At 33.6% G+C, this 72,089-nt stretch overlaps 1 long non-coding RNA gene across 2 annotated transcripts; it reads left to right on the top strand.

The window, feature by feature from the left end:
- Positions 1-21,541: 21,541 nt before the first annotated feature.
- On the top strand, positions 21,542-57,832 carry LOC134382262 (uncharacterized). Of its 2 annotated transcripts, XR_010024060.1 has the most exons (4): positions 21,542-21,652; positions 50,634-50,791; positions 53,546-53,729; positions 55,949-57,832. It is a non-coding gene; the product is annotated as an uncharacterized LOC134382262 (long non-coding RNA). The 2 variants fall into 2 exon arrangements; XR_010024059.1 differs by lacking the exons at positions 53,546-53,729; positions 55,949-57,832 and adding an exon at positions 51,496-52,569.
- The last annotated feature ends 14,257 nt before the right edge of the window (positions 57,833-72,089 follow it).

The raw sequence follows: 72,089 nt of genomic DNA, 5'->3' as shown, positions 1-72,089 counted from the left end.
ACCAACTTTTTGATTCGTTGATCTTTTGAATTGTTTTTTGGTTTTCAATTTCATTCAGTTCTGCTCTGATCTTAATGATTTCTTTCCGTCTGCCAACTTTAGGATTGGATTGTTCTTGTTTTTCTAGTTCTTTAAGGTGAAGTGTTAGGTTGTTCACTTGCCATCTTTCCATTCTTCTGAAGTGAGCATTTAATGCAATAAACACGCAACGCACATGGTAGAGAGAGGCTTATTGAACCCTACAGCTGAGAATGTTAGATATGCATGATTTGTAAGAGAATTGCCCTTAGTCAGCATAGACGAAACAGTAACAGTGGAAGCCTTAGAATTTTGATACTCAAAGTCAGGTTTGATAATAACATGTATCCATTTTATACATTTAAGAGGTGGCCCAACCTAGTTTCTGTCCAAAGCAGTTTGAGGTTCATAATTATGGCATCTAATAGAATCATTTTGAAAAGGGTTATTAAAAAAATAAAGGGAGCCAAACCAACTACTTGGCCTCCTAACAGAGAATCTGAAGAGTGAGAATCTGAAGGACTGGAATCCAGTCCCGAAGGAATTAGGCCTTTGCTGTGTCTTGGGCATATAGAACTCGAGTTCACAAACTGATGGCAGGAAAAGATAAGTAATCAAACTGTCAAATGCAAAATGCTAAAAGTCATACATATAATAAAATAGCTTCATGGATGGGAAGTTAGTGATTTCCCACAACATTGAGGATGAAATCCAAAATGACTGTGTGAAACTGTCAGAATCTAGATGAGATATTAGAATCATTTTGTATTTATATTGTGTATTTACATATCCAACATTTAACAGAAGCATATTAAGTTAAAACTGAATAATAAAGAGAACGGGAACAGAGCACTGACTCTTACTTATGTCTTGATAGATGACTACAATACACTAAATATAAGTGGAATTAGATTTAGGAACTCCTACACATGATACAATAAAACATTTTCTCATAGTGGGGCCTGAAGGGTTACAGATCAAGGGACAAAGGACAATTTATTGAACCTTGTCATGTGCTTGCACGAAGTAGACATTAAACAAGACTGAATCTGTCTGAGTGAAGATGAGCAAATGAGCCTCTTTCAAGAAATGGTTGATGTAATTTTATTTGATTTAATTTTCACATTGCTGCATTTAAGCAATAATATATTTTAAGTAAATCTCAACATTCTTAGGTATATCTGTTCACAAGGATTCCATAGATATTCTCTGCAAATGGAAAATATGCCAAGGAAATTGCATTAATTTAGCATTTTGTCTTTTGCCCTGTGCCTGTCATCTTCCTCCTAATTCTAAGCCTAATTTTTATCTGTTAACTATACTCCGTAGCACAAAATTATAGATAAACATTGTCAAGAAAAAGAATGTAAAGGCAGTGATTCTCATGTGAGTATAGTGCTTAATTCTTTATATTTAATTGGAATATTCTATAACATGTAGGAGGGAAATATAATATAATGTGCTCTTAAGCCTTAAGAAGAAAACAGAAAGGATGTTATTTATTCTGTTCCATTATTTCTAATAGTAGAACAATGTCTTTTGCCTAGGGTTACCTGGTAATTATTTTTTCTGAGATATCCCAGCTCTTTTTTCTTATTATGCCAAACCTGAAATAGGAGCAAGTTTCTCTCAGAAACTAAGTTGCCACATAAAAAATAGTATTTACATTCAAAAACTCTGTTAAACTTTTTAAAAGTTGCTTAAATTTAGGAAACTCTGAAACCTATTAATATCAACAGGGGGTGAACCAACTAGAATTAATAAGAACCATACTAGAATTAATTAATGATACCTAATTCAGGCATACTTCTAAAGCCCATACTTTTCTCTGATGCTTTAAACCAATTATTTCAGGCATACTGGGAATCTTTTTCTTTACAAATATCTCTGCTAGACAAAATAAAATGTTAGCTGACACATACAACAAGTGTTTTAAATCACTGTGTGTAGTTAGAAAATAGAATCCGTAAGAAAACAGGAAGAAAGTTATCTGACATTAAAGTAATTTTTGGTTCCTCCTTTCACTATGAATTATGTCCACTGATCTGGAATATTTCTACAAGGAAAGTAGATGATAACATGGAAAGTAGCTGGCGACTTTTCATAGGGGTAAATGATACTAAAGAGAATTCTATTATAAAATTTGCTAACCTCTACTTGAACATTTACCTTATTACATAGCTTATGCCATATGATTTTCCTTCTTCCTCTACACTTACTCAAAGCTTTTAGAAGGGATAGCCACTGTAAGAAAATGAGAAAAGGATTAATTTAATTTGAGAATTCCTCATACTCTTCCCCCTCAACCCCACCTACCTACTTAATTTCATAAAGTTTTAGGGCAATAGGATAAAATCCTACAACGCAACCTCTACAAATCCTATTAGAAATGCTAAAAGGGACAAAAATGTACCACAAGGACAACAGACTTAAATAAATCTCTGTAACATGGTTCCTGTTTTAAATATATATATATATATATATATATATATATATATATTTTGGTAAAACTAAACTGAATAAATATAAATATTTAAATTTACATCACTTTTGGAAAGAGACATGGAATAAACATGCAATAATATTTAAAGTCTATATCACATGCTTCCCATTTAGACAGAAATAACCCTTGTTAAGGTTGAATACTTGGATTAAGGGCATGAGGGTTTGTTTACCTGTTTTTTTCCCTGTCATAGGTATTAAAATCTAGACTCTACATTACCTACAGAGACATCTTTAATTAATGAATATAGGATGTTGATAAATATTTGTCAACAATAGTCTACACATTACATATATTTGTTATTATAAGATGATAATATAATGCAATATATTATATACAATATATTATAAATTACATACGTAATAAAATAATAAGAACTATAAAATATTCAATTACAGTATTTGTTGTAGCTGCTTTTTACAAAGAAACTAAGGATAACTCTAAATCGGTGTGATTATAAAATATGTTTTTATATAGTCTCAAATTTCCTGTGTGCTTTTGAAATTACTATTGTTCCTCACAGATACTGGGGATTTTTCCTGTACACAATCTGTGCTGGCTTTGTAATATGACAACTTTCCTAGACTAAATACATTTCCTAGAATTCCCTTCTCTGTATATTTTTTGGTTAGCATTGGCCATGAGAGAGAATTTCAGGGAGATGTGGAAGGTTGAAGTGAAGCAATAATAATCAGGTACTATACACCTGTTATTGCTTGTTGGGCATTAGCCAGGCCTGCAACTGTTACATCTTTCCTGGGATTCTCCTTTAGCCTCAAGACTCTTGGGTCAAGTGTTTAGCTCTATGATGAATACCCTTGGCTTCTGAGGATACCCACACCACCAAGGTCAGAAGCAATAAGAACTGATGTAAGTTTTAGTCCTTCCTCCTGGGTTCCAGCTTGTCCTTGATCTTTCTCATTTCACATGCATCTCCTCTTTCAAAATGACTGTCTTGGGGACTTCAAACTCTAGTAGCATATGTGAAGACAACATGCTTACTAGACTGCTTAACTAGATCCCACAGTTGCATAAGGTCAAAAAAGGCTGACTGTGGTGGCCAGCATCCAAGAGGATCCTCAAAGTTCCCTGTCTTCTGGTATTCACATCCTTGTGTGGTTCCCTTCCAAGTTTTTTACCAACAGAATATGGATTAAGTGATAGTATATAACTCCCAAGATTAGATTATAAAAAAAGCCTGCAACTTTTGATTTGGGGGAACAAACTGCTATATTGTGAGCAGCTCTATGGAGACACTTTGTGTTGAGGAATTGAAGTTTTTCATTAATAGCCGTTAAGCAACTCAGACCTGCCCACAACAATGCCAGTGTGCTTGTAAGCAGGTCTTTCCCAGTTGTGCCTTCAGGTAAGACTGCAGCCCTGACTGACAATTTGACTGCAACCTTATGAAACACTCTGAGCCATAATGACCCAGCTGAGTTGCTCTTAACTTACAAAAACTGTGAGGTAAGTTGTTGTTTGAAACTGATAAGTTTTAAGGTAATTTGTAACACAGCAATAACAATTAATCAAGACCACTTATCAAATCCTATACTCCACTAATGCATTTACTAGAAGTAAAACTCTTATGAATTAATTCTATAGAAGGCTTTAAATTTCTCCTGAATAATACATATTTAGATTATTATGTGGAAACATGGTTTTCTCTCTAACCTTAACAACCTTTGTTAAGATTTTGTATAATCTTTGACAAATATGCTCTCTCTATGTGTGTGCATCTTCTTTCTCTGTGTATTGTGACACTAGGTAAAGTGTTTTTAAGAGCAATTACTAATTATAACATGAGATGAAAACAGTGTTGCCATTTGTGCAACACAAGCATTGGGGGGCAGGGTTGTTCAGCCTTTCTCTTTTCTAAGTTCATGCATATCCAAATTCACTTCATTCTGTCTCATGATTTTAAATCATCTGTAAATTATATTTCCCTAATATATATCTGGATCTCTCCCATTTTTTTAGTTGCTGGGTTCATATAGGTAAGCTCTTTTTGACAGCTTCAGAAGATAGCAAATAGCCACAGCAAATCTAACATATTCCAAGTATCCTATATTCCCTTGCACTCAATAACCACACTGTGAAAATAGTCTGTATTGATTCTTACAATTTTCATGCAACCATTTTTTATTTTTATTTTTTTTTTGGAAAAGTGGAAAGCTCAGTATCATTGGCTTATGAATACAGTACAGTTTTGACAACACCTATTTCTACTCCTTTGCTGCTTCCATTGCCAAACTGGGTTCTGAAAACATGTGCATTATGCTAGCAATATGCTTCAGCTTTATGAGTGTTGAATAATAGTGGAAATGACAGTATTAATGGCAGTGGCTTCTCCATCTGGCTTCCTAGTCCCTGTATTGCATCTTTGGATGCCCATTTTCTAGCTTCCTGATTATCTAGACATAGTAGTTGCTTTGATAGAATCAAAGATTATTTTATTACAGTGATGCTTAGAAAAAGAATAACTTCTAGCAGCAATCCTATTTAGGTCATTTCTCAATGGTTGTGGGAGTCATTCCTGAAGGACCAATATAGAATTTGCTATTTAAATTCTTCCAGTGTACTTACTTTCCTATTAAGTACTTTTTTGGCTAAAGTCCTATGGTAATTTCTGTGTGCTACAATGAATTCAAGCTTACACATTTCACTCGTTTACCTACCGTTTAAACCAGTGTTTCCTATCTTGAGAATTCCATCCATTCAGTTGCCTAAATGTAATTCTTGGAGTCATCCTTGACTCCTTCTTTTGTCTCTTTCTCATGTGTGAAATAACAGTCAATCTTATAGGCTGGTATTCCTCTGGAATTTATTCAGATTCTCAGCACTTTTTTGCCATCTCTACCTCCACCTGCAAGGTTAAAGTCAACCTCACCTCCTTCCTTAATTATTGTAATGCTTTGCTATTGGTTCCCCTGATTCTAACCTTGGCCTCCTATTATCTCTCCTTCATAAACTGAATAGAGTGATGTAAAAATAACAGTGATATCTCATAACGTTTCATAAAATAACAGCAGCCTCTCACCAGTTCACTCCCTAGCCACTCGATCTTTCTTTCTTTTTTCTCTACTTTCTAATATGAGTTATTTACTTAGCATTGGTCTGTTTGCTATCTAACCAATTTTTATGCTCTCATCCCCCAAACCATAAGACATGTTAGGTAAATAACACTTTTCTGTGTGTTTTCTGCTATATCTCTAGCATCTGGAACAGAAGCTGACAAATAATAGGGTGCTTAATACATGTTTGTTGAGTAAATGATTGTCAGCCCCCTACTAAAGTCTTCTGATGGCTCCTTATCTCGCTAAGAGTAAAGTTCATAGTGCTTTTTTATCCCTACAGTGTCCTACATAGTCTGGCCTTATGTTAACTCTCAGACCTCATTCCAAAATTGTCCACTGTGCTCTAGATATGTTAGTTTCACTCCTTTTCTTGGACAGGCCATAAAATGGTCAGTTCAGGTCCTCTGCAGTTGTTGTTCCTTCTGCATAGAATGTTCTCCCTCTAGGTATCTGTGTACCTTACTTTCTCTTTTCTAAGTATTTATTTATTATTTTTTCATAAAATATAGTAACTTAATATATTCTTTGAGTCCTTAAGAAGTAATCAGGGTAAATATATTCTGATTTAAAAAATATATTTTAATTGGAAGCATATGGAAATATTGCATATTATTCTCATCCCATGTAAGCATATGAAACTCTTCAAATAGTCTGAGAATGAGTGTCTAGGGCAATATTTCCTACAAAAATGCAGACAATATATCAAATAGATTTTTAGTTTCGTGAAACGCCAAAGAAAGAGCTGAGCCGTTTGATAATTGCCAGAACCTTTCTCTGAAAGCACAACAGGACAATGAGTCATTGCTTAGGTGACAAGATGTCAGGATATGACAAGACATTCCTGTTATATAACATGACAAGAAGCTTAACCCAGTTCTAAGGATGAAGAATACAAGTCAAAGTAAAAATAAAAATGAAATAGGTCTTCCTTATGAAGGAATAGGTCTTTCCTGATGAAAAGATATCAAAGGACTTTATAAAATACTTCTATTTTCAAAATGCAGTCTCAGAAGCTGAGCCAAGTAGTAGGAGCCTTTAGAAATGGAGACTCAAATGTTCCTTTAGTAGCGTGTACAGCAATTTTAAGAAAAATCTGGCAAAAGAACATAGCTCTGAGTGCCATATTAACTACGAGGAAATAGTTTTTATTAGAAACAGAAGATTTTTGTTAAATAAGAATTAAAAGCTTAGAAATATTGCATTTTTATAGGTTTACTAAATTTTACTGGATTTATTTATAACTACATTACCATGGGAAAAGAATGTTGTTCTGAAGAAAATAGGTCAGTTTTCATATACATTCAAGTACATAGATTTAAAATGATAACATTTTCCAAACTATAAACCTTATTATGAAATAACTTCAATGAAGGATAGATTTGTCACTGAAATGAACTGCAAGATTTGAAAAACAAGATGACTTTAATAAATGAACTCATATTGAAAAAATAAAGTAGTTTCAAGAGTCAATATTGGCTCCATGAATTTATAGTAATATGCAAAGTTTCCATTATTTTGCAGTAATCGTGTGTTGAAAGGTATGTTCTGACCATAATATATCAGCTTCCACTGTAATTGCCACAATTACCTAAAGTAATGGAACTTCCATAGGAGCTTATGATTAAAGTTACACTTCAACTATGAAATGTTTGTGAACCTAATTATTTCATCTCTAAAACAGGCTGCAATCAGTGTAACAATTAAGACAGCTTGGACTTCCAATAGTTGATAGATCCAAATTTGAAGAATATTACCATCGCACACTATTTTTTCCTTTAGTTATGTAGACACATACATGCAGCTTATTTATTTAGGTTGAAGTTGCACAAAGTTAAAATTTTCAAAGCATGATTTAGTGAGCTAAAATGATTTGGTGACATCTGCCTCAAATTTCCTCCATCCAAAATTATTTTGGCATTACTTCTTGTCATGGAACTATATTCTTGGACTACACAAGTGTCTTTGTATTAGATAGACCTAGAATTACTTTCTGGGTGTTATCTTGATACCATTGTTACTTCATAAAGCTGACATCCAAAGAGTCGCAATGATGTTCCAGTGAAGGAAAGATCTTCCTTAGGCTCTTAAACATTTGCACAATTCTGCTCTGCACTCATCTGACTGTTAAATTACATGGTTGTGCATTTAACATGGGAGCTGTAGGAGGAAAACTTGAGCTTATTGTAATCTCATAAACTCACCTAAGAAAACAGTATTTTTGGATAATTGTCTGATATTTATTCAATTACATCTATTACTCTATCTTCCTAAAATCTATTTTCAGATTAAACCAACCAATCAGAGAACCACATATCTATAGAATTGTTTTTAGGATAATTCCATCTCCTAATATTTACAGGGATATTATAAGAAATATAACTAAGAAACTCTTCTCCGTTTTATTTTAAGAATTTGTTTGAAAAACATTGATTAATCAATATGATAACAATGCAAATTGCCAGGCAATAAATTGAAGTCATTATTGTAGAGACATAATATAATGGTTAAGAGATAAAATTTTTAAATTTTGAAGTGAATCAGATCTAAGTTTAAGTCATAGCTTATTTGCTTGCTAAATGAGTGACGTTTGTCAAATTGGTCTTAATTTTAGTTTCCTCATCTTTATAAAAATGTAATAAAACATGATATGTAAGTCACTTGGCACATTTCATAGATCTGAAAACAACTTATAAAAAATTAAGAATTATCACTACTAATAGGCTTTCTTCTTGGAGGATCTATAAAGAAAAATAATTTTTGGTCTTTAATGAAGAATGGTTATATCAGAAAAACTGTTTGTTTTATGTGATATGGTCTTGTAACTTTTGTAACTTATTTTGTTTTCATCTTGATTTTACTGATAGAATTCCGTAGCTCTATATGTATCCTCCTGTAGAAAACATTTTCAATGTTATGGCCCCACTTTGCTCTTTTTAAAAATAATTTCACCTTTGCCTTATGTTTAAATTTAGGCTTAAATAAATCTAGCTTATTACTACTCTATAAAACACCTGTGTCAGGAAGAGACCACACAGAAAATCAGAGCCACCCTAGGCAATCAGGCAAAAAGTGCTTAGAATAATATTGGAGGTGGGGTGTGATTATAAAACCGCTGAAAGATCAGGGGAGTGGTAGCTTCCACGAATGAACAGAAGATTTGACACTGAAGACCACAGATTGAAGCAATGAAATGTGTGTTTCTCCAGAGCAGGTTTGTAAGTTTCTGGAATTGTCAAGATTCTCTAAGGAGGTCCCACCACCTTCTCAGATTGCAATGGTGAAGTGAGTAGTTCTTAAGAGCCTGGGGAACACACTGTAAATCTCTCTTCGACATGAGCTCAGGCTGCAACTGCATCTCAAAAATAATGGCTTCTGCTTCACTTCTTCCTGCCAAACCCCATGCCAGCACCTGTTACTGATAAACTAATAGAGAAAAGGATTCTGGGAAACACAGTCTTCAGTCTTAGAAAAGGAGTGGTGGTGCCTAATTGACAACAGGTAAGAAAGCACAAAATCTTATTTCACTCATTCATTCAATAGAAATCTAAAGCATTTAGTATTTGTTTGGATATACTCTGAATGAGAGTCACATTGTTTCTGATATATGGAGCTTTAAGGAAGACAGTAATCGGGATAGAGGTCACACCATGGTGGGTGCTATGAAGGAGAAGTCCAGAGGGTTGGAACATAAATTTGAAGATGTAAATATACTAGGGGTAAAACAGTAGAGTTAAAGGAATAAAGTCATGTATTTTTTTTCTGAGCATGAGGTTTTTAATCTAAGAACTGAAGATTAAGGAGTCAAAATACCATTTACTATTTGCCCAGCAATTTGTATCCTCTATTTCCTTTATTCTTACAAAAATCTTATGAAGTACCTATACGTATCTCCATTTGATAGATAGGAAAACTTGCCAAAAGTCACACAGTTAGCAAAGGACAGAATGACATTGTGATGGAATAGTTCACTGATTCAGTGGTGTGTGCTTTCCACTATTCTATACTGACTCACATCCTCCAGGGTTACCTTAATAAATGCAGGAACTATATAAGCAATGTAAAGATAATTAAAATGTGTTCTTAGAATAGGTCTAAAATTATAAAAAAATCACAAAATTAATAAAACAGGTTTTATATATTAATTTATTTTAAATGTAAATGCAGAAAAGATACGTAGAATATAATAAAATGCAATTTAATTTAGCCCCTAGTTTTGTATATAAAAGAAGAAAGGAAAGAAAGAAGGAAGGAAGGAGAAGAAAGAAAAAGAAATAAAAAGGAGGGCAGGCAGGCAGGCAGGCAGGAAGGAAGGAAGGAAGGAAGGAAAGAAGTAAAGAAGGAAGGAAGGAAGGAAGGAAGGAAGAAAGAAAAATTACGTGTGCTCTCCATTCATTCAATCAACTGATGACCACTATAAGCCTGTCCGTATCTAGGAACTGGTAATAAAAAGCTAAATGATTCATGACGCTGTCCTTCAAATCCTGAGAGAGGAGGCAGACATGGAGTCAATGATAATGAGTTTTACATTCATGTATGAGTGCACTTCTGGAAGTTCATGGAAAAATAGAATTAAAAGATAGTACAAATCTTTCCACGAACTTTTGGAAGTACCCTTATAAATCATAATGCCATGTGATCACATTGTCATCACCCATCTCCCTTTCTCTTCTAGACTAACCTCCTTTATATCTGCATCACCTAATTACTCTCTCTTAATGTTTTATACTAGTCTGTCAATGCCTTTTAGTTCCATGCTACAACTAGCCCACTCAAAATCCTTATTATTATAAACCCATTCAAAACCCCATCTAACTGCTCTGGTTAAATATTAGAAGAGCATCTGATAAAATCAATAAAGAATACATTATGAATAACTGACAATATGTCTTAAAGCGTTAGATTTTCCATATTTCTATATTAAAGGAATCATTTGTTATAACACAACACTGATGATATATCAGGGGATTTATCTAAAGAATAAGTATTTTTGCACATTGAAAATTATAGTAAAGAAGCTGATCTACCATCCCACTTTCATCTCCATCACAGAATTATTGACCCAAATCAGCCTGACCAAATGAGTCCTTTACTTGAAAGTTCAGTTCTCTGAGCGTATTGCTCAGTGCCTAGAATCTTCAATTCTGGAAGTATTTTGCCCTGGGAAAACAACAAATAAAAATGGATTTAATAAAATGCAAATTTCTTGTGTAAGGTAATAATAATGGGAATACTCTATAAAAAGTAAAGCATTTTGATAAATATAAAGAAAAGTATAATAGCTAAATAATCTTGTTTATAAACTAAGCTACATTATGGTTTGTAATGTAGCAACTCAAAGTACTGAGACAGCTTTAGGCTAATGGCCTCCTGCTTACTTAATTTAACAGGAAAGATGAGTGGCAGGGTTAAAAAAGACTCCATCTCTTCCCTTAACACCAATTATTCATTGCACTATTATCTGGTACATTTTTTCTGTTTCTTCATTTTTATGTAAGTGTAGCGATATATCAGATTTAAAGACATAATCTAAGTTGGTAAAAGTGTTTGCTATCCAAAAAGATAAAACAACGAGAAAATAGACATGGAACCATGGCAGGATTAGTGAGAATAAAGCTATGATGAGTGAATGAACTGCCTGTCTTCCTCTACTCTTGGACATTGCATGCTCAGTTTATATACTGAAGCAGTCTGTCCTAAGCCTTTTTGTTTTGTTTTGTTTTGTGATATACATCTTTAAGTTCTAGTTATCAGAAGAATGAAGATCATGTGGATTAAGTAACTGTAGGTTGTGGTTTTCCCACCCCTTTCTGCTGTGTAGTTCCTGATGCCATATTTGGGTCCCATCTCTCTGAAACTTCCATTCTTCTCTCTCCATAATAGTCTTGGCTCAATTCCCACTCTTCTTTCAGCTCTGGCTGTGTCTTGCTTTCCTCCTGGCTCTAAGCCCTGTTCCCACCATCTCAGCCCTTCCAGCTTCAGCTTCTTCAGTAATCCTCACTGCATCCCACCTCTAGCTCCAAATTTACATTCTTTTCTGGCAAATAGCCATACTTTCCTGCTCAATCTCAACTGCCTCATATATATAGCAGCATTTAAATCTCTGAAATTGGTCTCTAATACTTTCAACTCTACATTGATTAATTTTTTTCCCAATTGTTTTTATTATTGTAACTATTCTTAATATCACTTTGACTTCCAAATGTGCAGTTGTTTGGACTACACATCTCATAACCTCAAAACACCAAATTCCATATTGTTTCTTTTTTTAAAAAGCTCCATTCTTTTCTTGGCCTAAAAACTTTAAATTACTTTCAACACAATACTCTAAAACTTCTCAGCTATAATGCCCTACCACAATTATAAGTCAAAAGTGAATTCTTTCCAACACATATGACAGGGTCTTCCAAAAGCTCATAGGAAGATTTGTATTATTTTTCAATTATATTTTTCCATGAACTTTTTGAAGTACCCTTGTATGTAGTCCAAACAGTAGCTGGTTCCTGTTTATTTTCAAGTTTCCAAGTCCTTATAAATTTTTTTCTTCCTGCAAATTCCATTTCTCTTCTTTTAGGCATTCCCTGGAACCTCGTAACAACTTCTCTGTTATTCCCATTATTTTTTAAATTTTCACTGTCCAACAAAGAAAGCCACTCACATTCTTTCTTTGGCTTCACAGAGAGGCTGATTTTTTTCTCCTACTCATTCACTTCTATGCTCTCACTCTCACATCCCCTGACAGGGAGGGTTCATTCCACTCACACAGACTTCTGCACTAAACCTCATATGCTTAATGATTGCCAAAGTTGCAAATAAATTTCATATGAGCCCCCACAGGAAAAATTAATTCTTTGTGTTAGGAAGTTCGTGCTATGCAGCAATTCAGCCATCCCTCTTTCCTGGATCTAAGGACCTGGGGTAAAAGGTCCTCATTACAGAACAAGCAAAAGATTCTGCCTGAAGACAGTCTCTGGCTGCAAGGGCATGTCTCATCATACCCAGGGCAGGCTGGAGGTGCTGGGGGATTACCACATGGAAACAGTGATGGAATGGACTTGGTAGACAAATACCTTGGGTCTTTTACCTCTTATGTGCAATAGTGCTAAGTTGGCTTCTAAATGCATTTCTGGAAGTCCCCAGTGGGACTGGGCCTCAGTTTCTCATGGCTGTAACTTTCCCACTAAAGCATACTGTATTGACTCCCTTCCCTTCCCTCTCTCATTTCTCCACTCCTCTTCTACTACATCTTGATTCCAATATAAACCAGCTACACTCAAATTCTTGCCTCAGGGTGTGCTTCTGAACTCTGAGAGTGAAACTGCCATTTAGTGGCCCCCCTTCCCACTGTCCTGTGGCATACTTCTGTACTCTCCTTCAACCTAGCATGAAAAGATTGGCTTGAAGTCTGAAAACAATCGGGTGGGGTTACAGACCCATAATTGTACTAGTAAGTAAATAAATAAATACATAAATAAGTAAATATTACTATTTTTTCCTCAGAATTGTAATACTATACTACATCTATTATTTTCATCATTCTAAATTGTTCAAACTCATTGATAAGTATAGTTATGGCCATATTTACATTTAGCAGTCTTTTTTTTTTTTCGTCAAAATTTAAGTCCAAGTTTGCCCATGTTTCAATGAAGATTTGGTATATTTATGAATCTTCTTAGTATTGATTTTCTCAGTAGACACTGAACACAATATATCTGTCATCCTTGTGAGGGCTTTAAGCCTATTTACACATTTAATCTTGAAAATAGCCTTATGAGATAAATACTATCATTGTCCCAGTTTTGCAGAGGAGATCTGAGGCAAAAACAACAAATAGCACCGTCGAGTGATGACGAATAGCAAACAGCGAAGCCAGGAGTCAGCTCCTCCCTGAACCCCTGACCCCGCAGCATCTCCGTAGTACCCATGTACTCAAACGTTATGTTGTACCAGTTAAACATTTTGCAACAAAACAAAGTTGAAGGTATCCAAAGTGAAAAGTCATTCAAATAAAGGAATTTTTTTAGCCTACTCAGCTAAAAATAATTAAATATCTTGGTTGTCAGATATTCCTCATCAATGTTGTTTGCATCAAAATACCTGGCATTTAGTCTATAATGAGTATCCATAGGTAATTCCATCACTGTAAGTGTTTATCAATTTCTTTTTTATTACTTATGTTTTATGAAGTTACAGATAAATATCACATTACACAGTGCACAGCATTTATCTTGAAAAAAAGTCCATATTCAAGATCTATGTAATCCCCCTCCCCTAGACTTTTACCACATTGTCACCTGAATCTCACTCATTTCAATCCATTACTTCTGGTAGTACCCTACTGCGTCTCCTTGCTAAAATACCCATAAGGCCTCCCACTTCTCCTATGGAACTCAGAGTAATAATTTGACAAAAATAAATGATTCTTCTAAAGAGGTTGGTTAAATAAATAAATAATAAAGGTAAAAACGAAGTACAAAAGAAACGACAGTAACCAAGCCCTTTAATGTTCTACTATTATAATGAAAAAGAGAATATATATGTGCGTGTGTGTGCATATGTGTGCGTGTGTATCCTGCCATGTGCCACATAATGTGCTGTGAATTTTATAAATGTTATCTTATTGAGTTCTAATAAAGTGCCTTTGAATTAGACAGCATTGCTTCCATTTTACGGAAAAGGAAATTGAAAAAATTGAAAGATCTGCCAGAGTATTTACCTCTTTCCACTCTATTATATGGGAATGGACTAAGCTCTTGGGTAACCCATGTGTAATGTGCATTTAATGCTCAAACAAATCTACACAGTTGCCTATGATCAAGCAATTTTACAAAAGCAAGTAGTTACTCAGTTATTCTCACTATTATTCTAGCTTATTTCTAACATGATATCTTATCTCTGTTGTTTGTAAACAGAAAACTGAAGTTCAATATACATCATCCAATTATGTAAATATTTGTAAAATAATTCTTGTTACCGGGGACAAAAGTCCTGTTGGGCTTGCTTTTTTTAGGTCAATGGAGAATCAGAAACCCAAATCAACAGCAATAGCAAAGCTTTAATAAATACAGGAAGGAAGAAACACTTCAAGAGAGACGTGAGCCATTCCCCCAAGCAGTGAGTGGTCCTTACATGTAAATTCCTAGCTGTTTTATTACACTAATTTTGCATATGCATTTATAAGCCTGATTGACACCTTTGATTGACATTTGGGTTACATAATCTCTTTTCTAATGTGCATGCCCCTACCCATAATTCAGCCTGTTATAATGATATGTATTTATGGATTGTATATGTGTAAGCACCTAATGAACATTAGCATGTTCGAAGGTTACTAAGGTCTCAGAATGTCTCTTCTGCGCATAATTCTCCATCTGGAAAGTCCCTTTTGAGCCCTATGGTTAAATTGTGCAGTCTTTCTTCCGTTATGTTGCCAGCAAAGGGGCAGGTCTGGGCAGAGTTTTGGGCGAAGTTAATTTGTTTTCTCTCCACCTGTTTCCTCTTACCTGCTCATGACAACTGCTAAACAATTCTGATAAATTAATATTAAATAGAAGTTCAAGGGACAATAGAAATAGCAAGTGATCAACTGATATATATTAGCTATAAAAAATCAATTCTGCTTTGCTAATAAAACAATTTAATTTTATTAGAAATAAATAAGGGGATGGTTAATGCTCACAGTCATGTTAAATTCATGCATGGCAATATAAAATGTTTCTAAATGATCCTTACCTTTTTACTATTTTTTTTGTTATAACTATATAGTATTATGGAGTGAATGTACTTGAAAAATAATGTATCAGGCCATGCACAGTCCATTCTGAATAGAATTAGTACTCAGCATAATTGCCAAATTAGTCAAAAAGAAACATAATTGTGTGTAAAATGAGCAAAAATGTAGCATAGGAAGGAGAATTATGTAGGGAGAGAAAAATTAAGCACATCGCAATTATGTGATGACTATATGCAGATTGGTACTAAAGACCAAAACTGTCAGAGTGAAACAGAAAAGTAGCATAAGCAAGCAGTCTAGTGTGGTTTTATTAAAAAAAAAAAAAAAAAAGCAAATGTCACAGTCAACTCAATTATTGCTTACGTTACATTTTGCTGAGTCATGTCCTACTGGATTTTTGAAGCCAGATGGCCTTTCCTGCTCAAGTTTGTCACTGCATGCCTGCTTAGATATAGATGTGACTGTAGGCAGACAGAAGGATTAAAGCTTATACACACAGAGTATAGGCAGATGGCTCTTTATTCTTAGATGAATCAAGAACTGATTTGAATGTGTGAAAAGTGCGAAGATTTTATTCTGTGTCATAAAATGTTTCTTTATGTATCAAAATGTAAAGTATGTATTACATTAAAATTTATACAAACATATACAGTGAAAGGATAAAAAAATGGAATTTTAGAATATTTTAACTATTTTTGATAATTACATTTTCACAATAGTAATGCTAATTATGTTATCAAACTTTTATTGTATTTGTTTTATTAAAATAACTATGGGTTATAAACATAAATAAATGGATTATAAAACATAAGTTATATATATTTCTATGTAGATATTTCTCAAAAAATATTTTAAAAAATCGCATGCATTGGTTATTGTTTTAAAATATTTTAGTTATTTTGCAAAAGATACATTTTTAACCAATCTTAGCTTGAATACAATATAAATTAAAGGATTCATATACAAATCATTTTGCTGCCTGACTTCAAATTAGCAGGTCTGGGCTCATGGTAACATTAGAATTAGGTACGGGATGCACTTAATATTGTAGATAGAGGTGGCATTAAGGAGCCAACAGGAGGTAGGAGAGTCAGAGTCATAGCAGAAAAGATTGTGTGGACCCTTACGTCAGAAGAAAAAGTAAGAAAAAGCAGCAGAATTAAAGCCATAAGGATCAGAATAAAAGTTGAGTCCATTCTGATGAACTGAAAAGGCTACGGAGGACAAAGAGGGTTCCAGAGCTTCTTTTTCTGTGAAGTCTAGTACCTGTTCACATTGAAAAGTGACAAATCAGTCCAGTCATGCAAGATGAAAAAAATTCCTTCAAGGCTGGACATCTATATTATGTATGTACCGTGGTTCAATATTGTTGATATATCTTGCATTCAGTTGAAGATTATGAAACCGTTCTTCCTGCAACTCATCAAACTGAGTACTCATTTGGAATTTTCCTGCTATTTGCTCTATATCTGACTACCTGTTTAATATTTGTGACCAAAAATAAGCAACCATGTTTTGTTTTTTGTTTTCTGTTTTTTTGTTTTTTACTATAAATAGTTTTGGCTTTCCCCTCAATTCAGAATGTTAGGTAAGAAATTCAATTATTTTCAAAACTTTCCTCAAGTAAAATTGATGCACAGAAACATACCTTGACCTTATATCTTGACTATACATATCCATTGGTTCAATATCATGCAGTTCAGATGTGTTTGTAACTTATATTGAGAAGTAGGGCCAGACATGCATAATAATCTATGAGAAGGAAAAGTGAATAGTTAAGTCGGTTAGTATCTCACTGAGCTATTATGACAAATACAAGGGTTTTTGATATTTAAAAACTCCTTTGTCACGTATCAGAAAATGTTCTTAATATGGGACACTATTCCACACTTACATTTTGATTATTTTGTGTTATTTCTAAAATCTGCTCCTCTATCTGCACTATCTTGGTCATTCTCAATAACATTTTAGTATTTCAGGCTTGTATTATCTCATGTCTTCACTTCTTCATATTTTCAATCCATCTTTCTTATTTCTCCAGTAATACGTACGTGAAATATTTTCATAATATACAGGTTCTCAGCCTCAATTTCTTAGGTGATTTCTCTTTTCCCCCGTTATTGTTGATCCTATTGTATTTTACATGTCCATGGTATTTCCAAGAGGTGCTTAGGGACAGTCACACTCAACACATACACAACTTTCATACACACACACACACATATACTTACATACATAACCCAACACACATATACACTCATATAGACAACCCAGGCCTCTCAAGCACATGCAGTGCACACACTCGGAGATGCACATACTCACATATGACTACTCTCACAATCACACACGTGTACACATTTATTCACTCTGACATACACACTCTTGCACAAACACACTTGCACACAGACACCTACAAACACCTGCAATGCATGGATAGATACACACCCACACATACACACAAATAATACATACTACAAAACAGTAAAGGTTTTAAGATCTAAATAAATTTCTTGTGTGTGTGTGTGTGTGTGTGTGTGTGTGTGTGTGTGTGTGTGTGTGTGTCTGTGTGTGTGTGACCGGTAAGGGGATCGCAACCCTTGGCGTGGTGTCGCCCGCACCATGCTCAGCCAGTGAGCACACCGGCCATCCCTATACAGGATCCGAACCCGCAGCCTTCATGCTCCCCGCGCTGCTGCGCTCCCCGCAGCACTCTCTCGAGTGAGCCACAGGGTCGGCCCTAAATAAATTTCTTGAGACATTTTTTTCTGTCTTACATAGTGGGCATACATGTAATATTTTCTTTGAAGAGCTTATTAATATTTTGAAAACTTTGAATGAATAGGACAGATTTGCCTCTTTATCATCACAAGTACCTATATTACCAATTTACCTTTCCTACTATATCTCCTGTCATTCCTCTTTCACCGCCCTAATGCCAAGACAAATTACAGCACCCTTCATTTTTCAACCTAGCAAGAGATGAGTGATTTTACTTATTTTTTTTTCCCTCTGTTGTCTTTTTATACAGCATTTTAACTATTAAATTAATACTTGTTCTGCAACACTCAGTTAAAATGCTACTTATGGGAAGATTTTTATAACCTTCCCAGATACAATTCATTGGTTTCTCTAATGTATTCAGTAGAATTTATTAATTCTTCCCTTAAAACTACTTTAATTTTGAATTTCAGTGAATTTTGTATGTTTGTTTTCTTTACTAGATTTTTAATATCTTGAGAACAAGAATAATAAGCATTTTTTGTAGAGTCCATTGCTTAGAAGAGTGCTTTTAAAAAAATGTTTAGTAAATGTTTATTGAAATAATGGAACATTTAAAAGCTTTGTGTTTACACCTTATGTGGGTTTATTTATTAAAGAAAAGCATCTCTCCCCTTTCCAGAAGATACAGTTATCAACTATGGAGACACTGTACATTTGTTCTATCATTTTGGTAATAGGTGCCAATGTAAACATGAATCCTTATGTCAATTATAATAATATAAAATTTCCCCAGGTAGAAATCATGTTTAGATACTAAATGATAGAAAAATACTGTTTCTGTATACTCGAGACAAGAGTAAATATTAAGGCATAAAACAGAACATGTAAAAAAATGTGAAAATTCTTTGTTCAAAAAGTTTTAAGATTAAAGTTATTTCTTTCAGTCAACTTGAGAAAGACCACCTTTACAATCTGTCCATTTCATGGTATTTTTTAATTTTTAAATTGATTTTTTTAAAAAAGAATGAAATTAGTGACCCTAACATTAGAACAATGTAAAGCATATAAATTCTAATGAGAGTAGAGAAGAAATAGAGAAAAGAAGGATTATATTATGTTCTTAAAAATGTTTTTCCTGACATAGTTCTGCAAAATGAGCAATAGCATCTTAATTCTAAATAAGCTCTGAAGATTAATACAAGTTCTTACCTAATTTAATCACATTTGATAGCATCACAACATTTTTTTCTGATATAATTTCTATTCAGTTAAAATGTATTTCAAGTATTTGAGTAGAAATTAATGGCAATCTAATTTACACAATGATTTTGAATTACATTACTGCATTAACAATTCCATGGAACACCATGTGGCCTTATGAATATTTTCATGTGTGTTAAAGCTTTTCAGAACCCTTAATTCTCTCTTGCTGATCTTGCACACACTATTTAAATTCTATACTCAATGCTCTATGATTTTTCTGCCCTATTAAAAAACAAGTGCTTGCAAAATGGAATTACTGATGTTACAAAGAGGCTTCACATTTTAATCTTTTTTATGTCATTTTATGAATAGTAATTAAAATCTTCTCTCTCACGCAAACAGAAGTCTCCAAAGTACATTTGTGATTTCAGGTGAAGAGGGTTGAGCTGTTTTGTTTTTCTGAAGTTAATATTTTCAAAGTAAGTTTTTCCTTAATGTCTCCCCCCGTCCCATTATAGCACATTACATTTCCTAGATATGTCTCTGTAGGCTCCTTTTGGTTGTGACAGTTTCTCAGATTTTCCTTGTTTTTAATGATGTTGATTGTTTTGAAGATTAATGGTGACATGTTTTATAGAATGCCCCTCTTTGAAGGTTGAATTTAATCCAATATAGTTTATGTATTTTTCTCTGTTAAATCTCAATTTTCTCTTCCATTGTTTGTTTCCAAGAATAGCCATCCTGGTGTGCCCAATGTATATATTTGTTGTTCATATATGTTCTTATAAAGTGTGGTAATGGTGAACATCTTAAATTTGATCAAAAGCATCATTTTCTTATTATGCTTCAACATGGATAATTTCTACTAATGTATCTTACAGTGCAGTTTTCAGCTATTTTTCTGCATCTAGATTGCTGTTAAACCGATCTTTTGAGTTTTTAATACTAGTTTTAAAAGTGACTAAAATTTAGTTTTAAATTAGCTGGATTAAGTTCTTGTACATCTATTTCCAATTCACCCTTATTCCTAGGGTATAGCTAATCAGTTAACCCAGGGCTGGCTGGTTAGCTCAGTTGGTTAGACCATGGTGCTGATAACACCAAGGTCCAGGGTTTGATCCTTGCAGCAGTCAGCCACCAAAGAAATAAAAAAAAAAAAAATCAAGTCAGTTAATCCCACTAACATCCTGCGTATTTTCCAATGCCCTCATTCTTGATGCCTCTTAAACCACAGTTATTTGTTCTTCTCACTTTGATCCTACCAAAATTGATATTTCTCTTTTTAGCCTCTTAGTCAACTCTGTCTACAAAACTTATTACCTTTAGCCAAGTGTTGATTACAACCAACACATGCCTCAAGGTAAGAAGCCATGTGGAATATTGGGTTTACGTCTCATACAGAATCCTAGCATATGAAGTCCTAAATGCCTTTCTGGCCACGCACTCTAATATTTGTCTTTCCTGTGTGCATGAGACTGTTGAAAGCTCTGCTTACCTAGTACTTTGTACAGAGCTCCCTAATCACATTAACTTCTTGCAAGTGTTGCTTACTAGTAGATGACTAGAGGGAAAAGGCAGAATAGCACATTAGGCTCACCTCAGAGTGTTCTTTCTATCTCCAGAGACTTCTCCCCTTAAATCCTGCTGCCTTTGTAGTTAAACAGCTTTTCTTGTTGTTTTTAAGACAGAAATTAGTTTTTTGCAACCAAATCATATTATTCAGAAGAGGAAGTCCTTCACCTTACATTATTACTTGTCTTCAGCTATTACACATGCTTTTCTTACTATCTGGAACACTTTGCACAATTTATTCATCTAGTTGAGATTTTCTAGATTGTCAAAGTCAATTAAAGTGTCATCACTTTATAATTCATATAAGCCATTTTATACATATAGATATCATACTTTATATGTAACTCAGATATATTTGTATAACTCATATTTTCTTTGTGTGCAGTATATCATATATGTATATATATATACATAATTTTATATATTATATATTAAATATAAGCAGTCCTACACTTAAATATTGTGAATATTTACTGTTGGTATTGTTCAAATGTGTCCCTCCAAAACTTCGTGTATTAGAAACCTGATCTTCGTTGTAACATTGTTAAGAGGGTGGGAAATCCTATTATGGTATTTGACAGGTGGGGCCTTTGAAAGATGATTGAATAATGACAACTATGCCATTGCAAATGGATTAGTCATCTAACTAATTACAGCTCAATGATGGCTTTATAAAGACAGCAAGTGAGAAAGTAGCTCTCTCTTGCTCTTGCCATCCTCACCATGTGATAATCTTCCCTAATATGGGACCCTGTAGAAAGTTCCCACCCAGAGAAAGGCCCTCGCCAGATGATCTCCTGGACCCTGTACTTCCAAGCCTCCCAAACTGTAAGAAATAAATTTCATTTCTTTATAATCACTCGGTTTCAAGTATTCTGTTATAAGCAACAGAAACAAACTAATACAATTGTCATACATATATTAAGCATATATATAGTTTTACTTTATTTCAATTATGATAACACAGTGCCTAAAATAAGGTATGCTTTAAAAAAAGTCTGTTTTTTAAAATTAATTAATTAATTAATTCTAACTTCTCAATATACATTGTAGCTGATTTTCATGTCCCTTTACCCGTTCCTCTTATCCTCCTCCCTCTCTCCTCTTCCCCCCATACTATTTCATGTCTGTTTACCTGTCTTAACAAGTTTAAGAAATTGTTGTGATTGTGTGTCTTCTTCCCCCAACCCACCCTTTATTTGTTTGTTTATTTATTTATTTATTTATTTATAGCTCCCATAAATAAGTGAGAACATATGGTATTTCTCTTTCTGTGCCTGACTTATTTCACTTAATATAATTTTCTCTAAGTCCATTCATGTTGTTGGGAATGGTAGTTTTTCATTCTTTTTTATAGCAGAGTAGTATTCCATTGTGTAGATGTATCACATTTTCCTTATCCACTCATCTGATGATGGACATTTGGTCTGGTTCCAAGTCTTGGCTATTGAAAATAGTGCTGCAATAAACATGGGAGTACAGGTATATCTTCAGCATGATGATTTCCATTCCTCTGAGTATATTCCCAGCAGTGGAATAGCTGGGTCATATGGTAGATCTATCTGCAATTGTCTGAGGAAACTCCATACCATTTTCCATAAAGGCTGCACCATTTTTCAGTCCCACCAATGATGTATAAGAGTTTCTTTTTCTCTGCAACCTCACCAGCATTTATCATTCTCAGTCTTTTGGATATTAGCCATCCATATACCAAAATCAACTCAAAATGGATTACAGAATTAAATATACACCCTGAAACAATAAAATTTCTTAAAGAAAACATAGAGGAAACACTCCAGGAAGTAGGAGTGGGTACAGATTTCATGAATATGACCCCAAAAGCACAGGCAACCAAAGGAAAAATAAACAAATTGGATTATATCAAATTAAAGAGCTTCTGCACAGCAAAAGAAACAATGGACAGAGTGAAAAGACAACCAACAGAGTGGAAGAAAATATTTGCAAAATATACATCTGACAAAGGATTAATATCCAGAATATACAAGGAATTCAAACAACTTTACAGCAAAAAACCAAATAACCCAGTTGAGAAATGGGCAAAGGAGCTGAATAGGCATTTCTCAAATAGGAAGATATACGAATGGCCAACAGGCACATGAAAAAATGCTCAACATCACTCAGCATTTGGGAAATGGAAATCGAAGCAATGTCTTTGAATGTTTGGTTTTAGATATATTGGAAGAATTATGAAAAAAATACAACAAGCATAGATATCATTCCAATTTTTAGAAAAAATAGTGTAACTGTCTGACAAAATTAAATTGATTCTGTAGAAGCCCGTTTACCATCAGGGAACATTTTAGGTCTGATACATTAGGATATTAATATTCAAAGACACAATCTGTTGCTCATTAAAATTGTACCTGAACAAGTACTTAAGATCACCTGCAGAAAATAAGACCAATCATTCTAAAATTTTCAAGACACTTAAGGAGAAGTGACAGCAGGAGTTAATCAGCTTGTAGAAAATCATTCTAATGAGCTTCAGAAGTGTTGTTTTCTTCTTTTGTGGCTTGATAATGTTCCATCTATTAATTGTATTTAAATATGATCCGTATAACAATTTTTTATGTTCTTTATGTTTCATGTGTTTATGTTCTAGTTCCTGGGGATATAATAGTTAGCAAGCTGTAATAAATAAAATAAATGTGTAAAGATTGTAGCATCATAGAAAATGATACACATTCGGCAAAAAAATGAAGCAAGGAAGGAGATAAGGAGTATTGGGAAATGGAATTCTTAAACAATGTGGTAAGGAACGACTCACTGAAAAAGCAACAGCTGAATAAAGATTTTCAGAAGGCAAGGGAGTGAGCACTATGGATATATGGGGAGGAGCTCTACAGACAAAGGGAACCTAGGGAGGAATCCTAAAAACGGAATTCGTTCTGATCAGTGCAAGAAAGGAGTAAAGTGAATAACAGGAAGAGTAGTTGGGGAGGTGTCTAAAGAAATAACAGAGAAAGGCAGTGAGAATTTGGCAATGGGTTTGGGGAGTTTCTATGGGGCCTGGTAGCACGTTGCAAGGTCTTTGACTTTGAGTGAGGTGAGTTGGGCACTGAAGGGTTTGAGCAGAGGTGTGACATGAACTTAATGACATATTAACAGATTTATTCTGTGTAAAGAATGAAAGCAAATAAAGTAAGGGGGAAATCAAAAGTACCAGTCACATGGTGGCTGCAGCAATTCAAGTGAAAGATGGTTGTGCCTCAGATTCTGTGGTGGTCCTAGTGAGAGGTATGCAGGCAGGATTTTCTAATGGATTCCACATGGAATCTGAGAGAAAGAGGAGTTAAGAGTTATTCCAAGTGTTTTTGTTTGCTTGTTTTTTTTTTGTTGTTGTTGTTTTTGTTTTTGTCTAAACAATGGGAATAATCGACTTGCAATTAATTGAGATGAAGAAAATTTTAAGGAAGCCAGTTTGTCAGAACACCAGAAGTTTGTGTTTAGACATCTTAATGTTGAATTTCCTACTAAACACACAAGTGGAATTTTTTACTAATCAAGTAGATATGAAAATTTGTACTTCAAGAGTAAAAGGCCGTAAGATGAGGACTGAGAAATCATTATTTGTTTAACAAAATGGAGTGCATTGGTGTATTTAATAAAGCACTTTCTGTGTCAGCGTTGAAGCTTCGGGATTACATGGTACAAATTCAAGAGAGAATTAGAAGAGACAGAAAGTGAAAACATGAGTATAAAATGAATGAACATAAATGAATCAGTATGTGAAGGGGAAAGCAGGGTCCAACCTAATCACAGGTAAGTACCCCAGCTGCTATAACCCTTTTACATATATATATATATATATATATATATATATATGTATGTATCTTAACACACTATACATTTTTGTCTTATTTTTCTAAAGTCCAAGTGATAGTACCTGGTGTGGCCTTCCTCATTGTAATATAGAAACAGACATACTTTCACTGAGTGGATCTGTCCTCATGTAGAAACTCTTGGTCCCTTTCCACTCAGATAACAGATGGGGAAGTATGCAGAGGACACCCTGCTTCTTAAACTTTTTTTTTTTTTTTTGTCTTTTTCGTGACCGGCACTCAGCCAGTGAGTGCACTGGCCATCCTTATATAGGATCCGAACCCGCAGCAGGAGCACTGCTGCGCTCCCAGCGCCGCACTCTCCCGAGTGCGCCACGAGGTTGGCCCTTCTTAAACTTTTATGAACAAAAATGACACATCATTTCTCTTCACATTTGTTTTACAGCAACTGATAACAATTAATCACATGATCCCTTATATTTTTAGAAGCAATGGGAAATGTAATCCAGCTGTGTGGAAGACGCTGGAGTGGGTTTAGAGATTTGGTGCAGTTTGCAGTGGTCTCCTCCATATCAAGAGAGGTATTTTGTTTGTTTTGCTTTTATTTTTTTGTTTTCAATTTTATGGCATTTAATTTTTTTTTATATTTTAAAATTTTAAAACAGTTCTTGATTTATATAAAAATTGCAAAGATAGTAGAGAAATTCCTGTATACCCCACATACGGTTTTTCATTTGTTAATATCTTACATCACTATGGTACATTTGTCAACATTAGTGAGCAAACATTGATACATTAAAGTCTGTACCTTGTTCAGATTTCCTTAGATTTTACCTAATGACTTTTACTATATTACATTTAGTTTCCATGTCTCTTCAAACTCCTCTTGGCTGAGAGATTTTTTTTCAAATTTTTCTTGTTTTTGATGACCTTGGCAGTTTTCAAGATCCCTGGTTAGGTATTTTGCAGAATGTTTCTCAATTGAGTTTTTCTCATGATTATATTGGAGTTACAGATCTTGAGAGAAAGACTACAGAGAGAAAGTCACATTCTCATCTAATCAGATCAAGAGTACATACTATCAATGTGGCTTATCAACGTTGATGTGAACATTGGTCACCTGATTGGTGAAACTTCAACACCTGGCTGAATGTGTTGTTTCAACAGAATTACTAGTTGAAATTACTAGTATATGTCAACTATTTGGGACAATATAGAATAAAGTGAAAGAGATGCAAGAGGATTAAGGAAGAGGATATTGACCTAGTCTGCATAAGGAAATTGTGTCATGTACAAGAAGCAAGGACAGGCCTTTCTTAGTAACTGGAGAAAAGGCAGGGAATAGTGACAGATTGCTTCTCTTTTCTCAGGGAAATGGGAAGCAAAGTCATCAGCTGATAGCGCTGATGGGATAAAATATGCTGATGGTTTGTGGAGAAGTAAGAAATATGTGCAATTTGAAGGCAACTATTTTTGTCTATCTATCACACATATATATTTACACCCATATACAAGTGTTTGCATATGCAAAAGTAAAAGCCAAAGTAAATCATTGACATACTTATTCCAAATATTGTTTTTCAACTTTGTCTTGATGCCTACGTTCACACAGTGTGTTTGTGTGTGAATGTGTGTTTTATGTAGGTTCAACTCGATCTTATGCAATTCATTCAGATCTTTGCCTGTCCACCTGCCTGAAATTGAATTATTGACTCATGCCATGAGAATTCACATCTACAGGAGAAAAAACAAATATATTGAAATAGAAAAAAAATATATTATATTACCACACAGATATCTACAACCAAGAACCATAAAGAAAATATTTTTTTTGCTGTGGTGTGCATATAATCCATGTCTTCTTATATGCCATTTACACAAACATATGTGCACATTCAAATTATATATGAGAATTACTGTGTGGTTAACCTTTTAACAGTGAGATATCGAATGATCTAGAACTTTATATCTAGTCCTAATACATAGTTTTATTTTAAACATACTTTCACATTTCAAAAGGACATTTTTAGATCATTTTATTTGATATTCAAATGATAACACGTGGTTATCATGACTTCTGGAAATCCCTTGCCTCTTCATATGGGACATGTGTTTAATGAATGAGACCTCTATTGCTGTACTCATTGTACAGTTGTCCTCTTTTTTATTTGAAAAACTGTGGGTAGTATGAGTTGATTGAAACTGGTGGTGAATCAAATGATAACCACAGGTTGCCTTTGAATTTATACAACCAAAACAGATTTCAAGGACATGACAGCATTTGCTCTTGGCCACTTGACTGTTTATGACATTAATTTTATTTTTATATCTTGAATCATTGGCAGACATCTGAATTTGCTCAGAGGTTCTACATAGTTTGTTGGTGGTGTTGTTATCATTGTAATTCTTTTATTCTAGGAAAGTAAAAATTTTTTTGCAAGGCCTAACTCACATAATTGTATATGAAATATAACGTTATCATTTCAGATTGTTTATGAAGGTAAACATTTTTCATACTTAATAGACTTACTAATTCAAAAGTAAGTAAAAAATAACATGTTTACTTACAATAGTTTATTTTGTGCATTTTCAAATCATTTCATTTTTTAAGTAAAAAAATAACATATTTACTTAAAATAGCTTATTTTGTTCATTTTCAGGTTATTTTATTTTTCCAGAAAGTATATTGCTAAAGTTATACTTAAGAATATAATTCTTCTACATTAAAAGAAGAAGCAGAATGTTTATTTTAAAAGCAATAGTGCGAATAAGTACCTTGCTTCAAATTAAGAAAATAATATATACCCTGAGATACTAAATCACACAGAGAATATTTTGTTGAAAATATTTAAGAACACTTAAAAGTGCAACCCTCATATACTTAAGTCATTCAGTAAGATACTTAGAATTGTTTTTCTGCATTTGAAAAATAAATTATGTTACATGCTACTTGAAGTCAACCATGTGCATATGGTTTTATTTGTAATACAACCTTGGCTATTACATCTTGAAAAAAAGAGATTTTATAAAACTAAAAAGTAGAAAAAAGTAACGTTTAGGGGCACATCAGAAATTGTCTCAGTGCTCTTAAACAAACAAAAAAATGCTTTGAAAGACATTATTTACACTGTATTTTATTTATTTATTTTTCTGTTTAATACATGAACTTATTTTCTGTTAGCATATACTGTGCAAGATCAGACATATTATCCTGGCTGTATCAGGCATATTCCCAATATTGCAAACCCAAGTCATTATATTTAGAACAAGTAAACTACTTATATTTGCCTTCCAAAATGGAAAAGTAAAACAGTCCAAGTGATCCCCCAAATCATATGGCATACATGATGGTTGAACCAACTTTATTGACTTGCTTCATCAAACTATAGCCTTGAAATTCCTCTAAAATAAGCACATTGAGATCCTACTTTTTTTTTCATAACTATTATGCAGTGATTTTTAGTAGCCCTTCTTTATAATCTCCAAAGTGTCTCTGCTTCCTCTTTACTTTCAAAGACAATTTCCTTCTCATTTCCCTTAGGTTCCTAATTTAAAAAGGAATTTTGTTATTCTCTAAACAGTACCAGTAAGCACTGCCTACTCTACCTCCATCTGAAATAATGTGTATATTTATAGTCTGACAGTATAGATCACTGAGATAAAAGAGAAGAGATACTTCAACACATGGCTTATGCTGATATGACAAAAACCAGTTTCTCCACATCCTGGGAGCGTCCCAAAGCCTAAAGCTGCCTTTGGTTAGCTGCCAAAGTCTGTAGTTCATTTTACTCTTCTGCCTAGAGGAGTGGGGAAAAGCGGAAAAAAAGCAGAATAAAAGGAAACTGGAATATCTTATAACTAACTAGGTACCTGGCCCTGTGGTAGCTGCACAACCTGCCGCATTTTATACAATAGTGAAAAAAAAATCATGCCACATAAGCATTCTTATACTCATCTAACTCCGAGAAAAAATTATATTCATACTTGATAGTTATGTTTCCCAGGTAACGCAGGTATCAGTTATCCACATCCAGGAATCCAAGCCAGGTCTTACTGGCTCCACATAGTTGCTTTCCCATCACATCACATTCGAAAGGTGGGGCCTAGGCAAGCACATAGGGAAGGGCAGTGCTGCTCTCCACACCACTTCCTAAAGTTGTGTGTTTTTAACAATTTATGTTTATATAGAAATATAAAGATGGGAGAGAACCTCTCCAATGGGAGAGAAAGAGAGGGGGATGATGTCAGTCGAGAAGATAGTGAATAAATATTCGAGCAAACGCTGTGAGAACATTCTATGAGAAATTGAGATAGACAAATAAAAGTAAATTATTATTGTGCCTTTTTCCCCACAAAGCTTCTGTGAAGTCTCCAGCCCCAGAGAATCTGGAACAGATACTCAACCTCCTGAATGTTGAAACCTTGTTATTCCTGTGGAGGGGGAGGAAGAAGAACATTTTCCTCTGGATGTGTATTGTGTTCACTTGTGCTCTAGGTGGGAAATTGACCTTTATATGTACAAAACCCAAAGTTATCCTAAACGTGAGGTGTACTCCACGTAAAATAGCAACAAGTTTCATTTGCACCTGTAGGGATTTATTCCTTATAAATGCAAATCTGTAACTATATATTGATTCATCCCTTCTTCTTTGTTTTTATTTTCCCCTATAATTTCTACACAGAACTGTTTACATTACTATTGTTCTTTATCTTCTCCAAGTAAATTTCTCAATTTTACAATTTTATAGACAAACCACTGTCAAAATGCAAAATTACAGCAAATTTAGTTTAAAGATCGAATTGGCTTTATTTTTGATTCTGGAACTTGGCAATGCTTTATTTCATAAAATAGAGTAACTGTTCCAATGAGATGAGCAGAAGAGTCTGGCTTTATAGACAGAAAAAGGATTGAGCAAAGCAGAGACAAACAATAAAAAGCAGATTGGTGATTTCAAAGTTACTTTCCTTGTAAGACGGAAACAGGGAAACACAACAACAGAAAAATGACATTGGTTAACATCAGGTTACTTCAAGTTAAGGATTCAAACAGAGAGAACTTCATTATTGTGCCTATTGAAACTGTCCTCCTTGGGATATTGGGCTGTTGTATCTCTCTCCTGATTGCTCGGGAGGCCAGATAAGAACTGAGTTTTGATTTGATGATGTGGAACTTTAGCATGGGCTACTCCATTTTGACATTTTGGTCTGGTCTGTTGGGGCCTAGTGTAGGAGCTTAGTCCAAAACAGTGGCCCTCTATAATTTTTACTTCACATCTCCAAACATATACATTTATAACAACAACAACAACAACAACAACAAAAGCTCAAAGCAATGTTGAAGGTTATTTCTTCTTGTTAATGGGGTAATTGTCAGCAATCTTCACAAAACAATTCTGAAAATATGTTTGACTGGTAGGAGCCACAGAAGTTGAGGCCCCAAGGTCATCTTCTAGGAGAAAATGGCAGAATTTCATATTTTCCAAGATCATCCTCCTCTACAGTTTTTGGCATTATTAAATATGATAAATTTGATGGTTGATAATTCACTGTAATTTGAGTGAGACAACATAGTTCTCAATTCCTGTTCTACTAATAATAATACTTCCAATGCCACTTCATGTTAATATTTATATCAAAAACTTTGACTAATCTTCTAGGTTTTAAAAACATTTCTCATAATTGGGGATTAGGAATTTCATAGTTTTTAGTATTCTTTCAGAAACTGAAATCTGTCAAACTCTTTCAAAGAAAGACATGTTAATTTAGGAAATGAGTAAATGCCTTTATGGATGTCAGAAAAGGATTTATGGTTCAATTATGCATTTTCAAATTAATGAAATTATTTTACCAAGGTATGAGAGAATTTATGGGATCAATCCAAGGGAAGATGTGATCTATAATAAAATCTTAATTTTTAACAGCTAACATACTATGAAACAGACATGCTAACCAATATATTATGATATAATAATATGAATTATATTTGTGACAAGAGAAAGTTGATCATAACAACATCACATGATGTGAAAACTCTGTTTTAATCGCTGATACTTTGAAGCCAACTGAAGCTGATATCAAGGTCTGTAGAAAAACAGAATTTTCATATTCATTGTCCATCATCCTCAGTAAAGACTTTCACTTTTCAAAATATTCCATCTTCTATATGTAAAAAAAAAAGGACGTTAAAATTATATTTTATTATTCCCTTTTAAAGAACAGTTTGACCTGTACATGCAGAAATGCAAAGAGTCAGAGTTTTGGCTAAACAAACATGGGAAGAATGCCTGCAGTATTCATGAGCAGAGAATCAGACGGCCTCATGTGAACACCATTTCATCATCATATTGGCCATTCTTTAATTACTATAAAATTTTCTTTGACCAATAGATCTATTTAGGGAACATCTGACTATTGCTCTGTTTGGTTAAATGTGTAATATGGCTTAATCAAATATATTTCTAATATTACAAATTCATCATATTTTTATTTCTTTCACCAATATTAAAATATTTAGGGAATTTAAATTGCACAGATTATTTAAAATTTCTTGTTATATCTTTGGATTGTGTCTTTTATTAAGAGAGAAATAATAATACCAGCAATAAAATTAGATATATGAATTCATCTAAATCAATGTCAAATTTAAACAAAATAATTACCTAAGGCCAGTTACAATATCCTCAAAAGACAAAAACAGAGACTTCTTTTGCTCCCCCCCAAAGAAATTACATAAAATGTCTACAGGAAAATTTTGCATTCAAATTAATATCTTCCCTTTCTCAACCCTATATGCTTTGACCTCTAACCAATGCCATTTTCAAAACATATTTGAAGTCATCTTCACCAATTTTTGAAATGTATTCATTATATTTTTTCACAGTATTGATCAGAATCAATAGTGATAATTGGGAATTACTTGAGGTTTAACAGATATTATAGGTCAAAAGTTGAACTAATATTTTCCAGAAAAAGACAATTTTCGAAGAGGAATTTGGAATAGTGATATGACTTGTACCTAGTCTCCTTAGGAATTTTGTCAGAATTGTCTACTTGGTCATTTAGTAGAATTTAAATAAAGTTGGATAGCAGTAACAAGGTATCAAAAGTTGGGACATCACTTGGCATGCAATTTATGTTCTATTTCAACTTCAGTAATGAGATTTAGTGTGATTGTTAATGATTCTGCTTCACTATGAAAAATAAAACCCTATTGAAGTATATTTCTCTAAATGCCTTTCTTGCAAAATCCAAACACAAATTTTTAAAGTCAATCCAAGAGATATCCCCCATTGAAAATAGTGCCTTATCTTCATAAAAGCAAAATTAAACTATGTATCTCCCTCACCTGCTTTTATTATTCGATTTTGAGTTTATATTTACATTGGTTGCACTTAGTTGTCAAAGAAAGAGTTCCCGTAGTCTCCAGAGCTCCTCTCTTACTTCTTAGCAGCATGTCGGTCATCTATTCCAATTGCTCAGAATTGTCTTTCAATTCTGTCATGTTAGGCTCCATTCCCACTGCCTCTGACTCGATTTTGGATATCATCATGTCTTACAACATCCATCACAATAACTCTCAAGTGTGCATCAAATACCAGTCTGGAGTACCAAATACCAAATACTTGGAAAAGACCTTTATTACAGTTTATCTCATATATCATAGTTAATTTTATATTGTTTATCCTAGAGGAGTAAACACAAAATTAAAAAAACAAACAAACCCTAACTCTAAAGCAATGAGCTATTTTAAAGACAGGAAGATTTTCTAATTTACGTTATTTAGTTTCCAGCAACTAGCAGAGCTTTGCCTCGTCTAAACCCTGACTAATTGAACATCTGCATAATGTTCTTTATCTAAATTTCTCTGTATAAGCAACCTCTTGACAAATTGGCCCTCTCTCACAATTCCCATTGTTCTATCAACACGTGCTTCCTTCAAGTTGCAGTGTATTTAATGAAGTCATGCCTTTATGGAAATAATTCATTACTATTATAGTCTTGTAATAATGTGTTCATTTGTGTCTCTCCTATCTTACTTTCTGAATGTATTTGATGATATGAACTGAATTCATTATGGAAAATTCTGCTTCAATTTCATTATGGAAGAAGATACATATGTATATGTATTTATAGTTTTTGATTATGTAATGAATATTGGTTTATTTTCTGAAAACAATCTAAGGCAAATTTAGGAGATCAGGTAGTTCACTAATTCGTTCACTAAATACTTACCAATCAAGTAATAAATGATGGGCATTCTTCTAGCTGCTGTAATACAGCAGTGAAAACAAACTGTGCTTGTTGAGCTCACATTATATTTGGTGTGATGAAGACTAGACAACCAAATGCATAATACAGTATCTGTTGGGTGATTAGTGCTATATATAATCATGAAAGGTGAGTGGGATGAAGTTGGACAGGGCTGCAGGGGTTTTTTGTAGTCAGGAAAGTCTCCTCAGAGAAGCAACATTTTGAGCAAATACCTCAAACACCACAATAGAGTAAGTGAGCTATGAACTTCCTTGAGAGGAAAGTGAGGAAATTGTCTCACTTTGTCGTCCTTTTATTTGTGGTGTGGGGCGGGAAGAGAATAAAAGATTCTAATGGTTATATTACAAAGTCTGTATGTGTTATGTCTTGAAAAAGATGTTACATCATTTTAGTCATTCATACTCTTTCTCTTGTTTACATTAATTTATTGCTCTCTTTCTGGGACAAAAGGATTTCCTGCCTTTTGTAATTTACAGAGTTACGAGAACCATGCAAGTTTTCCTGTTGAGCAGATCTAAAGGAGCCCCCTGAAGAAAATGTTTTGCTTCACTCTAAAGCTGTTGTGTCTGGGAAAAGGGGAGTAGTTTTTTTATTCAGTTGAGAATACTGGGTTGGCTTCTAATGTCAACATTGTCACGTGCTCATCTGGTTTCCAAAGTATGTTTGTATCCTTATCAACGACACAGAATACCACCTCTGCAGGTGTTAACTGGAACTGCCAGGCATCCTACCGCTAATCAACCTGAATGAGAATTGATGATGTTTTAGAGACTGAAGATTGCCTAAGAGACCCACAACATTTACATTCCATGCTTGCATCATGTTTGTACACATTCACTTAATTCCTCACAATTTCACCTTGATTAAGCTGTGTTTACTATTCTCTTAGGTTTGTTAAGGAATTCTACAATATACAGTAATTTGATATTCACCTCTTCAGCTACTGTAAAGGTGTTTTTGAAGATATTATTTATTACTTCACTCAGTGTTCACTATACACAATTTTTGTGACATCTTTATTTTATAGTATTTTGCAGTTCTTAAAAAAAAATTATATTCCCTAAAGCACTGGACTACTTTCTCCTTTATGATCGAATGAACTGTATAAATGATAAGTTTCCTTGTTATTTTCCTTTTCCTCTAAAAAGATCAAAGACAAATATGAAATTCAGGCACATTGGCTTTCCCCTTTCTCCTCATTTGCTTATTCTATTTATATTTTATGATTTAATTGAATCCACTTTTACTTTAAGCTGTCTCAAAAGTTTTGCGTAAAGGATTGGTATAAAATGTATGTACATAAACAAATTTATTATTTCCAATTTGCTGCTGAACAAATTAACTAAAATCTGTGCCTTATTTTTCTCAGTATATATGTGTTTAATTTACTTTGTAAAGTATTATGGAAGCCCCATAATCATAAGTTTGGCATAACGCTTTTTGACCATATGAACTTATACTGGGAAATCAATCAATAAAAACAATATTATGGAATGATTTAGTATAACACAAGATGATTACTTAGGTATTTATTAAATAATCCATTAACAATTAATGGTAGTGTATCCCTTTTTGTTAAAGTTTTTTTATTTTTCTTAATTATGGAGTACTATTTTTGAAGTGGTGAAATTCCAAATAAATGTAAAATACCATGTATATAAAACTTAAGAAGTACAGATGTTTGGAATTAACATGAAATTGCCATGGAATCGAAAGCAAGAAACTGAAAATTAAAATGAAATCCATTACAGAGTCATATACAATATTTTTTTTTTTATCAGAATGGTCAGTGTTCATGTATAACTCCAGTTATTTACATCTTATTTACATACTGCATTGTACAAACCAGTTCTTCAATGGACATAGTGGCTAAGAATATGAACTTCAGAGCATGAAAGAGCTGGGTTGGAACCCAGGCTCTGCCGCCTCCTAGCTGTTTTAAAAAAAGTAATTGATTCAATTTTCTCACTTATATAAAGGAGATAATAATACTTATTTTATAGGGTTGTTTTAAGGGTTAAATGAGCTAATGTAAATCTACTAGTAGTAGAGTTCCCCAAATAAGTTCTAAAGAAAGTAGATCACATTACATTTTAGTGTCAAAATAAAAGAGTCTGTCACTCCCCATCAGCTTCTCAAAGTACACTCCAGTGAATTTATTAGATTTCTTAAAAGGTATCTAATAGGTGCCCACATTTGCGAAGCTTCACTAAATAGCATCGGCTGTGTTATTTCTCCGATACTCTTAAACCTACAGTTGACATCTATTCTACAGGCACCTATGTATAGGGGCCAATGATAATGTCCATAATTGAATGCAGGTCACCCCAGGAAGGGACCGTGATTTAGGGTCATGTGATTCTCTTCTGCAGAGGCAACACTAAAAGAAAGGTGTCAGTTCAGGGCTTCTTTGGGGAACTATCCCTGCAGCTGCAGTGGGGGTGGGAGGGGCGGGTGGGCAGAGAAGAGGTGTTCATCCAGGAAGTTGGATTTGGGCAGCATATTACAGAATCTGTCCACTGCCATAAATGTCACACAATTTGAAAGTGACAAAGCATAAAATATTAATCAATACTTTTTATAGTATAATAGTGAATACGAACTTTGTTATTTTTATTTCATTTAAAACAAGGCATGGCAGTGTCTATTATTAGTATTAACAAAATGAAAACAAGCATTTAGAGAATGAGCATAAGCCTGTTATTATTTTTTCTTGAGGCATCTTCAAAACCTAGATTGTACCTGACATATATTGAGAAAAGAATAAAATAAATGTTTAGTTTTACTTGGTAGAAGGAACTCATGTGGTTCTCCATTTAAGCATGGAACCTTTACTTTCAAATTGTAGAAATCTAATGTATGTTCTGCTAACATGCAATGAAATTATTTCTGAATAAATGATACAGTGGTTTCAAGTTTGAATGAACTGTGAAAATTACTATATAAGTGATGACAAATATTTTTAAACCCCAGTGATTTAAGGTAGTGAATGTGCATCTAAAGATAAGGTACAATGACTAAATCTTTCTCAAGCTTGTTTATAGTATAGCCATTATTTTGTTCCCTAAAGCTTATGTTACCACTTATCTCAATAAAATAGAAAATGTAAATATGATAAGTAAATAACAACAACAACAACAAAAAATCATTTTAACCTGTGACAATTGACCTGAACATGTCTGTGATGTTTGGAGATCATTCCATTTACTTACTAAAAAGTAATACTTACTTGGTAAATAAATATAATTCTCAATGATTGTAGTAGAATTTATTGTATGTTTTACCAGGGATAATTTGTAGGCTTTGGACATTTTTTGCCACTATTAAACCTTAAGATAATGAAAGGAAGGAAACAGGTTAAAAGCAGTAAAGACAGAAAATAGAGCTGGTTATGCTCTGGAGGTGAATGTTAGAAGTTTACCTCCCATGTTTGAGTGAAGTCGGTGGATTGTAAACATAAATGAAACGTGATGAAGGTATGAATATATAGCATATGAGTTCATTGAAATCTGATGTGCACTGTTGTTATGACTTTTGGCTACATCTATGACTACTGCATTCATCAGTTCCTACATAAGATGTATCAAAATGCAACACCGTGAATTTGACAGTCTGAAAGACATTTTTCGTAAGTTCAGACATTCACGGAGCTTCAGACTAGCAGAGTTTCATCATGCTCTGTTTCTAAAACCAGATTCTGGAGACAGAGTAAACCATCACATTTACCCATTAAAAAAAAAAAAAACCCTTTTATTGACCATTTATTATGGGTTAGATGCCATTAAAGTTTCTGAGAATACATACAAAAATCCCTGCTCCTATTATACTTAAATTCCAGTGCTTGGGCAGAGGTTGTGTGAATTCACTTGTGTGAAAAAACAAAAAACAAACAAAAAAAACCCTAAAATTAATTTTTACACAAGTTGCACCAGAGAATATCCCTGAGAAATTGAGAATGAATCTTAATTATTGTGGCTTCCCTAGTGTTAGAAAGCCGTATATTTAAAGGAGCTTAGGACTAACTGGGGATAGAGGGAAAATGGTTGAAAACCTTGAAATGTTCTATAGGGAAGAAGTTGTGACTAAAGATCCAGAGAAAAGAGGTCCCATTCTGTCTTTTCTTCTATTTTACAAATTTAATATTTTTAGACAGATAAATATAATGACAGATACTTTGTTATATTTGTTGTGTACATGCTTTATGCCAGGCATTGTCCTACTCAATATTATCTAATTTATCTTTAAAAAGATGCTGTATAATTTAATGTATTTTAGAGATGAAGGTGTTGAGGCTTGGTTAATATAGGCCTCAGAAACAGTAAACAGAAAACAGAATTTAGACACATACTCACTTGATTCAAAGGCTAGGTCTATTATTAATTTGTATTTTTCTCTCCATTCTTCACTTTTTTATTTCTATAAAAATCAAATCAGTCATTTAATTAATGTCTATTTGCCAGACAATTTCCCCCCTTGTATTGTCTTTAATTATTGCAGCACTGAGAAGTGCTTATAGTTAAACACCAAGGTTGCCCAAGAGTTACATAGCTAGAGAGTGGTAAAACCAGGATTCAAACTCCCCGTATGTTCCCTTCAATATGACATTACAACACTTCTCAATGTATCTCTCTATACTCTCAAGATTTCTCTCTCTATATATATGTGTGTGAGTGCATGCATTTTCTTTTAATAAACCTAAAATTTTTTTTTAATTGAAAGCAAAGTGAGATTGATGACTACCCTGCCATTGACATAGTGTGAATAGTTTTAGGTTTGTAGAGAATATACATAGAAACAGAAAGATGTGGTAGTCCCATGATGGCAACGTTTTTGCCAGTGGAAAATGTGATAAAATGACTGTTGAATAATTTTTATGTATATATTCATACTATTAACAAACTTAAGTAGTAAAATGTTTTTATTTCCTTGAAGATAAAATACATATTTTATAAATTTGAATTCCAAACTTAAAAATAAGCACATATAATTTAAGGGAGATTAGGTTTTCTGATATTATATTTTCACAACAGAAGCAGAAAACCTAGGTAAACACCTTTTCCCCTGAAAAACCCAAATCTTTTTCTTTTGCCAGTATTGTATAGACATTTAAAAAAATACATTAAACCTTCTTTTTCCTACTGAATTTCAGCTGATTTTTAGCCAATATAGATTTTTCATCTTCGAAAATCTTATGAGGTATGTAATACTGGATGTTATTATTTTCAGAAGAAAGTTTGTAAAATTAATGATATAAGCACACATTACTTTTATAATAAGAAAAAAAAATTAAAGTTCCTCCTAAAATTAAACATACTTATTTATCGAATTTGGCAACCAATTATGTGGATAAAGTTAATTTTATCTTCCAAAAATTAATAGGATTTGTACTGGATGCCATTGACTTATTCTTATTTTATATTTTTAATAAATTAGATCTACTTCTGCTTAATTTATATTTTAGTAAAAATATGACTACTTCTGCTTATCAATACTTCATAAGCGAAACTGTCTCAGAATAAGAATTCAGAAAGGTAAAATGTAACTTGAAAATCTAAATCTGTGATATTAAGAAATCATATTGCTTACATATTTCCAAGCCTGCTTTAAAATATTCAGATAGTATTTCAGTAGACTGGTTTTCTTCTTTACTATTTTTTTTTTTTGGCAATGTATTTTGATTAGTGCCCAAAGCCATAAGAACAAGTAGTATTCCAGGTGCCTAAAGCATCATAAATATATTTACACACAATTGTTCTTCACAGGAAGCCATATTTGTGTTCGTGGGTTTTTTAAAGAACCCTAACCTTCCTTGTTACATTTTTGTAGCAATATTTTATTGTGCATTATAGTAAGGTTGATGAAAAAAGTCATAGAATATTTGCGAAGGCAAACAATTAGCCCTATTAAGAGCAATGCTATGATAAATAAACTTGGTGAATGAATTACAGATTATCAATTTTCTATGACCGATTCTTCTTAAATGATACTTTTAAATCTAATTTGAAACTTTTGATAAGTGGACAACTGGGGAAAAAAAGGTTTGGTTTTGTTTGTTTGATTGAAGCTGGGATTTGACATTGTTTTACCTTAAATATTTTATTTGCCTTAAAGCCTAGTACCTAGTAGGAATTTAATAATTGTTCATTTGTGTTCCTTACATATACATTTAAACAACTGAATAAAAGCATTCCTGAATGAAAGCTCCTTGTTTTAGAAAAATTGTTAGTATTATATTTAAAATATATGCTTCTTAGGTTAATGTACTTCTAAGATTCATAAATAGTTGATTGTTGAAAGGGGGAATTTAGTAGTATATTTCTATTTTCTAAAATCTTTATTTCTTTAGTGAGTATTTCTTTGGTGACTTAAAGTGAATTTAGTTACCACCAGAGAAAATAATTTAATGAAGAAATTCTTAACAGGTGAATATTAGTGGAAAAAAATTCCTAACTTGATGTGTTTGTTTTTTTCCATGTTGTAAAAATTCCCACAATGGCCAATTTCAAGTTATGAACATTATGTTACTGAAAACAGAATTGAAAAGAAATATGCAGAAACAGTTTATGGGAACTGATATAAGTGATTGCCCAGACATTAATGAATCTACCTTTAAAAATGCTTGAGCTAAGGAAAGGACTTGAGGCATGGCTTGAACAACAAAGAGTTTATGTGAGCCAGATTTGTGTGACTGCAGCCTGGGAAACACCTCCAAATTACTTTAGGAAATGCTCAAAGGTACAAACAGAGCTTCAGCATTTTTATAATCACAAAAATAGGAGACAAAAGGAGAGAAGGAATAACCTTCTTAATCAGGCTTTACATTGATTATCTAGCATGACATGAGTTAGTGATTGGTTAACGGTTACATTTTGCTCTTTAAACACTTGCTCAATATATAAGTGAGGGCCAGACTGTCCATTTCAACATTCTTTAGGCTAATTTATAGCTCTATCAGCTGATACCTTGTTTGGACTCCAGGTCTAACGTAAACTGTTTAGCAATGTTCTAGGATGTGGAGGACATGACTACTGCCACATACCTAACCTCCCAGGGCCTTGGGAATTTAGCTGACCCTAATTATTGATGCTAGAGCAATTTTTAATTTATCCATTTCTAGTATCTGATATTTCACTTTCATTTTTTTTTGAAAATGAGGATATCAGCATTATAATATGAATTTCTAAGAGAGTATAATTTGTATATACATAACTCTGAATCAGGTGTCTGAAATTTCAATGGCAATTTGTTTTGTTTTGTTTTGTTTTGTTTTTCAAGCATACATTCTCAGAAAGCCAAAATTAGAAGTGATTTTACTTATAAATTGTGTCTTATATTTATCAATTACCATATGTTATCTGTCTGGCTTATTTTTAGGTCTCTGCACATGTTACCTCTAAGGCACACATTCCACATATGAATGTATTAAGACCAAGGTCACAAACTGGCTGAAATTAACTTGGTATTCAAGTTTGACAGTAACCCATACACTTTGCTTTAGTCCATTCTAGCTAAACCATCTCAGACAAAAAAATAAATAAATAAATAAATAATACTATCTTAGCCTTACTTCCCTAATGTAGAGAATGAGACAAAGGCATTTATATAAATAGATTGTTTAGGGAAAAAAATTCAGGGAGTGGAGTTAGAGTCTAGAAGAGAAAACAGGGAAGAAAGGAAAGTCAACATAGGGATGCATCATTTTGTGGACCATGAAAAACAAATGATTAATCCTGAATCCTTAGATAATTCCTGGGGAATTTTATAAAATGTGCCTTAGAATAGGCTGCCTAGAATGGAAAAGGAAAACATTAATCTTTGATGCTTTTTTACCTTTTCAAGGATGACCCAACAGGATTAATTGCTGGGTCACTTCTAGGTTGCATTAGAGTGAGTGTGGATAAGTCCTCAAGATATCCACATGTCAGAATCAGAAAAGCCTCAAGGCAGTTTTAGCCTTAAGGCAGGTGCTGTTTTGTTTTGTCTGCAAAGGTCGTGTGAAACTGATGGCTTTATAGGTGGCTGGAGCAAAACGTGAGAACAGAGGATTTTGAAGTGCATAAAAATTGTGGGCTGACCCCGTGGCTCACTCGGGAGAGTGTAGCACTGGGAGCACAGAGGCGTTCCCGCGGCAGGTTCGGATCCTATATAGGGATGGCCGGTGCGCTCACGGTGCAGACAACACCAAGCCAAGGGTTGCGATCCCCTTACCGGTCACAAAAAAAAAAAAAAAAAAAAAAAAAAAATTGTTTGACACAATTACCTTTTCCATTCTTAAAACATCTCTCTGAAACAGAAGCATAGTCTTTGATACAGTTGCTTATATTTTTAATGCACACATTTCATATGATTTGAAATTTAAAGAATGAAACTGTTGACATATAAACAAGTGTTGCATCACCTCTCTTTCCAAATCAATTAATATCAGCCTGAATACAAAACCATCGGTGACCTATCACAATGGTTTTTAGATGAAGGGGCAAATTCAAAGGATTATTGGAGAGGGCTTTGTTCATAAGTAGTAGCAAGTATCATATGTTTTTCTACATCTAGTTTCTTGGTTGAAGGTTTGGGTTATCAAATATTTCAGCTCTACTGTTTATGTAGTCATTAAATACTTTGGCCCAGAAATTCTGCTTCCTCTCTCAAAACAAGTTGGCTCGAGCAAACCATGTGTTTTTTTAATTAAGAATCCATTGTTCAAGTCCATATGTCCCCAGTTTATTTCTTTTCAAAATGAGTTCCCATGAGCCAAGAGACTAATAGAGAAGTAGGTCCTATATTGTCCTATGCCAGGGTTTAATAGCTGACTCAGTGATGGACTTCATATGGTTATTTTTACTGCCTAGACGAACAAACAGCAACACACAGGTAACTTTTCTTTTTCTTTTAATATAAGATGTCCCTTGTGAAAGTCATTCTCTGAAGTTAACTTGAAAACAATTTTTTCCTCACTGCTGTGGATTTTTCTCAACAAGTATGGGAATGGGATTTTATCTCTTTCTTTCTTTCTTCTTTATACTTAAACTTTCTTTTACATAGGCCAGCTCTGGCCTCCCTGCATAGGGAATGTATTGTCTAAATGTAGCATTTAAGGCACTTTAGATAGTGTCAGCAGCTAAATTTGACCAAGATTTATAGATAGGGTGGTTTTAAATAAATAAATAAATAAATATATTTTAGTTATATTTTAATTATTTGTAGGAGGAAAATCCAATTAACTTGAAGAAATAAACTAAATGTATATTTATTCTGCAAATGTATTTATGTAAGTTTTATTTTTACTGGATATTTAGAAAGTGTTTCTGTACTTTCTCATTTTCCTATTGAAATATACTTTATCTTAAGAATTTGAAATTATTTTTATTGGATTTTTCTGCCTCTTCTAGTAGGGAAATAAAGAATCTCTCAAAAGTTTATTCCTTATGTTAGGCCAAAAAAAAAAAAAATTAAAATGTTAACCCAATGATATTCATGTCATGAACCCAGATACCTATAGCTAAACTTACATAGCAAAAGAGGCTTTGCAAATATGGTTGAGGATTTTGAGATCCTCACAGAAAGAAAGAGAGAAAGAGAAAGATAGAAAGAAAAGAAAAGAAAAGAAGGAAGGAAGGAAGGAAGGAAGGACATGGTGAAATTATCCTGGGTTATCCAAGGGCCCAGTGTATCACAAGAGCATTAGTGAAAGAGGAAGGCCAAAGAGTCAGAGTGAGAGGAGATATGATGATGGAAGCAGAGGTCTGAGTGTTTCAGGGATACAAGCTAAAGAATGTGGGCAGGCTCTAGAACCTGGAAAAGGCAGAAATGGATTCTCTGCTATAGCATCTGGAAGGAACAAAGTCCTACCAACCCAGCCTAGACTTCTGACCTCTAGAAATGATGTTTGAACTGATGTTAAAACAGCTGGTGTTGTTTTAAGCCACCAAGTTACTGATAATTTTTACAGTGGCAATAGTAAACTAATGTATATCGACTCCAAGAATTTCTGGAATCTCCCCACGATACTTCACTGGTGCTTACAGACAAGGTCCCTGTTTTCAGTTCTCCCAACTCTCACTTAATCAATTTCAGTTGAATCTGCATGGTACCAGTGACACTATTCTATTATATACATAATGTCTTCTGGCCACTGATGCTGCTTGGGCTTATGATCACAATGCTATTTAAACATCAAAACATCTGTCAACAAACTCAGACTTGAAATAATACAGTTGCCACTTTCCTTTTATCCCACTGAGCATTACCTCTTCTTTTTACTGGGTAATTTTTCAGTCTCCCTCTCTCACCCCTCTACATGCAAATAAAAGGACAAATTAAGTTTCTTCATTTGCCCAGAATTACTGAACTCCTCTGAGGGACATAACTGAGCTTAAGATGAAACTGATCAGAGAAAATCCTTCAATACACTTCCACTCATCTGTCTGACATTTATTTGGTACCACACAGATATAATATAACCTTTCTTTTACATGAGAGTTCTGATCATACATGGCGATGTTCATTCATGTCCCCACATCATCATAGGTACTCTCTGAATGTACTTGAGTTTATCACCACTCTTAAAGTGAGACAAAAGACCCACTGAGAACAGAAAAGTGCTATTATCTTCGTTGTTCTTAGCCATATATTCCTTTTAATATTGCAAGGTTACATACTCACTTATGGGTTGATGAAATCAGAATATTGATCAATGGGATTTGAGTGAATAAATCTTTTAATCTCTTACAAATATTCAGATATTTCTAGTTCTATGTTTTAGAAATTTTTGTTTTGTCTTCATTCCGGTAGTTAGAAGAGTGCTCTATACATTAGAAAAATATATTTGATGAATATTGGAATAGCTGAAATTATCAGCTCAGAAGAAATTATATAAATCTCTCCTTATGCTTTCAATTTCATTCTCTCTGAAACAATCAATAAATTACACTTTAAAAGAAATCTGTGGGGTGCAGTGTGTTGTTTTAATGCATACATATACTGCACACTGGATCACTCAGGTAGATAGCATAGTTTTGTACCCATTAGTCCACTCCTTATCCTTCCCCCTCCCCTACTAGTCCTTGGTAACCATTATTCTACTTTCCATTTCTATAAGAACCACTTTTTTTCTTATCCTTTCTTTTTTTTTTTTTTTTTTTTTTTAAGATTTCACATGTGAGTGAGACCATGTGGGATTTGTCTTTCTGTGCCTTACTTTCTTTACTTAACATTATGGTTTCCAGTTCTATCCATGTTGCTGCAAATGATAGGATATCATTTTTTTATACAGCTGAATAGCATTCCATTGTGTATATATAGCATTTTTTTAATCCATTCATCCATTTAGGTTGATTCAATCTTTTGGCTACGGTGAATAGTGTTGCTATGAACATGGCAGTGCTGGTGTCTTTTTGACATATTGATTTCATTTCCTTTGGATATACACCTGGTAGTGGGAAAGCTGGATTGTAAGCTAGATCTATTTTCAGTTCTCTGAGGAACCTCCAAATTGTTTTCCACAATGACCGTACCCATTTACATTCCCACCAACAATGTGGGAGGTTCCCCTTTGTCCACATCCTCACCAGCATTTGTTATTTTCCATCTTATTGATAACAGTCATTCTAACAGGGGTGAGACGATATTTCATAGTGGTTTTAATTTGAATTTCCCTGATGATTAGTGATTTTCAGCATTTTCTCATGTGCTTGTTGGCCATTTGTATGTCTTCTTTTGAGAAATGCCCATTCAGATCTTTTACCCGTTTCTTAACTAGGTTATTTGATTTTTTGTTGTTGTTGCTGAGTTGTTTGAGTTCCTTATATATTCTGGATATTGGCCCCTTGTCTGATGTGTAGTTTGAAGCACTTTCTCCCATTCTGTAGGTTGTCGCTTTGCTTTCTTGATAGGGTCTCTTGCTGTACAGAAGCTTTTTAGTTTGATTAAAACCATTTGTGTATTCGTGCTTTAGTTGCCTGTGCATTTGTGTTTGCATTCAAAAACCTCCCATTTCATGTAGTGTCTCCCCTATTTTTTCTTATAGTAGTTTCATAGTATCAGATCTTAAATTTAGGTCTTTATTTTGAGTTGCTTATTTTGTATAGTGAGAGATAGGGGTCTAATTTGAATCTTCTGTATGTAGATATACAGTTTTCCCAGTACCATTTATTGAAGAGACTGTCCTTTTCCCACTGTATATTCTTGGCACTTTTGTCAAAAGTCATTTAGCTGTTAAGTGTGTGGATTTATTTCTGGGCTTTCTATTCTGTTTCATTGTTCTATTTATGTCTATTTTTATGCCAATACTGTGCTGTTTTAGTTACCATAGCTTTATAGTATATTTTGAATTCAGGAAGTGTGATGCCTCTAACTATGTTCTTTTTATTCAACTTTGCTTTAGTATATGGAGTCTTTCATTGTTCCATATAAATTTTAAAAATCATTTTTCTATTTCTGTGAAGAATGTAATTGGTATTTTGATAGGGATTTTGTTAAATGTGTAGATTGCTTTGGTAAATGGACATTTTGATTATGTTAATTCTTCCAACCCATAAACATGAGATATCTTTTATTATTTCAATCTTTTTCACCAACGTTTTATACTTTTAATTGTGGAGGTCTTTTACCTCCTTATTTAAATTTACTACTAGCTATTTCATTTTTTTATTTTTGGGAGTTATTGTAAATAGGATTACTTTCTTGAATTCTTCTTCAGCTATTTCATTATTAGCATATAGGAAGGCTATTGATTTTTGTGTGTTGATTTTGTATCCTGCCACTATACTGAATTCATTTATTATTTCTAGTAATTTTGTGGTGGAGTCTTTAGGATTTTCTGTGTATAGGATTATATCATCTGCAAAAAGGGCTGGATACTTTGACTTCCTCCTTTCCAATTTGGATGTCTTTTATTGCTCCTCTTGCTTTATTGCACAGATGAGAACTTCCTGTACTATGTTGAACAAGAGTGGGGAAAGTTAGCATCCTTACCTTGATCCAGATCTTAAAGGAAAAGCCTCCTTTTTTTTTTTTTCGTCCATTGAGTATTTTAGCTGTGGGTTTGTCATACATGGCTTTTTTTATGTTGAGGTACATTCCTTCTATACCTAATTTGTTGTGTTTTCATCACAAAACAGTGGTGGATTTTATCAAATGCTTTTTCTGCATGTATTGAAATGATCATATTTTGTTTGTTTGTTTTTTTTCCCTTCATTCTGTTGATGTAATGTATCACTTTTAATGATTTGTATATGTTGCACATCCTTGCATTCCTGGGATGAATCTCACTTGATCATGGTGAATGATCTTTTTAATGTGTTGTTAGATTCTGTTTGCTAGTATTTTATTGAGGGTCTTCACATCTGTGTTCATTAGGAATATTCGTCTGTAGTTTTCTTTTTTTGCTGTATTTTTTCCAGTTTTGGTATAAGGTTAGTGTTGGATGGATTTGTAGAATGGGTTTGGAAATATTCCTTCCTCTTCAATTTTTTGGAAAAGTTTGAGAAGAATTGGTATTATTTATTCTTGAAATGTTTGGTGGAATGTAGCAGTGAGGCCATCTGGTCCTGAGGTTTTCTTCATTGGGAGACTTTTGTCACTTCTTCAGTCTCATTACTCATTATTGATCTGTCTAGGTTTTCTAATTTTTCATGATTCAACATTGTTAAGTTGTATGTGTCCAGGAATTTATCCATTTCTTTCATGTTTTCCAGTTTATTTGCATAGAGTTGTTCTTAGTAGTCTCTTATGATCCCTTGTATTTCTGTGGTAACAGTTGTAATCTCCCTTTTTTCATTTCTGATTTTATGTATTTGAGTCTTCTCTCTTTTTTCTTTGTTATGCTACATAAAAGGTTTATTGATTTTATGTTTTCAAAAACCCAACTCTTTCTTTCATCAATTTTTTGTATTTTTTTTTAATTGCTAATACATTTATTTCTGTTCTGATCTTTGTTATTTATCTCCTACTTTTTGTTCTTGTTTTTCTACTTCCTTGAGGTGTAATATCAGATTGTTTGTTTGAAGCTGTTCTTTCTTGATGCAGGTATTTGTCACTATAACTTCCTTCTTAAACTGTTTTGCTGTATTCCCTGGGTTCTGGTATGTTGTGTTTCGTTTCTGTTTGTCTCTAGGAATCTTTTTGTGTCCTTTTTGATTTCTTCTTTGGGACATTCTTTGTTTAGGAACATGTTGTTTAGTTTCCATGTATTTGCACAGTTTCTAGTGTCCTTTTTGTTGATGATTTCTAGTTTTATTCCATCATGGTCAGACAAGGTAGTTGGTATAATTTCAATTTTTTAAAAAATTTGTTGAGGATTATTTTGTGACCTAACCTGTAGTCTATTCTAGAGAATGTTCCATGCGTTTCTGAGAAGAATGTGTATTCTTCAGCTGTTGTCAAGTTGATTGCTGATTTGCCCGATGATTAAAGTCAATATAAATTAAATGAAATTAAATAAATGCATTAAATATATAAATTAATTGAACATGTTTTTTAGAATTTTAGATTCTGTTAATATTGAATGAGAGATTCTTAATACTGAATATTAAGAATTAAGCAAAATCTTGTTTAACAGGAATACTGGAATTTGATATCTTTATAACTGATTTTATATATAAATTATCTATTTTAATACTCTGTTCATTGAAAATATTTGATTAATATATAAAATGTTTTGCATAAATATAAATTTATTGACAATAATAGGATAACTTGTTAAAATCATATTCCAAAATTTTACTTTTTATACCTATTTTCAGTCAATTAAAATTTTTATTTTATTTATTTATTTTTTGACTTGCCAATGTTTTATTATTTTTTTATTTTACTTTATTTTTTCAAATAGTTTTTTTAATTTTAACTTCTCAATATATATTATAGTTGATTTTCATGACCCTTTACCCATTCCTCTTCTCCTCCCTTTCTCCCCTCACCCACCGCATCATATCTGTTCACTTGTCTTAACAAGTTCAAGGAGTTGTTGTGATTGTTGTGTTTTAAAAACAAATTTAGTTTTTTATAAGAAGGCTATCTATACAAGCATAAGTTTAATATTTTTTACACATTTAAAAAGCTTGGAAGAGAAGTCTTCTTTGGTATGTATATTTACATATTACAGATAAGGAATCTGAAAGCTCCGGTGAATAAAATGCCTTTCTCAAATAATATCAGGACAGGTACAGAGGGCTTTTGTTTGCTATACCATTGTTCATTAAACAAAATAATCTTGCTGGATTGAATTATTAAGTTAAACTTATAATATGAACTTACTTTCTTACTTAATTTTCTTTCTCCCGTAATTAAGAGTTATAGAAATTTCTAATTAATGGAAGATTTGTATAACTAGAATTCAGGGTAATTGAGATTTCACATGACTGATGTATTAAATGATGTGTTTGTTACACCATCCCCTGTAAACATACAGGTTAAAACCCTTGACATGTTGATTACTCCCTTTATTGTTTTTTTTTTTTAAGTGTCCAATTGATAATTGATTGATAAGGCAAGTTATTTTAAACCCAACAACAACAACAAATTTGTCTTTTAGCTGTAAACGAAACCAAAATGGGGGTTGATGTGAATGTACTATCTAGGAGGATAACTTTACATCCTTATTGCTAATGAAGGATACTGAAACTCAAAATGTAGACAATATATTATAAAAGTAGCACATATGACCATAATCAAAAAATAGGACAGTATTAAAGCCCTAAATTGTCAAATTGCCTTTTATATTAGGTTCAGATAAAATATTACTGCATACTTATATGATATTTTATAATATCCAATCTTAATAAATGGTTTTGATCAACAGAGTAAGAATTATTCTTAATTATTTCATATAAAGAGGTTTCAATTATATCTAAAACATGTAGGAAAACTCTACATCTGGTTATTATAGAGGTAATTACATTTTCTTTTCTGTTTTTCTACATGACAGTATAGAGTAACTTGAGAATCAGAGAGTAACCATGCATTTCAGACATCAGAATGTGAAAGAAATACAATCTATTGATCTCATTTTTAATGTATGCATGAATGCAGAATTTTGTTTATCTATTCCTTCTAAATATGGGACAAAATAATCTGAAACCCTGAGATATTCCATAACAGACCCTTTCATAAATAATTAGTTTACGATTTCTGATTACTAGAGTTTGTCGTTTAAATCATGTGTCTATTCTTATTTACATTTAATTAAAGTTTCTTCCTCCCCTGGTTACAACCTGCTTTCCCTTCTCCCTTCTCAGTGGATTGGCATTCTTCTCTGATTATCCTTTTCATGGCCAATAAACAGATATAGTAATTCTAGTTATTAAAACCAACATACCACCCCCCAAAAGGAAAAGTTGTATCTTATTTTTATCTATTTCTTTAAGTGTGAGGTAACTGCACTTTGCATCCACACCAACCCTCTATCTCAATAAATATATAAATAAATAAATAAATCACATTTATTTGGCCAAAACTGTGTCACCAGGGTACTTCAAATTTATCATTTTCTAAAGAAATGGGAATTACCCGATTGATTTAGACTAATTTAAATTTACCCTTGAAGTAGAGACAGAGATATTTTTGCTGATATATGGATTTCTGAAGGAAGTATGCTGGCTATTACCAAGAAAATGGACTGAGTGTTTTGTGTGTAGACACCAACAATATCCATTAAAATAAAGGACATCTACTTTAACAACCTATTATTAAAATTCATAAATAATTAAATCAAAGCTCAATTAATGGTGAAGTGATGCAGGTTCTGCATGGGATAATATCAGCTGAAGAAAATGGAGAAATCCAAAAACCTTTGAGAAACTAGTCAGTAATCCAAACAAGCAGTTAGCATTGCAGAGAAAGAGAGAGGATGAGATGGGATAATATCTGACAGGGAGTTCTACTGTGTAAACAGATCATGCATACTCAGAAATACTGCTTAGCAGATAACATCAGGAAAAGACGGATCTTAGGACAGTTTTCAAGACTCCTGTGATTTAAATAGGGGAACTTCAGCATAAATTAGCACACAGTTTCAACATATAGATAAGAAATCTCGATGATGATATTTAAATCTGAAAGTAGGTAAAGAGCAAGAAAGAAATTGGAATTTTTGACTAAAAAGGTGGGTAACCTTATTAATTTATGGCAGAGACAAAAGTCAAAGAACAAGTAATATGCTACTGAATAAATTGTCTGAGATCTTCAAGTGATCTCCAATAATGGATACAACAGATTGCAGATCCTGGGTTAGGAATGAGTCTGAAATTTGGGGGTATATGACCATAACTATGAGAATAAGTGACTTATAGAAAAGCAGATAATACCTGGTAGTCCAGAAAATAGTGCATGAGATGGTGAGAGAAATTGATAGGTATAGGCTGCAGAAGAAAAGATGTGTAGTTATCAATCTTAATTAGGCTTTACTGATTTAATTAAAAATGATTTATTTGGGAACATTAAAAAATGGCAAGAGCAATGTGAAGGGATATTACATATAAATACCCATAAATACACATACTTTTTTCCCCCAAAGTGTAATTTCTTTTTCAGTAAGCCTTTGGATTCTCTGGATAGTAGAATTTATAAACAGTGCTGTGAGTTAAGTGTGTCCCCCAAAAGTTCATGTGTTGGAAACTTGATCCCCATTGTAACAGCGATAAGAGGGTGGGAAATCAGATTATGGCAGTGTTGAAAGGTGGGGCCTTTGAGAATAGAGTGATAGTAATGACTGTGCCCTCATGAATGGATTAATCCTTTCATAGAGTAATGTGTTGTCATAAGCATGGACTTGTGGCTTTAAAAGGAGAGCACAAGAAAGAGCTGTTGCCTGCATTGCCACGGGATCCTGTCGAGAGTCACCACCAAGAAGGTCCTCACCTGATGCGCCTCCTGGACAGTGGCCTATCCCGTCTACAAAACTGTAAGAAATAAGTTTTAATTTCTCTATACATTATCCAGTTTCAGGTATTCTGTTATAAGCAACAGAAAAACAAACTAATGCAAGCAGATTTTAGATAACCACCATCCATCTTTTATAATTTTATAAGGTATATTAATGTATTATATGTTATATAGGAGTTTTTCTTACACAAAGAATTTCAAATTCACAGAAAATGCTTGCATAGACTTTTGACAAATCACAAATATATAATACAGTCATAGCATATGATTTGCAGCTTTATAATAGAGTATGGTATAATTACAAAATTTGTTATCTCCTTTTTGATAGCTTAAATAATTTAAAAAGTGTATTTATAAAGTTACATGTTCACTCTTAGAGTTAAGATCACATGTGATTTACATTGTTACTTCAGCAAAATAAAAAATTTGTACGTTTTGAAAACCTAATTTCTAGTCTATTACTAATGTTTTATCAGTTGATTTAACAGAATTATACTAAATGTTCTGGGCATTTTGCATGTAGAACTATTCATATTTAACCTGAAACACTGAAAAATGAGAAGATATTTATATAAAAGAAAAAAATGCTAATTTTAAAAATAAATAAAATTAACATACTGTATTAGTATAACTGCAGGATATTATAATAATTATAATATAAAAAACATACCTAGTTCTTTCAAAATAAACTGTGAAAACATGTACTTTTCTTCTTACATCAAGGGTCAATATAGTTATTGGGAACTGAAGAGTACATATAATTCCGAATTGCTGACATTCAGAGAACCGTGAAGACCTGAATTCTCCTTAGATATCACTAATTTTGCACTACAGAACACCACCACTCTGGCCTCAGATGATCAAATCAGAGACAATCATAGGGCAATGGTTTATAGGCAAAGTAAGGGCCTACGTGCTGTCACAGGGAAGAACTCTACCTAAAAGCACTTCACCATCCTGGTTCATGACTGAAACACATTCAGATCCTTCTTGGGTATGAGAGGTGGCCACAGAGAATGGAACAGAACTGAGAGAATGGGGGACCAAAGCTGAGGGCCATAGCAAGAGTTTATTGGGCCACCGCCACGTTGAAGTGAAAGCTGCATAGAAGTAGAAAAAGGAATGTAGAGAGACATTTGCTGTATCAGAAGGAGCAGTTACCAGAAGCAGAGACAAAGGACTTCAAGTTACCGCACCAGCATAAGCAGGGTTGCTGGAGTGGGGAGCAGTGTGCTCTGTCTGCTGGGGAGACAAGAGGATGGCCAGATCTTCCAGTTGGACCCCAAGAGACGCTGCTGCTCCCTGAGAGCTGCTTTGCAACACAGCAATATTCCTCGCTTTCTTCAAGTTTCAACATGAGGCAGTTGAAGCCATGTCCTATTTTTCATTATGTCCTCATAATTAATCTTCATCAATGGAGACAACATTTATGTGAGTCTTGCAGCCACAGAGAGTCTATCTAACACAGTTATTATTTAATTACTTGTGATTCACACAGTTCCTCAAATGACACAATAAAAATTGTAACTAAAAATCTGTAAACACTAGAGCTCTTAAGATAGAAATGCAAAATGCAAGATATGGAGGAACACATTTATTTCTAACTGGAGGACTATTCTCATTTCTAAATTTAAACATCATACTCAACTCTAAACTTCTGGTGAGCAGACCAAAAAACAGACTTCTGATGGAATAGGAAAATCTATATAATTTTTATTGTCTCATAAAAAAACAATATTCAAAGAAGGCACCATTTTTGCTCATAGTAACTTTTCAGGTGCAAAGTGACCTTATACAAGCAGCATTAAACCAAAAGTTTTAAGTGATGTCTTTAACAGAAAGTTTATAGTAAATCCAGAAGTTCTTTTATACAACCCTTTCCTATGATCACCCATGATAAAAGACAAGGAAATAGTAATGAAACCACACAGTCTGTTTTCAATTTGCCCCATATTTTGGCCTCCAGTCCTATTGTCTTTAAAAGATATTTTGGAACACGTATTTTTTTTCCCATATTTAAATGTCAAACAATGCTATGCTTCATATTCCTATAGCTTCATTTCCTAGTTTTAACTATAACCATAAAGTTTGCCTAACTTTATGACTCACACTTTTATTTCTCTGCCTGAACTTGAGTTGTCTATTCCAGCACATTTTCTACAAGTCAGACATTTCATTTCCTACATGCTTTAATATATAGATCTAGCTCTCTCAGAAAATCATTGTGAAAAAGAAACAACACTTTAAACTGTGCAATTGAAGATGTCCAATGTTTAAAAAATGAAATAGTACAACTAAAAGGATGAAATAAAAATAAATCAATTAAGGTATTAAAGACAATGTAAACATTCTGACAGATCATACAAATTAGCCATTATGGATGACTATCTGGATTTCATCACTTACAAGTCCACAGTATATTTCTAAAACTGCTACATAGAAATATCTATTTAAATTTTAAGAATCTCTTTAATCTATGACAGGTAATGATGTTAGCTTTTTTTGTGCAGGAATAAATGATGCCAACGTCTAAGACATCATTACAATTAGAAGCAACCACTCTTCCTTATTTTAGCTATATGTTTCTAAGAACTCTTACTACCCAAATTTTGGTGCTAATATATGGTTTAGAATGCAATCTTCATGAAGTTTGATAAACTGGGTGTGTGGTGATTGTGGTGGTTAATTTTAGGTGTCAACGTGGCTGGATTAAGGGATACCTTGACAGCTGGCAAAGCATTAATTATGGGTATTTCTGTGAGGATGTTTCCAGAAGAGATTGGCATTTGAATCAGTGGAATGAGTAAGGAAGATCCAGCCTCACCCAATGTGGACATGACCACCACAGAGAACCCCCACGAGAACAATGCCCAGAGGAACCATGGGGACAGGGCCACCTCCAAGACCCCAGACCAGCAGAGTCACCAGCATACAACTTCAGCCTGGGAGAGCTGCAGGTATGCAACTACAACCCGAGAGAACTGTAGTGTGGGCTGCCCGAAGCCTTGATGGCCCAACCCCACCCCAATGTGTCTGGAAGGTGGGACATCCTGTGAAAGGAGATTATTCTCAAACCTTAATATTTATTCTTGTTTGCTCTATTAGGTTTTGAAGTTATCGAAACAAGGTTCTCTTTTCTTCTTTTCCATTTCTTTCTTTCGGAATGGGAATGTCTGTATTATGCCTGACCTACCACTGGATTTTGGAAGCACATAACTGGTTTGATCTCACAGGTTCCCAGCTGGAGAGCAATTTGTCTCACAATATATTGTACCTTGACTCTCAGTCATGTATGATTTAGGTGATATTTAGTTAAGTCTCTGTACTTTAGACTTTTGAGTTGACACTGGAACAAGTTAAGACTTTTGGAGCTATTGAAATGGAGTGAATATATTTTGCATGTGAGAAAGTTAAGGATTTTAGGAGGCCAGGAGCATAATGCTGTGGTCAGGATGTTTGTGTTCCCCCCAAATTCATATGTTGAAACCTAAGACCCAAGGTAATGGTATTAAGTGGTGGAGTTTGGGGGAGGTGATTAGGTAGTGAGGGATTCACTCTCATGAATGGGATTAGTCCCCTTATAAAAGATACCTGAGGAAGTATATTTGTACTCTCCACCACACGAGGACGCATAGAACATGACACCTATGAAGCAGAGAGCCCTCACCAGACACTGAATCTGCTGACACCTTCATCTTGTACTTCTCAGCCTCCAGAATTGTTAGCCATACATTTTTGTTGTTTATAAATTGCCCACTCTAAGGTATTCTGTTATGACAGCTTGAACAGTATATGACAGTGAGATTTAATGGTGGGGGGTTAGAGAATTATTCTTTGTCTCCAGGCTGCTGTAAGCCAAGCTGAGGAAATGACTCATGATGTAGTGGTCTTAAAAAATCAAATAAAATGCTAGACAGACCATCCTAAAGAGTAGTCAATCTGAAAGAGATGACAGAAAAGTGAGTCCACATCCAGCACTTTTAGAACAGATGGGAAAAGAAAGTGGAGAATAAAGTAACTTTTTTTTTTTCCGGTAGTGAGACTAAAGAGAGGAATTTTTAACAATTTCGTTGACTTTTGGTAGGAGTAGAGAGCAGTTAAAAGCACAAACTCACTGTAAAGCATAGGGGTGGGAGGACAGTGCCTTGATTTTGACACTTCAGTGAGATTAAGACTTACTTACCGACATGGATTACTTACTTACACTTAAGACTCACTTACCGACGTGGATTATTGCCTGCTTCAGTGATAGCGATGCCTTAGTTATCTCTTCAAATCAGAATGTGCCTAGTTGGTTTGGTAAGCATCAGCCCTTATAGCTAGAAAAAAATAACCATAATTTGTAATGTCTTATTTAATATAATACTATGGGCTGAGCAGTAACATGCTCAGTTTTATAACATGCTGTAGTGAACAGTTTTAGAAATGTTAATTTTGTTTGCAATATCTGTGACAAAATAATGTTTTAATTGCTACCCTCCTCCAATGTAAAGCCACTGTGCTTAGCTTAAAAATCTAAGAGGTTACTCAAAGGAGTTACAAGAAACAGAATATATTAAAGATATCCTATACATAAAAAAACTACAGTAACAATTTAGTATTTTTGCTTTAAAATTAAAATTATCTATGACTCTTTTAGCTTAATTGTAATTTTATTTTTTTCATACATTTTGATATTCCAGTAATTCATCTTTTAAAAAATTTCTCTTCCTTTTTTTTCTTTTCACAAAGGTATTTGTTGACAACTGTGTCTGTTTTTTGTATTTCCTATGTATACAAGGGGTCTTAGACTAGCCAGGTATTGCCTAGGCCAGTTTTCACGCAAATGGCTTCTCATCCACTCAAGTCCAAGGCCATAAAGATGCAATCAAAATAAAACAGACTGTAATCACAGTCTGCCTTATTCATAGTCCATCTGACTCTGACAGACTTTCTCCATTATTCTTCCAACTGGCCTACAATTCATTGAGGTTTTACTAGACTCCCCATTTCTGCCCACCTCTACCCTTCAGATGTTTTATTTTTCTGAATGATTTTTTTGATAAAGTGACCAAGCAATTTGGACCTACACAATTATTAAGATCTTTTCAGTACTGGTTTTGGTACCAATGTAACAAATAGTGAGAGAAACTGGTTTCTATTTTTAAAACCCTTTTTTTTTTTTTTTTTTTGTCAGGTGGCCTATACAGGGATTGAACTCTGGACTTTTATGTTATTAGCACCACACTCTGACCAACTGAGCTAACCTGACAGCCCTGAGAAATAGGTTTCTTCTGCTACAACTTCAAAACCATACTATAATAATGAAATCAAGTCTCGGACAGAAGGCAGCTATAGATACTAACATTTCTCAAACATCCCTTGTTGCTTTGCCTCCCACAAATTTGTCACCCCTTTTCCTCTGGATGATGGAGCTGCCAAAAATTACTCAAAGCCCATCTCTTCTGAGCTGTGAGAAGCCTCAAAAAGGGGTTAATCTCCCAGAACCCTCAAGAGTGAAGCATTCCTTCCATTTGGGAAATTAACCACAAATTGCGGTTCTCTTCCTACATTTATTCTCCAGACCAGGAAGTTACAGGAAGAGACATAGGTGGTGTTTTTGCTAAGTACAGTTTAACAAGTTTAACAATAGAAGCTGGTAACATGCAATTAAGTCAATCCACTAGCAAAAGCTTGATTTTAGCAAACATTATCTTCTTACAGCAATTTCCCAGTATCTTTACATATCAATCAGTAACCTGTCTGTCTTTGAGCCAGCAACCTTGCTGTGTTACCATTCTTTATCTTACAACAGAAACTATATAGTCTGAGGAAAATTTCCTGTCCTTTGCAAGGTCAATATTTGAAACTGAAAGGCTTTGGAAAACCAGGCTCTGTGAAGTACATTTGCTTTATGCATACTCTACAGTCCCTTAGTAACAACACAAAAATCCCTTTTCTGTGTCCTTAGCAACATTCCAGTGCTCTTTGTTTTTTAGGCCAGGTTCTCTGACCCCAACTAAAAGCAAACACAACAATATTCTGGAGGCAGCATTTATGTAACTATAAGTTCAGCATCAGCAATCAAAATTCCCCAAGTATGACAGTTATCGTAGGGTTATTTAATGAAAGATAAAAATGAAAAGCTTGCTAGATTTTCAAATCTTGTTCTTGAAAAGATAGAAACTCTCCTTAGAATATTTTAGCCAATGTACTTATTTTGATTGCTGGTAATTTTTCCAGTGAAAACACATTTGTAACATATGTAGTGTTGGTCAGAGAAAAAGATATCTGAAGACACCTCTGGAGTGTGGAATTTTGACTGACATTCTCAATTTAATAATTCTTGATTTAGACCACCCTCCATCTCTGCAAAAGGAGATCAAACACTTACACACATGTGTTTTTATTGCCTGTCCATACTGAAGTATTTCCTAATAAATTACAGATTATTTAGTTGTCTCCCAGGCTTTAAACCAATCTCTGTCTAAAATACAGATTCCTGGATATTTACCTCAACATTGAGGTTTACAGGGTACTGACACATGCCATTCTCTTCAGGACTCTTTCTTGGCTGGAAAAAATAATATAGAAAGAGTATGTGGTTGAGATGTCTGGTTGGTGCTTACCACATCAGTTTATCCTCTCCAACCTGGATACATGGGCCAACTTTCAAGCCCCTCTTGCAGTTAGTTACAGCCATATGACTATCCAAGAAGCTTTGAATGGAAGGAACTGTGTCATTGTATATTAGAGGAGTTAAAATTGTATAAATGGTCTGTATTTTCTCACTCCTAATATGGCTATTCCTTCATCGCATGTTGAGATGCTCATATCACAAGATGATGAAGAATATATAAGACTGAATAATAGAGAAGTATATGAAAAAGAACTCCTAACCTCATCAAAAATGTTTTGTAAGTGAAAGATGAAATTTTTTTATGTTGAACCACTGAGCTTTCAAAGTTAATTTATACAGAATAACTTGGCAGTCTTGATTAATATAGAGAAAGATCAAAATACATAAAATTAACAAGCCATAATTATTTTATCTTAAGTAAATACAATTTGGGGAGAAAGAATGACAATGCATTTTAAAATTGAAATGTTTATGTAATTTATTGCAAAATAAACTACACTGTAACTTTGCATGCCATAAATGTAAATTTAAGAAATTAAAATCTATATTTTTAATTGTGTATCATTAATCACCTGATTTTTAATTTTTTTTCTTTTTTTAAGATCAATACACAGTATGGTGAATATAGCTAGTAATTAAGTACTATATATTTAAATTTTGGTGAGAGTAAATTTCAAATGTTCTTATCAAAAAATTGTTAAATATTTTAGGTGATGAATTTGTAATTAGCTTGATTTAACCATTCCCCATTGTAATAAAAATTATAACACCACTTTGTACCCCATAAGTATATACATCCATAATTTGTCTATTAAAAATACATGTAAAAATAAACAATTGAGAAATACATGCACACTAAATAAATGTTTGAAAATTTGTAGTGTTATCACTGTCACTGTGGCGTATACCTCTACAGAGATGAAAATTCTGTGAAAAATAAAAACAAAACCAGGTATAAAATTCTGGTGCATTTATATGTAGTGCAGACAAGGAGTGTGGGCTTATAACCAGATGGATATGATTTTCAAAGGCAAATCCAACCCTTACTGACCAATTTCAGTGGAGAACTTTTATAGTCTTTTAATGTGTAGAGTATGTTTATGTGACACTGATTCTCCCTCCCAAGATGCTGCATTGAGGCTTACTGGGACAAAAAATACTGATGCCTGCTTCACATTTAGTAAGCTGACATGCCAGGTTTTTGTTTTTGTTTTCCCCCCCTTAGTTTCCAGTACAGTCAGGATGTGTGCTTATCAAATCAGTCTCCCTCCCTGGTATGTTAATTATTGAGGAAGTGGGTGTCCTAGCCAGTTGGGGTTGCTATAACAAAACACCATAAATGGGGTAGCTTTTAAACAACAGACATTTATTTCTCACAGTTCTGAAGCTGGAAGTTTCAGATCAGGGTGCCATGTTGGGTTCTGGTGAAGTCTCTCATCCAGATTACAAATGACTGACTTCTTGTACCCTCACATACAGAAAAAGGGCCAGCTAGCTCTCTGCCCTCTTTGTATAAAGGCATTAATTCCATTCATGGAGTCTCTACCCTCATGACCTAATTACCTGCCAAAGGCTTCACCCCCTAATGGAGGATTAGATTTCAACATATGAATTTGGGGGGAGGGGACACATTCAATCCATAACAGTGACCCAAAAATGGAAGTGGCATCCTGACCAGATGTGGTGGCTCTGAGGTCATCACTGTGCTTCCCTCTTCCTAGCTCTTCAGAGTTCCCTCAGATCACGCCACATTCCCAGACATATTCCTCAGTCTCTCATTGCTTCTGTGGGCTTTACAGTTATCTACCATTTTGCATATGTAATGAATTTGCCCTTTGCTATTTATAGAACTAGAGACACCAGATGTGATACACCTGGGCTGAATTTCCTTTTCTGTCAAAGAGTGCTATTATTCTTTTTGGGGGGGACAGCGGGGCAGCAGGCATCTGGCTGGTATGGGGATCAAACTATTAACTTTGGTGTTATCAACACCATGCTCCAACCAACTGAGCTAACCAGCCACCTTCAGAGAGCACCATTAACACTCACCTCAATGAGCTGAAGAGTCAATGAGAAAACTTGAAAACACTGGCATAGCACCTAATTTCAGTTTAAACACATTCTTCTCCTAACTCCTCATTTTTTATTTTTTTATCACTCTGTAACAGAGTTCTTTTGCCAAACCATATTAATGTTTGTTTCCAACAGGAATTTGATAAATATCTTATATGACATAATTCTCACTTTGAATTATGCTTAACATTACCAGTGTGTGCATGGACAGAGATAAGTGACTTAAAACAGGAAGCAATTTGTGGACTATGTTTAGTTTTTAAAATACATAATACAGTATTCATACAAAACAATATATGTTGGATATATGTGAATTATAGTAAATTAATATGATTATTCTGCCCATCAGTTTAAGAAAGATACTATTATAAACGAGGAATAGCTGTTTATCCGGAATTGGGTATAACGTCAAATGAATACCATGCTAAATTGAAGTAAAGGCCTATACCCTCAAATTTCAAACAAGGTGGCAAAGTGATGCTATTAAAGTGAAGTGGCGTTTTATAAAATGAGCTTTCTATATTAGCTTGAGACTATTAATTAAATCCTTGATTTTGATTTCCTTTCCAGCGGAAATAATCATAATAATTCTAAACATTGTCTGAACTATGTTAAAGAGTGTGGACTCTTTTAACTAGACATGATTTAGTTCTCATCAGAAACAACTCAAACAAACATCACAGTAGCAATAGTAAGAGTGCTAAAATGGAAATTAAAAGGTGTGGAATGTACTCTTCTATTTTGGTATTAATGATGTTAACAATTAAGATCATAAGTGCACAAATGCAGAGAAAGGCAGAGTTTGAATTCTTAACATCATCAATGCTAGAAATACCAGAGAGAAAGAGAGATGGGGTTGAGAAGGGGCAGACACTAGTTCTCAGTGGTGGGTGTCATTGCTTAAAAAAGCATATTTAAAATGGATAAAGTTTTTGCAGTAAACTTCAGGAAAAACTATAGAAAGTAAAACTAATTACAATTCGCTTAGTTGCTGAGAATAGGAAGAAAGGAAGAGAGTGCACTGTTAGGGCAAGACTAATAAAATAATTTCTGTTTCTTCTAAGTGTCGTTCATAGTTTCCCCAACTCACAGTTTCTTTTTTCCTTCTTTTTTATCTAAAGCATCCTGATTAAAAATGCCACTATAAGATGTTATAGAGTTTGCATTTATCATGTAACTGTCTGTAATATTTTACAGTTTATGGGTGTCATTATTTTTTGAACAAGGAAAGACATGACAGCATGGAAAGAACAACAAAAAAGTAATTTGAATTTGAAGGTGGAATTTTGTAGAAGTTTAAGTACCACACAGGTTCTTCCTCTTTCATACTTTAAAACCTTCTCCTATACTATATGTGATGGCATATGAAGAAAATGTCTTTACGTAATCTAAGAATATTAAGTATTTTTTTAAAATAAAATATGTTTCAGTATAATTAGTAAAGAAATAAATTATTTTATAAAATTAAAAGTTTTAGGATTTAATACAGCTGAATAGTCTTTTTAAAAAGTGACTTTAAACTCTCAGTAAATAAGATCACATCGTTTACAATACATTCATAAACATCACTGACAGACTTGTCTATTGCAAAAGACTGATTCTACTTTTGTGCTTGTCTGAAGGTTGTCTGAAGGTTACGTAATGTGTGCTTATTTTGCTTTATCTCTGTTAAGACAGAGAACATTTGAAATCCAAGATTCTCCTCTGCTATGTGCAATAATTTTACATAATCAAGAAAAAGAACAAAAATTTACAGTATCTTTTTTAATGCTGATATTTGACACTACTAGTTTTGTTCTCCTTTTGTCCTTTCACTAATATACTCCTTTATTACATTAATATAAAAATCTATCTTCTAAGTTATTAGCATTTAGTAAAGCAGTATTTTATATTACAAAGATCCTGAATTTATAGAAGCACTATCTTTATACAAGTCCCATATATAATACCTTTTTTAATGAAAAGAACGAATTTTATAATGTATGTTCTCAGTTGCAATTTAATCTAGATTCTATATGTCAATACAATAAATTTGTTCATACCATCTGTAAAGAGATAGAGAAATTTGATAATCAGTCATAAAGTTTATGAGCCTTCTTAATTCTTTTTCTGATAGCCTTTTTTTCTGAAAAAAAAAAAATAATAATAAAAAACAAAAATAAAAGTTTGGTTTCTATTTTTTATCAGTTTTACTAACTACTTCTATTTCACCAATCACCTATATTCTACATAAAAAAAGCTAGTTTATTTTCTTCTCCAGTGTGCTAAAGCAGGACCAATTTCCACTGCTACAAGCTTTTATTTGAAATGACTCCATAATGGCAATTTGCTGACTCTTTGATATGAAAAATATTACAATACCTCAGGTGTTGAAAAGTTAATATGGTAGAGAATCTGTGATTTCTATCAGCTAAATTCTCAAATATTCCAATTACCTTTCTTTTCCTAAGGCTTTTTACATCTGCATAATAGTAACAATAAGGGATTATGAATATATTTTACTTTAATATCATAGGATTTATAGATATAAACAGAAATTATAAATATTATATTTTACACTCTCGATTGTTTTAAGTGAAGAGGTAACTCAGGGAAATGTATAAAAGTCAAAATACCTAAAGTAAACATTTTTCCAGCAAATATCCATTGGGCACCTATGTGTAAAATAATCTGAGATAGCTTCTTTGTTTAAATAAGATTTGTCTCAGTCTCACCCTAGGATTAAATTATGGAGCCAAAACTGCACCACCAAATTTTTACAATGCCAATCATGTGCTTATTTAGCTTTACTGATAGAATTTCCAGACACCTGAGTATTGGGCGCTAGTCACAATAAGAATAGTTTACCAGGACAAGTGATTGATCTTGGAACCAGACATCTAAAGATAACCAGACAAGAAATAAAACCTCATGTTATTAATAACTTCTATTTTCAATTTTATTCCAGTATTGTATTACAGCTTTTAATGCTTTTTTGTAGTTAGAATTTACTTACCCATTCCAATAGTTTTCTAGTTTTCCCAGAATTCTTTCTTTCTTTCTTTCTTTTAATTTTTTTTTTTTTTTAGATTTGAGATACGATCACTGAATGTCCTGAGGACCAGAATAAGAAAGAGATTCTATATATAAACTTATATATAAACTTGTTTTACTTGAGGTTTTCAGTTGTGGTTAATCACAGTTTTCTCGTGGTAATTTTCTGGGAAAAGGAGCATAAGATTTTAAAATTTTGAAAAGTAGCTTGTAAAACCATTTTTTTTTTCTAATGCCCTCCCTCTTGATGTATAATATAGGTCAGTAGATACTTTTAGATTGAATATTGCATTTCTTTAGAATATTGGAGTCAATAACCCATTTTTTGTTTTCTAATTTCCTGAGTGGCAGTTGAAAAGACATAATTATTTATGATTCTTTGTACATGATTCACCTCTAGACTCCTGACCAAGACTTTATAAGTTATTTTGTTTGTTTGTTTTCTTTTTAATTCTCAGTGACCTGAAATATCACAGTAACATTCCCTGGTAAGTGTCCATTTTTATTTTTATTCCTGGACACTTGGAAACTCTGACACTTGTTTCCTTCAATTCTGGGAACTGTCTTAAATTATTTCCTTCCCTCTTTTATCTCTGTTTCTTCTGAAATTAATATTATTTAGGTTTTATATTTTCTGGAATGTAAATAATCATGTTCCTTTTGTTTCCTTTCTTTGTCTTTTGATTCTGATCTTTTGACTATTTCTTTAACTTCAATTTATTGTGGCATATTTTGACTTTCTGCACTGATTCTATTCCCCATAAATGCCTTTTTTTAGGTGTATTTGTTTTAATTTTAAAAATTTTATGTTAGAAGTTTTCCTTGAATGTTTGATGATCAATAGCTTTTGTAGCTATTTATGAGTAAGATATTAAAGGTTGAAGTAAAGTACTGTATGTCTTGGCAGAGCTTCTGATTGATGAGTGCCATGGTGTGAATGTTCATGTACCCCCAAAATTGCATATTTAGGTGTTCTCACTCAGGAAATATGTTTTTTATGTTGAGTAAAGAGTGGGTTAAGTTAAATTTGGAGGCACTGAAACAGATAAGATTGTTGTTATTTCATATCTAGTAAAAATTTGGTAAGGGTCTAAAGCAAGAATTGACAAACTACATGCCCTGGGTCAAATCTTGTGGGCCACCTGTTTTTGTAAATAAAGCTTTATTGGAACATGGTCATGCCTGTTTGTTTACATATTGTCAATGGCTGCTTTTGTATTATAACAACAGAGTTGACTAGTTACAACAGTCATATGTATGGCTTTCAAAGCTGAACATATTTACTGTCTTGACCTTTATTGACCTCAGGACAGAAAAGATGTATGAGGTGATAGAATAAATGTACTTTAGCTCTTTAAGATGTGTGGTAGCTAAAGGCAATAAAAGAAATTACTAGCTAAAATAAGTGGGTGAATGTTAATGAGGTGTGTGTTGGCCATGGAATTTCCTTCCTTTGAAGACTCCAGCTTCAGCAAGTACAATTGATCAAAAGCACTAGCTACTGCTCAGAAATCCAATGGCTGAGTGTTCCCTGAGGCTATAAGGCCACAGTACCCAGGGGATGATCCCAGCCAATGGATGGACATGATAGAGATTACATGGCAGGTCATTCCTGGAAGTATCAGGGCTCCTCTCAGGCTGACTCCAGAATTTTGCTTTGGTATTGCCTAACTTTCCTTAGTGTGCTTGATGGTATAGGTGGTTTGCACCTGGCCTACCTCCAGTCTCTTCTTTACTCTGGGTAAGACTAGCATGAAAGTTTGACAGCTTTCCTTGCCTTATTGGATTTCCCCACATTTTCTTTCATTGGCATTTTCCCCGAATACAGTCCTTTTGCATTTAATCCCATGTTAATGAACCAAGAATAAATCAAGTGCTTGTAGAACACCCAGTTGGGGATGTCAAATATTGGGCATATATTTTTATCGTTAGAATTAAGAAATTTTTTCACAAAGGGAATAAAATTTGGAATCTTTAGCATAGTATTACTCCTAGTTGAATGCGTGTGCGTATTAATATCAGAGGATATAGGGTGCTATGGTTTGAATATGCCCCTTCCAAAATTCAGGTGTTGCCATGTGATAGTTTTAAAAGGTGGGGCCTTTAAGAGGGGATTAGGCCTTCAGGGCTCCTTTCTTAGGAATAGGATTAGGTGCCCTTATAATGGGGCTTGAATAATGGTGTTAGTCCCAGCTTGCCCTTCTGCCGTGTGAGGATGAAATAAGAAGACCTTCACGAGATGCTGGCACCTTGATTTTGAACTTACCCTCCAGAACTGTGAGAAAACAAATTTCTGTTCTTAATAAATTACCCAGTCTCAGGTAGTCTGTTATAGCAGCACAAACAAAGACATAGGGTAAAGAGAGAAAAGGGCAGAGAACAGAACGTAGGAGATTGCAGCTCTTTTAGAAGATATATAATTCACACCAAAAGTGTTATATCTAAATAATGTTCACTTTTTGCCTTGGTTTACTGTTCTCAAATAAGCATTTAATAGATATAGTAAAAATAGTACCAGATGAATTTTATTATTGACACAAATATTTGTAAAATGATACCTAACAACTGTGTATAATAAAACATAGGTAATACTGTTTTTTTATGCTGCTATTTTTCCTTTTGCAATTTTTGTGCTAATTTTTTAATAATTTGATTTATAACATGAAGATAATAGTTATTTACATATTAAGTATTTTATAGTGTTATAATAATTATCAAATTATAATTAATTTCCAGAGAGTGCTATAAGTAATTATTAAGTTTATTTAGCACTTGTGTTGATTAGTAGCATATGCTATCTGAAAGGTGTTGAAAATAAATTCAGGAAGGTAATCCAGAGTTGGTATTACTGAAGGTGGTTTCCAAGAGAAAGGTTTGTTGGGGGCCGGGGGAAGAGAGGCATAGAAGCTGCTATAGAGAGAGCATTTCTGTGAAAAGAGAAAAGGCGGTTAAAAGGGTATTTAGTTTTTCATATACTCTGAATATTAACCTCTTGTCAGATGCATAGTTTGCAAATATTTTCTCCCATTCTGTAGGTTGTCTTGTCATTCTGTTAGTTGTTTCTTTTGCTGTGCAGAAGCTTTTTAGTTTGATATAGTCCCATTTGTTTATTTTTCTTTTGTTGCCTGTGCTTTGGGGGTCTTATTCATAAAGTCTTTGCCCACTCCTATATCCTGAAGTGTTTCCCTTATGTTTTCTTTTAGGAGTTTTATAGTTTCATGTCTTTTGTTTAAGTCTTTAATCTATTTTGAGTTGATCTTGGTACATGGTGAAAGGTACAGGTCTAATTTTATTTTTCTATGTATGGATTTCCAGTTATCCCAGCACCATTTATTGAATAGGCAGTCTTTCCCCTTATGTGTGTTCATGCTGCCTTTGTTAAAGATCAGTTGCCTGTAAGTATGTGGGCTGATTTCTGGGATCTCTATTCTGTTACATTGTTCTGAGTATCAGTTTTTATGCCAGTACCATACTGTTGTGGTTACTATAGCTTTGTAGTATAGTTTGAGGTCAGGGAGTGTTATGCCTCCAGCTTTGCTTTCTTTCTTTCTTTCTTTTCTTTTTTTTTTTTCCTCAGGATTGCTTTGGCTATTCGGGGTCTTTTATTGTTCCATATGAATATTAGGATTGTTTTTTCTATTTCTGTGAAGAATGTCACTGATATTTTGATGGGGATTACATTAAACTGGCATGGTTTAGGTAGTATGAATATTTTCACAATGTTAATTCTTCCAATCCAAGGGCATACTATGTCTTTCGATGTCCTCTTTAATTTCTTTCCACAGTGATTTATAATTCTCATTGTAGCGATCTTCCATCTCCTTGGTTAAATTGATTCCTAGGCATTTCTTTCTTTCTTTTTTTTTCTTTTTTTGGTGACTATTTTAAATGGGCTTGCTTTCTTGATTTCTTTTTCTGCTAGTTATTGGAGCATAAAACTGCTACTGATTTTTACATGTTGATTTTATATCCTGCAACTTTACTGAAATAATTTATCAGCTCTAAGAGTATTTTTCTTTTTTTGTAGAGGTATTTCTATATATATATGATCACACCATCTGCAATTAGTGCATCCATTATGGAAAACAATATGGAGGTTCCTGAAACAACTACAAATAGAACTGCCATACGATCCATTAATCCCATTGCTGGGCATATACGCAAGGAATGGAAATCATCATGTCAAAGGGGTACCTGCACTCCCTTGTTTGTTGCAGCTCTATGTACAGTAGCTAAGAGTTGGAATCAATCTAAATGTCCTTCAACAGATGACTGCATAAGGAAAATGTGGTATATAACTCAATAGAATACTAGTCTACCATAAAAAAGAATGAAATTCTGCCACTTGTAGCAATATGGATGAACTTAGAGAAAATTATAGTAAGTGAAATAAGCCAGGCACAGAAAGAGAAATACTACATATCCTCACTCATAAGTGGGAGTTAAAATAAAGAAAGAAATGTAAGAAAGGGAGTAAGAAAGAAAGAAACAATCACAATAATACTTTGAACTTTAAAAAAATAAAGATAACAGAACTTTGGTTATTAGAGGTGGGAAGGGGAGGAGTAGGTGGGTTAGCAAGAAATTAGTTAAAGGTCAGGAAGACTGATTATGTTTTATAAACATGAGTATACTAATTATCCTGATTTGATCACCACATATTGTACACATGTACTGATATTCAATTCTGTACCCTACAAATATATATAACCAGTTATGTTTCAATAAAAAACTGTCCAACAAAAGGACATTTAGAATGTCTGCTTCACTATGTGTGATGTAACCCCACTAGCTACTAGCTAAATATATTGCTCATGTTATGCAGTTCTTTAAAGATAGATGTTTTCTTGTTAAAAAATAAATCATATTTTTGAGTGTTAAAGAAATATTTGACCAGACAAGATTAACAAACAGGAATTGATTTTATTCCAATACTGTTTTCAGCGATAAGCAAGAGAGCATAGACCAAGTTTGTATACTCAGTTCTGCTGAAACCAAGAGTGAGGGAGTTGAAGAGCTAGGATGGGGGATGGCAGATTATTTGTGTTTGCTAATTGGCATTACCTATCATAAAGTAACCTTTCTCTTATCTTCTTGACAGGAGAGGGTTTTTTTAATTAGTATTTTTTTTTTATATTTTGATGGCTGGCTGGTATGGGGATCTGAATACTTGACCTGGTGTTATCAACACCACACTCTACTGAGTGAGCTAACCGGCCAGCCCAGGAGATAGTTTTATAACTTGGAGCATGGTACCTAAGCAAGTTAGGTTCCTACCCATCCCACAGAGACTGGAGATGTGGGTCCTATCTCCTTTGATTACAGTTGAATAGGATGGCTCCAATGCCCTTGAGAAAGATAGTCCTGGGTTGTAAAACTGGCAAGAGACTTTAAAAAGATGTACATCTCAAAAGGATGGAGAAAAATAAATTATAAGTTTTCCAAAATAATTGCTCTAGGAAAAAAGTCAGGGGCATAGAGTCAAGAAGAAACCTGTCTGAAGTTTAATCAAGTGTAGGGAACCATTATAGCCATTTTGATCAGGTGTTTTATAGGAGTCTAGGCTAATGTTTATGACTGATAAGTTGATAAGGCAAATGTTATATGCATCTGCTTTTCATTAGTCACAATACAGTTTTCTGCAAAATAGGTTTTCATGAGAAAAAGAATACAGGTAGTTTTCTAGCCTCATAGTCATGGGGCTAGAATGATTCTATGTACTGCATGGTGTTTCTCAATTGGATCAGCTTGCTGCTCAATCACTGTGATCTTGTGATGGGTTGAAGTAGAGCTGCAGGAACTATTTTACAGTTCTTCATAAAATGCTAGGATCTAAACAGCCCTCTTTGGTGTTAGGTAGACACTCATCAGAACTCTGTCATACATGCAGTACATCAAAAGTGGTGAGGACGGAAGGGGCCTTAATGAGTATCAAACTGCAGAAATGTCCAGCGGCAGTAAGACTCTGTGGGTTCTTTGATGCACAGAAAAAAAGAGTAGAGGCCACTGAAGATGATAGAAGTAGTAATACCCATCAGTATTGGCACTCATGTCAGTTCATGTGAAAATCTACATAGAGTAAATAATGAATCATACTACTTGGCTGCAGGTACTAGTTCTAGTACTTGTAGGATCTGTGACTCTTGAAAACTGAAAAAAAAAAAAATTATCTTGCTCGCAGTTTCCTTTTCTGTAAAATAATGCCTAGGTGATAGTCTCTTGTGAGAATTAATTTAGGTAAAACATGTTTAGTGTTTAGTGAAAATAGCAAAGTGTCTAACATATAACAGGTGTTCAATACAGGTTTCTCTCCTTTTGTTCTTTAGAGAAAGAATAGAAGTTTCAAAATTTCCAAAGTTTGAGAAGTATAACTTTTCAAAAAAATTATACACATTCTCAGCTTTCAGGATTTTACTGGGAAAGGAAACTCAAGTTAAATGTAAAACCTAGTTCATGAACCTTTCCTGAGAATGCAAAACTAGGGCAACTTATTTACATGTATAAGAGTGAAAAGCTAATAAGAAGTGTCTTTTAATCCAGTCCTTCCTACTCCTTCTGGTAGAATTAAATAAACTTTTGTTAAGTACTTTATTCAAAAATGCTATATTCATCATCTAGTAATATCTGCCAAACATTGCTCTCTCTACTGTTATTACAACATGTAGAAAATGAAATTTCTACTGTCACATAGTGTTTAAGTTTTGGATTTCAGGAAATTGTGTTTGTTCAGCTATTTGCTATCAGAGCTAAATATAATTTCTCTTGAAAATTGAATTATAGAATATTTCTCTTTTGAGTATAGGATTCTGACATAATATTTCAGGTCAAATTTAGTGCAGAGCTAAGGTCTATTTCTCTGGACTCAGCAATTTTTTACCAAAAGCAATAAACCCAAACTTTCAGTACACTGAAATAATTTCCCCCTACATCTATATTTTTAATTCTTCCTCAAGTTTCTGACTGCTCTTACCGTAATTAATTTTGTAAACTGGAATAATTACCTAAAATATTATTTATGAGGTGAAATTTGGGCAGTCAATAAAACTATTAGTACATTAAACTATTTAAAATAACTCAGCATTTAATTAAGCACATAACTTTGCTTGTTATTTAGTTATATATCTAAGAAGTTGCGTTTAATTTGCTTCTAAAAAAGAGAATAAGGTATTATTAATAGTAATAAGATATAATATAAGATATTCTCTTAATAATATATATTATTAAGAAAATAAGATATAATAATTATTATATTTTTAATAATAAGATATTATTATTAAAAAAGAGAATAAGATATTATTATTAATTTATTTTTGAAATAAATTATCCAAACATTAACTGGAATATAAACTGGCATGCTTATTCCAAGGAATAAAGTTTTATCTCCTCAGGCTGTTGACACTATCTGTGATAACATCAATTTCAAAATCATATAGTATTTGTGGTTGCAAGGCATAGTGCAAGATGTAAGTGAATCAGACTTTGAAAAGAAATTAATTCAGATGGGGCAAAAAAAAAATACAATGTTGATTTTGAGTGGTGTTTTAACCTATTGAGAACTTTAATAATAATGATGATGATGATGATGATAATAATAATAATAATAATAATAATAATAATAATAAAAGACCCTACCAGGGGTTCCCTCTTTCACTTCGCCTTTGTGCTTTGACTGTGTCAGACACAGCCAGATAAAAAAACTGAGTCTCAAATGTGATGGGCTTCAGTCCAGTGTTTCCAACAGCCTGACACTGCTTCTTTGTATTAATTAACTATAGAAGAAAACTTATTTAATAATAACCTCATAAGCATAGGTACAAAGTTAAACTTTTTTAAAAAACAGAATATATTGCTCTCTGATGCCAAAAATGGAATTATGTTGTGCAACTCTAACTAATGCAGATCATCTAGATCAAATTTCATATTTAAGTATTAAATTTTCTGTGTATCAGAATATGTATTTTTCATCTCCTTGTACTTTTTTAAAATCTATGATACAAAATAGAAAGCAAACACGCATTTGCAAGGAATATTTAATTTCCTGTTATAATAGCTTCAAGTGGTAATATTTAAAGCAGTAGGAATGCTTTAGTCAATAGCTTTATTATCTTGAACTATATACAATCAAATAGAGGAGCCTGTTTGTGAAAGTTCCCTTTTCCTCAGAAATGACTTCAAAAAAGAATTTTATTGCTAGAAAGAGTCGTTGAGGTTCCATAGCCCAACCCTCTCATTTTACAAATAAAAACATTGAAGCCAGCGTGCTTAAATTATTTTAAGATTGTAAAACACCTCTGTTATTTTCAACCCTTCCTATTTAGAAGTGGGTAAACATTTGCAGAAATATACACACCCCAAGTTCTGGTATCTAGGAAGATAAAGGGTACATACAGAAGTGATTTGATGCTCTAACTAGCTATAAAATTAGTTCTCTGTGAAAGCTCTACATATATGTGTAGGGGGAAAAGGAGCTATAAATCATGTATGAGGTGGACCTTGATGACAACCATCATTGTCATCCGCAGCATTATTTGTGCACAGTCATGAAGATGGTGAACTAGGTACTAGTTTTCACTGAGTGCAGCCATTCTATCAAAACCTAGCACATATTTAGGTTAAAGAATAAGTGTGTCCCTCAAATTTGCATGAAATTCTTAATTGCAATAGAACTTTCTGTTCTTCTTTATCATACTAATCTTTTAAAGAAATGTCTTGTTTCATTTCAAGGAAAGAACAGCACTTTAAGATTCCTGCATCCATTAAGAAGTCCAATCAATTACTTAATACATTCATGTATGTATCTTTTGGCAAATGTTTTGTGGTTACCTTGAGTCTGGCGCCTTAGACCATTCGGCCATCCTGACACGCGGCAAATGTTTTGTGAATACCCCAAAGTGTTCAATAATTTCTAGGATTTTAGAAAGCGAAGTTATTGTCCTTAATTATTTTATAGCATAGGGTGGGATGGTAGCATCAATTCTGCCAAGACACTGGGTAAAATATAAAATAAGATGTACTTTCTATATGTTTAATATGAAGAATAGAGTCTTGAGCGATAGAAATTATGCAAATTTTGAAAATTGGACATAGAAGAATGGCCCAATTTATATTGAAATAGATTGTCTAGAGCCATCCCTGAGAACCATGCGGATATGAAAGTGTTGGTTATTAGTGGAAATATCACAAGAAAGAGATGGAGCTCGAGGAAGCTTGATTTGAGCAACAACATGGATAAGCCTGAAGAAACTTATGTTGAGTGAAATAAGCCAAGCACAGAGGGATAAATACTACATGTGCTCACTCATATGTGGGAGCTAAGAGAGAAAGGAAGGAAGGAAAGAAAGACCACAGTGATGCATTGGACTTGCAGAGGCAGAGAACATTCTTTGGGCTACAAAGTAGAGAGGGTGGGAAAGGGGGAGGGGGAGGGAAGTTGGGGCTAATTGGCTGGGGGACAGGGGGTACAAATGCTATTTGAGGTAATGGTTTTGCTGCCAGCATGAATCTGGCCTTCACATCTTGGAGGGGTGATGATCAGCTTTGTATCTCATGAATATTCATAAGTAACAAAAAAATAAATGAGAAAATTTTTAAA

This window comes from Cynocephalus volans, chromosome 7 (genome assembly GCF_027409185.1).
Source record: "Cynocephalus volans isolate mCynVol1 chromosome 7, mCynVol1.pri, whole genome shotgun sequence".
Lineage (NCBI taxonomy): Eukaryota > Metazoa > Chordata > Mammalia > Dermoptera > Cynocephalidae > Cynocephalus > Cynocephalus volans.
This window is presented reverse-complemented; position numbering and strand designations above follow the sequence as displayed.